Source organism: Tauraco erythrolophus, unplaced genomic scaffold, assembly GCF_009769465.1.
Source record: "Tauraco erythrolophus isolate bTauEry1 unplaced genomic scaffold, bTauEry1.pri scaffold_58_arrow_ctg1, whole genome shotgun sequence".
Classification (NCBI taxonomy): domain Eukaryota; kingdom Metazoa; phylum Chordata; class Aves; order Musophagiformes; family Musophagidae; genus Tauraco; species Tauraco erythrolophus.
The window spans coordinates 1443-73531 of NW_028238626.1; the positions used below are offsets into that span (position 1 = coordinate 1443).

At 45.9% G+C, this 72089-nt stretch overlaps 1 protein-coding gene across 1 annotated transcript; it reads right to left on the reverse strand.

The window, feature by feature from the left end:
• Positions 1-1396: 1396 nt before the first annotated feature.
• SMARCD3 (SWI/SNF related BAF chromatin remodeling complex subunit D3) lies at positions 1397-55524 on the reverse strand (the record flags this gene model as incomplete). Its single annotated transcript, XM_086630903.1, is given in 10 exon segments — positions 1397-1558; positions 4311-4396; positions 4399-4411; positions 4932-4999; positions 5002-5026; positions 6850-6972; positions 19960-20082; positions 40451-40493; positions 43596-43813; positions 55447-55524. Coding segments are annotated over 10 exon segments (939 nt in total), but the record flags the coding sequence as incomplete, so codon positions are not given.
• Positions 55525-72089: the final 16565 nt, after the last annotated feature.

Sequence of the window (72089 nt, forward strand, 5' to 3'; positions counted from 1 at the left end):
CCGCAACTCTTTGAGTGCGACCATCCAGCCAACATTTGTAATGTTCTATCAGAAGGGTTTACGAAGTTTAACTATGCTCGATTCCTTTGCTTGGTTTTAATTTGCTACCTGCCAGTTTCAGTCGATGGCCTACTAATTATTTACCAAAGTAAACAGTAATTACTCCTTGTTCACCTTTTCCATTCTGCTCATGATTTTCAAATCTTTTTCACCTCCTCTTTTCCATTTCCTCTTCAGACTGGCACAAAACAAACTGAGTCTAAATTGGCTATAGATAAATAGAGAATGGAAATCAAATCATCTAAGCAACAGAGTGAACAGCTCTGTAATTTTGCAAAAATTCTTATGTGGTTTTAATACAGAATTTTAGTATATATGAAAAGACTGCATGCTGCAATTCTCAAAAAACGCCAAACTCAACAAGAGAGCAACTATATATCCAGATCACTTTTGTTCTATATTCTTAAAACCAGCCAAGAATCTCACAATTATTTTATTATATTTTGCATTGTCAAATGTGGAAAAACTCAGTGCTGCCTTTAAATTTATTTCAAGCATTGGTCACTTCAAACTGTTGTAGGTCAAAGTAATTACAGAAAATAAATGCTTGAAAAGAAAACTGGGACACAACTTTCACTGCGACGTTTACTTTCAATGCTCACTCGAACATTATTCATTTCTGGTAACTGCCAGTACTTGCCCTAAACAGATGTCACTAACCCTGCCTTCAGGTGTCTTCATAACAAATTAGGTAAGCCTGAAGCTACAGAAAAACAAAGCCAATTAAGATAATGACAGCTCAGATAACATTACCTTTACAAAATAAATATAATCCTATTTACAGAAAAGGTGGAGATGCCTTTAAGTGGGCTCCTTGGTTAATTCTAGAGATCACTGTGAAAGACAAAAAGTCCTAATGCGTTGCTTTCAAAATAGCATGCAGATCATTGAGGTTATTCTATAATGTGAAGCAGACTTAGGAAAAAATAGCTTTTCTAATAATTTCTTACATGTCTTCTGCCCTTCATGAACAGAGAAAGAGACGGTAAGAAAACAGGTCTACATATGATTTGTCAAGCAGAATCAGCAGATTATTTCATGTTTCTTGGTACAAGTACAAAATGATACATTGGGGGAAAAAAACAGTAAATCAATACAGTGAAACAATTGTCCTCCTTCCTGGAAAGGCCACAACTTATGCGGGAGCGCTGAACCACCGGATGTGGTTTTTTGGCACTGGCACATGAGGAAGGTACTTATTATACTAGTCGTAGTGACTGTTAAAAGTCATTCAGTACTGAAGATAGTGCAAATCATTAAAAGAAGACAAAATCAGTAATTTGCAGATGGATATTATAGTAGCTCTAAAACAGCTGCTGTGTCCAAAAGGAGTTACCTGCTGGAAGTACTTGTCGCAGTTAATGTATTCCTTATCGTGGGAGTCCTGCAGCTTATTTGTTTTGATGTACTGCCAGAGAGCCTGGATGATGGCTGACCGGGTCTGTGTGTGTATCCCCAGCAAACGGGCTAACCGTGGGTCCAGCTTAAACTGTGGAGGCTGCAACAGAAAGAGGAGGAGATGGAGATGGCAATAGAGAAAAGTAGACAGATACAGAGTAGAAGTCTCAGCTTTAATTCTGGGGGGACTCTGTTCCTCAGGGGAAGCACCTCAATCGATGGCAGAGATTGCAAAAATACAAGTTGCTCAGATGTGTACCACTGTCAGTGCTCTGGGAGAATCATGTCCAAGGTTGGAAAAGAAAGAGGGATGTGGATACCAAAAAGCTAGAAGCAGAAATTTTCCAGCTGCTGTAGCATCCTGTGAAAGTTCTTTTTCCCACGCAGGCTGGCTGAGAAACAGTTTGAGGTTTTTGTAAACTAAGACTTTATCTCGCACCTGTAGCTCGTTACGCAGCCTTGTTTATGGCACACTGGGAAAGTTGTTTTGAAATGGGTGTTGTAGTGTTTAGCCAATCACTCTGGGAGGTGGATGGTCAAGCGACCAATTGCCTTGGCCAATGTTATATACATGGATTTATAATTAATTAAACGCGCTGTTGGCGTTGGCATTTTCTCCTGGACCTGAATTCTGTGTCGTTCTTCTCTCCGTCCCCGGCACGGCAGCGACATAGGGACACTCTACACGTGCTATGCACACAGACCATCTGTATCACAAGCTTTAGATAATAATCAAGAAAATTTTCCCTTTCAACGTTGATGCATAATTTGATTTTAGGGAGTGGGAGACAAAAAAGAATGGTCCTTCCTCTGAACTACTGGAGGTTAACCACAGATAGAGAGAAGGAAGTCAGGATGATGCTTCTGCTGCTGGTAATAACCGTTCATCTGCCTCACCTCAACAAAGTACCTTGGAACTCTGTTTTCAGGCATGTTCCCACCCTTCTGCTGCACACTAGAAAATTCACCCAACCACAACTAGTCAATGGAACGTATTTCTCCTGACCTCTGTGATACAACTCTTCAACTACCCTGTTCTGCATCTCTAGTAATATACATTCCGTGGATACCTTGGAATTTGGTGCCTCTTCAAGCGTGTACCCATAGTCAAGTCTAATATCTGTCACATTATTAGGCAAGGATTACTCTGTTGGGTGCTAGGTCACCCAAACTGGGCTTTATCACAAATCAAGACTTAAGGATAAGAGAACATCTGTTTTAAAGCATAAATTTATAACAATGGTGAGTACAACAAACATCATTATATTGTCTTAACAATAAAGATTCTCACTGGCTATATTGGCATTTCAGTTAGCTCATACACTCCTTAAATTAATAAAATTTTCTCTCTGTTAACATAAAATAGAGAGTCTTTATCCTGGATAGATGCTATTTGCATGAGGGGAAAAAGAATGGCACAGATTAAATTCTCAAAGTTATACAATTAAAATGTGCCTGAGACTGAACTGCCATAGAAAAGGGACATCCCACCTCCTCTCAGCACTGCATTTGTATTAATTTCCTTAAGACAGCAACACTTCTTTCAGGGATAGTTTCAGTCAGATTAATGAGCTCCACAACTGCAAGTCTCCATCATTTGTGCCAAGAGAATGGAGACTGTGACAATGCACACCCCCAACTGAAATGAAAGTGTTTTTTTTTTGAGCAGCCTAGCCTTATAACAGCTTAAACCAGTTTGAAACTGTGCCCAAGAATGTCTTTTATATCCTATCCCAAGGCAGAATAACCTAATTTTGCCCTTTTTTTGTTTTCTTTCCTGTGGCTGGGATCAGGGAACTGATTTGGAAGTAAGTTTTTAGCTTTCCAAAGGATCAGGAACAAGGTCCAGCAAAGCATCTCTCCTTGTTGGTTCCTCTACCACTTGGAGAAGGAAGTTATCATCCATGCATTCCAGGAACCTCCTGGATTGCCTGTGCCCTGCTGTGTTGTCCCTCCAACAGATATCGGGGTGGTTGAAGTCCCCCATGAGGACCGGGGCTCGTGAACTGAGGCTGCTCCTGTCTGTCTCTAGAGGGCCTCATCCACCTGGTCCTCCTGGTCAGGTGGTCTGTAGCAGACCCCCACTACTATGTCCCCTGTCCCTGCCCTCCCTTTAATCCTGACCCATAAGCTGTCGGTCGGCTCCTCCATCCCCAGGCGCAGCTCCGTGCACTCAGCTGCTCTCTGACACAGAGGGCAACCGCTCCTCTGCGTGTCACCTGCCCGTCCTTCCTAACGAGCCTGTACCCTTCCATTCTGACGCTGCAGCCGTAGGATTCATCCCACCGCGTCCCAGCGATGCCAATAAGGTCATATCCCAACAGGCGCGCACACTTCCGACTCCTCTGGCTTATTCCCCATGCTGCGCGCATTGGCGTAGAGGCATTTAGTAGGGTGACAATGGAACCCAAACTTAACAGACCAGGAAAGCTGTGTCGTCTGCTCCCAAAAAAACGCTGCCACAGCTACACAGCTAGTTCAGGTATCACCAGCAGAAGCCACTCCTTCGAATTTCTGTACAGGACCACACACATAACTCATGTGCAACTCATCTGGCTGTTCTCTAAGAAGCCTGAGGTAGAAAGGCATATTCTTTCTGCAAGTGCTTGCCATAAAAATACTAATTATCATAGTGCCAAGAAAAATATTTTGCTAGACCATAACAGAAACTTACTTGATGTGTCCTCTCTTTACATTTTAAATAATCTGTCAGTTTGGTAGCATGCTAACCTCAATGGACTATGTGACATTCTGAGTCCAGGTATATTGTTTTTTGATCTGTGACAGGATGACTTTGCCCTGGTGCACTGTCCCAACGGCTGTATTTTCCATGCCAAAAGCAGTGCACTGACCTGGTAGTCCAACATGAGGAGTAACGTGCATCGCACACTGACATCACCAGGTCTTTTCACCTGGAAGCCATCCGTCTCCTGGGTTTGGGAGTTCTGTGCCACTGCCAAAGAAAAAACAGGAATGACAGTCAGACTTTTTTTTCTGATGTCCATTGAGGTGCATCTTGCACAGTACACCATGCAAAAATAAGACAAGTACAAGCCTTCTGAAGATCTTGCAATTTAAAAACAAACAAACAAAAAAACCCCAAAAAACCCAAAAGAAAACCTCACAACAAAACCACCCACATAATTTCTTGCTCTGCCCTTACAATTCAGCTTTAGTGTGCATCTGTTCTGCCGCTAGCACGCTTTACTTGTTAGGAAAAATGCACACCACTTCTTCATCATTTCAACATTCTGTTCCAAGATGCGCACTACATCACTCCTCCATCTATGGTTTTAGACTGCATAGATTCTGGTAGTGAACCTTCTTAAAAAGAAAGGGATTTTGACAACTTTGAAAATACCTTAAATGAGGTAATGAATGTGAGGTAACTTAAGCAAGGTAGACAATGGGCACATAGCTGTTTATCTGTGCCAGTACCAGATCTGTATGCAAACCATGCATGACCTTCTTACCTCCACAAGGTGGTTGTCAGGCCCATAAAGATCTTTGTCCAGTTCAATAACCAAACTCTTAAAAAAGACGAAAACTTCCGTTTCTGTTTGCTGAGCTGTACAATCAGAAGAAACAGAAATGCTGAAGGCTGCACACATTAGCTTGTGCTCTACACTTCTTTCTCAGGCTTTTTCTCTTGAGCGTTGCATTCCCGCATAGAACACAAGTGTGATCCATCAAATTGAGTTTTCCCTCTGACAAATGCAGGGTAAGACGTGAAAATCCCAACAGTGGTGGGACAGTGCACACTGAAGGGAAGATTTCCCTGACTCTCTTGTTACTGGAAAGGACTGGCTTGTAATGTGAACATGGCACCTGTGAGAGTGGGTCCAGAGGCCACAGAATTGATGCGAGGGCTGCAGCTCCTCTGCTATGGAGACAGGCTGAGAGAGCTGGGGTGGTTCAGCCTGGAGAAGAGAAGGCTCCGGGGAGACCTTATTGCGGCCTTTCAATACTTAAAGTGGGCTTATAAGAAAGATGGGGACAAACTTTTTACTAGGGCCTGTAGCAACAGGACAAGGGGCAATGGTTTTAAACTGGAAAAGAGTAGGTTTACATTGGACGTAAGGAAGAGGTTTTTAATGATGAGGGTGGTGAGGCACTGGCACAGGTTGCCCAGAGAAGCTGTGGCTGCCCCATCCCTGGCAGTGTTCAGGCCAGGTTGGATGGGGCTTTGGGCAACCTGGTGTAGTGGAGGGTGTCCCTGCCCACAGCAGGGCGTCTGACTGGATGATCCTTGAAGGTCCCTTCCAACCCAACCCAACCCAACCATACTGGGATTCTACGGCCATTGTATACCTTTTATTTTAATAGCTTGGTTATTTTGATGAACACTAATTTCTTGGTCTGATTTATCAGATGACAGAATTTTTTTCAGATTAATCATACACTATTTCCTTTACATCTTGCCTTTCCATTTAATTATCAGTATTCACTGTTTACTAACACAGCTCATACTGTCTAAATTAAAAACTGGGACGTCTATAATCACATAATCTGACTTTCTATAGAATATAGTCCACAGGATTTCAATGAATTTGTTCTTATTTAATGCAGAAAATCTTTTAAAAATACATCCTCCTTTGATTTAAAATTTGCCAGTAATTGAGAAGCTATTTTGTTCCAATAAAGAATCTTTCTTTGTTAAAATATATGCCCTAATTTCTAAACTGAATTTGTTTAACTTCAATTTCCAGATATTGTACTTTGTCACCCCTCCATCCTCCAGCAAGATTATGATTCTGATTCATGCACAGTTATCTCCAGATAGACGTGCCTTGAAAGCCTTGCCCTCTCCATACATGCATGTTCTCCATCTGTTTATCCTATTAAATACTCAGCTTGTGAAATCTATTTAAATAGGTGACACCTTTATTAGGAAAGTCCAGCCTTTCCCAAGGAAAGATAAGTCCGTCACTGAGCTTTTGAGGACTTTGGAATGATAAAACTTTCCTTCCATCCTTGCTCTGAGCGTCCATACATGCTCTTGTCCTCCCTAGGAATATGGACTACTTGCTTCTCCTTGTTATCCTACTCTTTTCAAGATGCAATGCCTGCTGTGGGCCTGACATCACACCTCTGGTTACCTGATCCCTGCTCTGTCTTTTAAAGGAATTCTCTCAGCCCTGTTCTCTCCGCTTCCTACCAGACCTATCCTTAAGGCTGCTCCATTTCCTGCTGGCCTCCCTGCCCCTCCCCAACATTCCCATTATAACCTTATCCCTCCCTCCGCCTGGACGTGGCACCTTCCCAGCAGCAACAAGCCAACAGTGCTGTTCAGAGATGTCTCGTCCGAGTCGATGTCCCCAGTAAAGCCCACCACCCCACAGGACAATCTCTAGATCCCTGCCAGCCCAGCGAAGCACAGGTAACTCATACGTCATCCAGGAGCTTCCCCTCCACTCGCAGCTCCCATGAAGCAATGCTGCCATCAGAGTCATCAGCGTCAGATTTTGCAGGATTAAATGTGTTGGAGATGTAAAGTCTCAGTTTGCGCTTTTGCTGTTATACAAAGGGAGAAAAGAAAAGTACACATCCAATTTAAGTCCAAGACCTGAGGAAGCCACAGGAAAGGTGATAGTTACACATTTAGCAGAGAATCCGCATGTTCAGTACAGCTGCACTGGATTATACTAGAATTTAAGATTTGGTTGTGTGGAAGAAAACGCACTGAAGATCTGAATCTGAAACTGCCTTTCAAAAATTATTGCCTATCCAACATGCTAAGATCCACTGAAAGTTGAGATTGCACAGCCAAGCCCATGAGGCTACCTGTCCTGCACTTGTGGATCACACCTTTGAGAACTCACTGTAAGAAAAGCACGATATGACGCCCTTCCTATCTCGATCCTAGCGAGGCTGCTAAGACAGCTGCGAACCCATCGCTACCTGAACGTCTTTCCCAGTTGCATCAGTTCCTATTTGCAAAGGGCAGCCACAAACACAGCTAACTGCAAATCACATGCCGGGCACATCTCTGCCCATCTGCATTCCACCATCGTGCAGAGCCTGGTGATAGTCTTCATACAGACACACACCTAACCCCCCCCACACCTCTGCTCCCCAACCTTCTGTGTACCCGCCTTCCACCCTGATCAAACATGTTGCAGCTCCAACTGCTGTGAGACCTGAGTGGAGGAAGGCACTGTGCTTCACCCCTAATGCACGTGCTTCTGCCTGCGAGAGAGACAATCACGCTGCCATTTTGACAGGCTAAGGCTTCCCAGTCACTGTACTGCCTTATGGCTACGTTACTTCTCAGTGCCCTTCTCTCCCGTGCACCATGTGGAAAACCTGGCCATTAACTCTGGTGCATGGATTCCGGAAAAGATATTACCAAAAATTTCTCTGGGACTCTAATTTCAAATATCTCTTCATAACATAATGACAAAAAAGCTACAGTTGTCAAGTTAATGCAGTCACAACAACCTTCGTACAACACGAGAAAAGAGGAGTCTTGTAAACACACACACGTCCAGGAGAGAAGGACGTTACACACATCAGGTCAGGAAACCAAACATCTAACATGGCACAGAGGAACGGGAGGGAGAGAAGTACAGCTGAAGAGGAACAAGAAAATGACTACATTTTGCCAGATCCAGAGAAGACAGTGACATGGTTTGATGGAAATGGAGTGTCAATAGCACACACTGAGGATTTTCAACAGTGCCAAGAGTCCAGAAAGTGACAGGTTGACACAGATAAGAACAGGCAGATAGGTAGAAAAATATTCCTGGAAATCCATACTCTTTCTTCATCCTTTCCTACAGGATTTCTGTTGCTAAAGTGTTCTTTCACTATACAATTTTTTTTTTAATGTCCTAGAATCTTTACTTGGTGTGGAGGTCTCGTGAAGGACTTCACATTTCTAAATTCACAACTCTTCAAACTAACTTGCATATTTTACACACTGTTCCTAAATTTTATCCCCACCTGGATTATTTGCAAAACTGTATCTATACACAAAAGCAGCTTTTTTCTTAATAGTTCTTCCTGGATATTCTACTGATATTTCAGGTTTATATCTCTGATTTCATTTAATCTTCTTTTGATTTCTAAAGACATTATCTCCATTGTTCCCTTTACCCTGGAAATTCCTCTCCTCGTATCTCCCCATATCCAGATAGGAACTGTGCGTGCTTCCTCCAGAGCCTGACATTTCATCACTAAGATCATCCTCTGCAAGAACGTCTTTATTCAGATCTGATTTCAGATGTCTTCCTCTCTCCCAGCTCTCAGGCTCTGGCTTCCTTGCACAGCCCACCTGAAAACAAGTTAGTAACAAGGCTAAGTGCACTGTGAAACACAAAATACTTCTCCTTGATACTTGCCACAGTTTCCCTTTGCCATTTCTCTTTCAAGGCAGGCACAAGCCAGATGCAGCTTACACTGCAGAACTGCTCTCCCGCTGGGTTCCCTGTGCTTTCCCCGCTCTGCCCAGGTCAGGCTGCGTATCGTTTGTTCGTTCTTCCACATCTCTCTCTTCAACTTAAGTGTTTTCTTCTATGCAATGAACTCTCTGTCTCAAATGTAATCCTCTTCTCGCTGTAACCCCCACCATATATCAGCCTACTGCCACACTGTCGTCAAAAAGGAATTTAGAATGATTTATGAATAAAAATCCTAAGAAATGGCTATCTCTAAAGTTATGTTTTGTCTTACTTTCTACAAATCTTGATTTTAGATCCAAAACCATTTAGCCTTTGACTCCAACATGTTACAGACACTACCGACAACCTCTAAGTACTGTGGAACGCTGAGCCTTTAGCAAAAACATTCCATCCAACAAGCAAAATGTGTAACCTGCACCCTGGGAGTTGTCTTTGATTTTGGCCCAAGGGTACTGCGAATTTGCAACAGTATTAAGGCAGTGATTATGGCCCAAGGCAGATCCTTGCTTCTGACTCGTAACAAATATCCAGGAAATCAGTTGAAGAGGGCAACTGCACAGCTGCAAGAGGACCCCAACACCAAATGGGCTTTAAATCTAATAAAAATCTTTATTAGAACACAAAGCAGAATAAGGGAACATAAGGAAGGAAAACTCACATTTGCCAGGTAAAATGGAATTCAAAAAATTTAAAAAAAGGTTCTGTAAACCAAATTTCTCTGCTCACATGTCCGTGAAAAATGTTTCATTTCTTCAGGCTTGCTCTTATCCCAGGAACTCTGAAACTTCCTGGGTTGCAGAAAACTCTGTAGAGTCACTTCTGGGGAGACACGGAGAATCCTCTCTTTTTATTCCTAACGATCCAGCTGTGTTTGCACTCTTGCTTTCTCTCAGCACACGCCAAATGTCTGCTGCTTCTGCCAGCCGTTTACTCAAGGAGGCGGCCGCTCACCCCCGCCGCGCCGCCTGCCCTCCCCTGCTCCGGGGGCACAGCCTCCTGCCCCCTCCGAGGGCTCCGCAGGGCCAAGTGCCCCGCAGGAGGTGACCAGCCCCGGCCCCCTGCCTGCAGCTGAGCCCTTCGGAAGGAGCCCGCACAGCCGACTGCCAACAGGCGTCGGGCACTGACAGCTGCCACGGCCGGTAACGCCGGGCCGACGCGCGGTGCTGCCCGTCTGCCGAAGGCATTCAGTCCGAGAGCTGCGACAAAGGCACCTGGCCATGAACAGTCAAACACGTCCTCCCCTGTACGGCACTGCGCTGACCCAGCAACGTTCAGCCCTCCACAACCACCTTTCTGAAGCTGCTGTCAACATGTCCACCTCCTCTTTTTTCCTTTAGGAGATGCTGCTCCATTTTTCCCTTCTCCTGCCCTTCCCAGAATTCCCACTATCACCTCTTCCTTACATATGTCTAGTGTTGCCTGCACCACTGACTCTTCGTAAGAGCTACCAGGGAACCGCTCTGCTCAAGACATTTTGGGAGGCTGACTATCTTACCTTCCAGTTCCCAGAACTAGACAATGGCACTTGAACCTGTCCTACATACAGTTATCACCAACTGTGGTAATACATACTCTGAGCAGTGGCATTTCAAGAAAACACATTTAGAAATCTCTAGCAAAGCATCAGGACCATAGCTCTACAAATGAACGGGGTTTTTTGGACCAGCAGGCTCCTTCTCCTCTACCATGACTTTTCTCCTGTCATCTGGGAGGCACTACCATCCCACCTGATGTCACCAGATCCTGGCAGAGATCCAAGAGCACAGTCTGAGTCCCTCAAAGAGCGATCTACCCAGCGAGTAACAACTTCAGCACTCACAGCCATACTGCTGTCATAAGGATGTCCAGTCTTGGAAGGTGTCAGCTCAGAGATGATACAGATAGTCAAAATCGAGCTCAAGGAAGAACACCAAAATGGTGCTGGCTGGCATTTTATAGCCACTATACAGACCAGAAAGTCTCCATGGCTGAAGACACCCCCCCAAAATCACTGCACTCAGTCCACTTATCAGTACTCCTGGGTTCCACAGTAATGTCAAGTTCATATCCAGGAGGATCTAAGTGTAATCTTCCATTCCAGTTGAGCAACCTCCACCTCATCCAGGCAGGAAATGATACAACCAATGTGCAACTTGGTTATCTGCAGCTTAAACACAGCAGTGCGATATACTTGGGCAAGATGCCCCTGCCCTTCAAATTCTGCAAATTTCTTAGCAACGCACATTATAGTATAGATCTAAAATCTCTTCTCCTCTCTCTATGGTGGGTTCTCAGAGAACAGAACAGAACCAACCAAAACCTGTGGCCTTGTTTTTACTGGTAGGATTCTCCATAGCTTGAAGAAGAAACTAAACAGCTCTGGGGCAAGAAGAAAGCATCACATTTCATCTCTTCAGACACATGCAAACTTTACCATCACAGGGACAAAGCTCAACAGGGGAACTTCACAGAGACTTCATCGACGTTTTGAGTCAAATAGTCTTGTCCAAAAATCAGTAAATGCTTAATCTGCTTATTCTCCAAGTCTAGGATGCACATCTCTAACATGCACCTTTGACTTATCTTCAGCAAAATGAACTTGAAATAGCAGTCATATTAAAAAGCAAAGCCTTCCCCAAAAAGCACTGTACTTCACTTAGAGTTTCTCCTTGAGAAAAAGAAAAGGAAAAAGAAGCATATGTGATGGAAGATCAGTCCTGTCAGCGATGAACAACTGCAAAGGTCTCAGCTACAACAGCAGCACAAACGGCAGGAGAGCTCATGTGGAATGAGATCTAAACAGGAGGCTGACGGGAATGCTGGAGCAGCAGAACAACAGCTTTTTTTCTCTCTAAATTCGTAAATGTCACACAAATCAATACAGCTTTACGTTGAAGCAAATGGGTAAAATGCTGGAAATCCATCAAATCCTTCAGAAAACTAATTCTAGTTTACAGTGCCACTTTTTTTTTTTTTCCAGTTTCCATTAGCAGTAAATCCCTAAAAAGTCAAATTAGAAACTAAGCATTTGAAGATACCATGATCTATATGATGTTCCATGATAAATCTTTACCGACTGCTGAAGTTAGTCTCCTTCAGTGAACTCTCAGGCAGGACAACACCTTCGGGACACTTCCAGGGAAGTTGTGCTTGGGATTTCAAACAAATGAACTGGAGTTATCAGCAGGTAGTCTATTGCTGACTGAATCAAGGAAATCTGGCTGCTGATCCTGTGAACGGTGTTGTGTCAAGAGCTCTCTGGGCACATCTTAAGGATGGATTTCTATGAACTTCAACACAGCATAAAAACCTTATGCACAAAGCACAGGAAGGATTAAAAATCTATGTTTCTGTCTTTGCATATAGAGTAACTGTTTCACGGTCTCACAAAAACTTTTCAGGAGAAAAAAAAACCCAGGAAGATAAAGTAGCAGGGAGACTACAAATGAGGAGACAAAAAGAACAATGACCACTAATAACAAGTGTTCAAGTCTGACCATTGTAAAAGAATCAAACGAAACAGAGAGTGTCCGTATCAGAACTGGAACATAGAGGTATTGCTCACTCAGAGTAGCAGCAAACAGATATGTCAAAATTTGTAGAAGAAACAAAATGAAGTTATGTAACTCATGACAAAAAAAAGATGGACAAGAACTTAACTTAAAAATGGCCAACCCAAAGTAGGAAAATCAGTTACTTGGTAAAATATGCAAATATCATGAATACTAAAATGAAACCCAATGTTTACCAAGTTAAAAATGCACCAACACATGAAAAATACCTGTAGAGGGTTCTATAAAAATGTCAAGGAAAAATCCCACAAAAGTCAAACAAATGTTATAGAGGAGTAAAATAGAGAACAGGACGCACAACAGTCTGTAAAATCAGCCACAGCAGCTTATTCGGCAGCCGTATACTGTACTCTCTCAGGAAGAGAATCAGGAGGCTGATGGGTGGGAAGAATAGCTAGGAGCATTGGAAAATTATTTCTCTACAGTGACTGGGAGGACTGCATTTTTTACCTAAGAAAAGAGAACATAAAAGAACATGAAAGACATATTTAAAACATGGGCTGATCTCTTTTAAAGAAGGAAGATGAGGTGTTTGTGTTTTCCTTCTCTCACAATGCAAAAAGCAGAACACATAAAATTATGCCACAAAACCATGAATTCCAACCTGACCAATGGAAGCATGTCACATATGCTATGCACAGAAGAATGAGCTATACTTAACCCGCAGAACTCATTGTCACAGAATATAGATTTAAAAAGGGGAACAAGGAGGACCCGGGCAACTACAGGCTGGTCAGCCTCACCTCTGTGCCTGGCAAGGTCATGGAGCAGATTCTCCTGGGAACCATGCTAAGGCACATGGAGAGCAAGGAGGTGGTGGGTGACAGCCAACATGGCTTCACCAAAGGCAGATCGTGCCTGACCAACTTGGTGGCCTTTTACGATGGGGTGACAGCATCGCTGGACAAGGGTCGACCAACGGATGTCATCTACCTGGACTTGTGCAAAGCTTTTGACACTGTCCCGCACGACATTCTTCTCTCTAAACTAGAGAGGCATGGGTTTGATGGATGGACCACTCGGTGGATAAGGAATTGGCTCAATGGCCGCACTCAGAGAGTAGTGGTCAACGGCTCGATGTCCGAGTGGAGACCGGTCACGAGTGGCGTCCCTCAGGGGTCCGTGTTGGGCCCGGCCCTCTTCAACATCTTTGTCGGTGACGTGGACAGTGGCATGGAGTGCACCCTCAGCAAGTTCGCCGATGACATCAAGCTGTGTGGTGCTGTCGACACGCTGGAAGGGAGGGATGCCATCCAGAGGGACCTCAACAGGCTGGAGAGGTGGGCCCGTACCAACCTCATGAAGTTCAACCAGGCCAAGTGCAAGGTCCTACATCTGGGTCGTGGCAATCCCAGGCACAAATACAGACTGGGCGGAGAATGGATTGAGAGCAGCCCTGAGGAGAAGGACTTGGGAGTACTGGTGGACGAGAAGCTCAATATGAGCCGGCAATGTGCTCTTGCGGCCCAGAAGGCCACCGCGTCCTGGGCTGCATCAAGAGAAGCGTGGCCAGCAGGTCGAGGGAGGTGATTCTCCCCCTCTACTCTGCCCTCGTGAGACCTCACTTGGAGTACTGCGTCCAGTTCTGGAGTCCCCAACATAAGAAGGACATGGACCAGTTGGAGAGGGTCCAGAGGAGGGCCACGAAGATGATAAGAGGGCTGGAGCACCTTTCCTATGAGGACAGGCTGAAAGAGTTGGGGCTGTTCAGCCTGGAGAAGAGGAGGCTCCGGGGTGACCTTATAGCGGTCTTCCAGTACCTCAAGGGGGCCTACAGGAAAGATGGGGAGAGGCTGTTCAGGAGGGCCAGTTGTGATAGGACAAGGGGTAATGGTTTTAAAATAGAGGGAGGTAGATTCAGGTTGGATATTAGGAAAAAATTTTTTACCATGAGAGTTGTAGAACACTGGAACAGGTTGCCCAGAGAGGTGGTGGATGCTCCATCCCTGGAGACGTTCAAGGCCAGGTTGGACGAGGCCCTGAGCAACCTGATCTAGTTGGAGATATCCCTGTTCCTTGCAGGGGGGTTGGACTAGATGACCTTTGAAGGTCCCTTCCAGCCCTAACGATTCTATGATTCTATGATTCTATGAAAACTTGCAGGTTTTTAAGCCAGAAGAGACTTTATTGCCCAGTTCATTCTCCTGTTCAACGCAGGCTCTAACCACTCATCAAACAGGGCAGCTCTTTTTTAAAGGACATCCGGTGTTGACTTAAAGACTTGACGTAATGAAAAATGTTTTACAGCTCTAATATCTTGCTCTAGTGGTCATAAATATGCACGTTAATCAGTCTCAACTGGTCTATTTTTGAAATACGAGCTGTTGGACCAAAGCCAAAAGCTCTTTAAAAAACAAACCAAATCAAAGTCCAGGGAAGAGGCTGGAGTGGCTATATATGTACAGAACCAGGAATATCCAGCCACATCAATGTATGATAATTTTAAAATACATCAGACCTTTCAGTGTCTCAATATAAACTGATCTTTCATTATCAGAATTTAGGTGGAACTGTTACTCACATTTGGAAGGGCTTCTGACACTTTCTTATGAAGGATTTAGTGCCGGCACACAGTATCCAGAGAGGTTGTGGAGTCTCCCACTCTGGAGATGGTCAAAAGCCAGCTGGACATGGTTCTGGGTAACTGGCTCTAGGTGGCCCTGCTTGAGGAGGTGAGGGGGGTTGGACAAAATGACCTCCAGAGGTCCCTTCCAACCTCAACCAACCTATGATCCTGTTACTGGTCACTATATGTAAGGACACTGATCCACAGCAGCCTCACAATTCCTGTTGCCTCTGCATGGGGGAGAGGGAGGGTGATTATCCAGGATGTAACCATGTTCTCACCAAATGGCTCGTTTGTGACGGTTAAGAACGCACACATTACTTTGCCTGTTTGTGTCGAGGCGGAGGAACTTGTTGCCCAGTGGCTTGACTCAGTCCCAACTAGTTAAAAGCAGTGTAGTGTGATACGGCTGCAGGCAGAGCCTGGGACAGCGAGTAGCTACCCGGGCGACAAGGGGACCAGTAATGCAGTAACACGCGTTGGTGCGGTCCTCTCAGTAACAACGTGTGTAAGAACCCCCAGATCCGTTGAGAGAAGAAAACCTGAGAACTCCTAGGGCCAAGTTCAGAGGTGTCCGAAAGGAGCTGGACTCACCTGAAGCCCACTGATTCTGAGGTGACCCTCAAAGACCGAGTGACTGCCCATCCATGTGTATGTTGAGGCTAAGGGTGGTCAGACAACCACAAGCCATGACCCAGCTCTCCCAGTGTATAAATGCATACTAATTGGAGGATGTATCTGTTGCTTGACAGATCTCCTCACACTAGGGAAACTGTAAGTTATTTAGCTTTTTTTATTTTGTAAATTTTATGATTGACGATTAAAGATGAGAAAATTCCTAATCAAATTCCCTCAATAAATTGTTTGTTTAAATTGAAGTTGCCGTAAATTCTGGTTTGTCTTCAACAAATTCCTACTTTAAATGGCTTGTGCAGACATTTCCCCTGAAGAGCTCTAAAATACGTTATCAAGATCGCTGTAGTGCTTGATGGAGTACACCAGTGGGCCCTAGGGTCACTGAGCTGGCAGCAACAGCAAGTCCAGGTCACAGGTCTGCATCATGTCATACCTTCCAGAACCCATGAAGATACAATTTCAAAAATGAAATCTTTGTTTCCGCTTCCTGATTTGGAGAAATTTTGCTTCTCTGACAATTACGACCTCTTCTGATTTCAAGCCTAACATTTATTCAGTCACCTTATCCCCATTTTCTCTTGTGCCGACATTGTCCTTCAGCCTAACCGTTGATACTTTGCTTCCCCTCTACCAAAAAGGCAGCGATTCCGAGTCCCTCCCAATTTGTTTTTGTGTTCCCATATAAAAGCCGAGTGACATTCACAAGGTGAATCTTCCTTTCTCTAGGTTGTTCCAGAAGCTCTTTTTTTTTGCATGATCATTCTCATTTGAACTGTTTGTTTTGAGCATCCATGACATTGCATTCCAGCTTTAACAATCAGATGACATGTCACTAGGGTCTTCTGCAGCACCACTAGAACTTTTCTGTTGCACAGGGAATTCTAATTACTGACCTATCCTAAGGTTTTTTTCCTCTCAGTCACATCACATTAAGTATAATATTGTTATTATCAAAATAATAACCCTCACCTTTAATTACGTTTCAAATCAATTGGCAACTATTTTATAGCAGAAATTTCTCCAATTAATCGCAGCCAGCACCCAGACCGACATGACAATCACAGAAAAGGGCGTACACCGCCCATGCGGCACAGCCCTCAAAGTGCAGAGGGGAATCTACAACAGCTAAAAAGTGATAGAGCTGCCACTGCTCTCTGCTTCCTTAAATTTTCTTCAGCATTCCCCACCTCCTTCTCCAAAACATCCCATGAAGAATGAATAAAATGCTTTGCTCAAATTGGGGTAAATGATACCTACTGCATTTGTTGATCGAAGCGAGTGGAGGTTTGACTCAAGGAGCTCAATGACAGTAGGGTTCAGAGCACGACACAAAAACCTCCACAAATTACTCATTCTTCTGCCTCAAATAATATCCCAAACCCAATGTCCCACACCAGTTCACTGTGGAAGAGTGACAGTCCCTGGATAACAGTCTCTGGTTTGGATAAGACCAAATCAATGTCTGTGATGCCAGGGCTTGGAGTGAGGACCCTTGCTTGTGTGATGGGTCACTCCATGTCCTTCGTTCAGCCAGATGACCCCTGCTTAAAGCCTTAGGATGAAAATCATCTCAGTCTTAAAATTACGTTTATGTCCACAACTCACTAGTTATCTCAGGCTTAGACAATGGAGAGAAACAGGCACTTTTTAGGGCATGATTTATCTATATCCTTTTAAGTACCTACTTCTGCACAAGAACTGTGCCCTGAACTCCACTGTCTACGCTGACTAAATCTCTCAACTATAAAGGGTGCCCAGAGTGACTAGCTTACACATAAATAAATACAGTGTAGATGTCTACGCTTACCCAAATAAATCCCACTCCCAAAGTCCGTCATGGCCCTAGCTGTCCAGATGCTCAGTAATGCATTCCTCTTCAATGACACCTACTCATCTGAAGTTGGGTCGTACAGTTTCTGCTTCCTTCAGGCCATGGAGCTTGCTATATCTGCACCTCTAGCCACACTGCAGTCAAACAGCCCTGTCTGCCTGACTCCTTCCTAAAAAGCCTTTTCTGGAATTCTGAGCAGTAAGCGTGTGGGTCTTCCATAAAGGCAGTGCAAGGACTCTTGCTATGAGTGGCATGCAGCAAACCCTGCTCTGTGGATGAGGAATCCTGAGACTCTCGTGACAGATGCAGTTCAAGAACACGGGACTGACAGAAGATGAGGAGAGAACACACTAGTACCCAATAGGCAGAAAAAAGATAAGGCAGGATCTGGACTGAAAAAGCTGGCAGCTGAGAGGGGCTGCTGACAGTGGTACAGTCATGGCAGATGGTGAAGGCCGTTTTCCTCCCTTCAACCAACCTCACAACCCCAAGGTCTCCTTGCTTTCTGAGCAATCCCACAGATGTCATCCGTTTCAACAGTGCAGCTGTTCACAGAAGGTCCAAGCAGGATCAACAGGCCCAGCGTATTTTATGCACTGTCCTCATTTCTCCAGAATAATTAGTCTTCAGACAGAAAAAAACAGCCTGAGCAACACGAGACCATAACTCTGTGATTCCCAAAGACTGCTTCCAGCTACAACTCAGTCCCCGTGACCAAGATGATAACTGCAATTACAACTGATCATTCTGAGCAATCCTGCCTATTCCCTACATTTTAGCAGATACCTCAGACAAATTTAAATTTTTCCCAAGATTACAATCCCAGTTTGGGAACCACTGTTTCAAGGCAAATATTTCAAAATTACAAGAGCTTTGATAAGAGACCAAAATGCAGAGATAACTTTTATTGCTGTTACAAATGCTCCAACTACAATAAAATGAAAATACTTAACATCAGAACAACCCAAATTTATCTAGGCTTAGCTCTATTTTGACAAGTCTTGAATTTCACAGCTGCTACACGCAAGTCGACATGAATCTGAAAACATCTGTTTAACCATTCTTTAGATGTTAACTAGCTGAGTAACTGGTATTTAAAACGTGTTGCTGAGCCCTAGATGGAAAGAGAATTTTCTGTCTACAGTTTCTGTGCAGTGTTGTGTCTCCCCTACTCTTCCCCATTACAGGCCTTGAACATCTCCACTGTACACCTCAGAGCTGAAACCTCATGTACTGGCCAATGCCCTAGTTAAACAGTTTGTCACAAAATAATCATCCTCCTGCAGATTTATGAATGTCAGTCTGAGTCTTCAATGACTTTTAAACGTGGCCAAGTTCCTCGCTGGTTTAAAATAATGGTGTTCTACCCACATTAAGAAGACAAGACAAATTATTCCTTCTGAGAGTCCCATCTACTATATACAACACTTTTTGACTACAAACCATCCACACTTTGGTTTCCTATCTATAAAACAGATATGTTAATGGAACTCAATTTCTTCCATTTTTCTTTGTTTCACGTGTATCAATTGAAAAACCATCAGAGGCAAAAGCCTTTTGCATCGTATCAGGTACTTGTACACTGACAAACAGAATGGCATCTTGATCTCAGCTGGGCTGGTACCCACCACTGTGGTACAGACAGGAACGACAGCTTTACCTCCCAGCAGACATGCAGCTACAGAACTCCCCATACTACAGGATGTACTATATGAGTATGAGCATTCAGTACAGTCACAAGAACTTAAGGAAGACATGAAAAGAAATTCTTCGCAATGAGAGAGGCCAAACATCGGAACAGATTGCCTGAAGAGGCTGTGAAACCTCCATCCTTAAGAGATTTTCAAAACTCAACAAGGCCATGACAACCCTGTTTTGAGCAGGAGGTTGAACTAGATGACTTCCACAGTTTCCTCCTACCTAAACTTTTCCATGATTCAGCTGAGTAGACTCAGAAAACTTACAAAAAGACCATTTCAGTAGGATATTATGAATGACGAAGTGCTGGACTTGATCTAACAGAAATTGCAGAAAATATCATCCATTCTTTTCTTACATGAATCATCCTTTTACAGACTGTGGAAACATACACATTTCTGCAGCATCTTTAACAATTTTTCTGTAAGTAATTCTTCCCGTCACATATTCCATTATTCCACAAGTTTAGCTTCTGACTGAATTCTAATAGGAAATTTAATCTCTTCAGTACACCCCTCTAATCTCATTTTCTTCTTTTTAATTATTCTAGTAACAAGTTCCAAAATCAGTGTTTATTTATCCAGAAACTATTATTGCTCTTAATAAAGGTTTTCAGAAGCTAAGGCTGGTAATAGTCATAGAATTTTCTCCACCACTTTCACATGCATGCTGCTTTCCAGCTGCTTATTAGGAGCTTTGTCCACCCTGTTTCAAAGTATCTCTCTTAACAGGACTTTTACTGGAAAGATCATTCACCATTTAATACAAGGATTATTTTTTTCCCCTGACTCTATCTACAAATTTTTCATAACATACCTTCATCGGTCTCTTCAGCGCTTCCTGAATATCCACACGCTTCCGCATAATGGTCTGGTCTAGTTTGCGTTCAAAGGCCAACAGATCCATGTAGGCCTGGGACTCAGGAACCAGCTCCCGGATCTGAGAAGGAAGCAAGGAATATCCAAGCACTGGAATCTGTTATGTTCCAGAGCAGTAATACTGACACCTTCCCAGCCCTTGGACAGACGTGCTCAGAAGGAGCTGCAGCTCCCAACCAGCGGCAGGTCTCGGTGGCACGGTACAAGCACAGGACTGAAAAGCCGGAGCACACAACTAAAGCCGAAGAACTCGGGAAGACCACAGTTGGAGCCACGAGGCTAGAATCATGGCTGCTTTTTCCCAAGTGAGGCTTAGCTACAAGCAGTCTGGGAGCCACTGCTCTCAGCAATACAAAGTACGGCAAATTTGTCCTGTTTAAACTAAAAAAGTGCTGGGTCTCTCTAGGCTAAAAATCACGGGGCGTTGTTCACCTGATTGCTTTCTAAACAAGTGTTACCCATTGTAAGTAAAAACTGCCATGTAGGAAGTCAACCTTTGTCAACACATCTTCTTGGCTGGGGTGAACCTGACCTTCACTTCAAAGTCTTGACATGACCAGCTATGAGGTGTCAACTTATGATCTTGCCAACTTTTTTTGGTATTTTAAGACCTTAGCTAAATACATTAGTTCTATCAACTAATTTTTTTTTTTATTTTCCCTTTTCCAGAGATGTTATCAGGGGAGATGCTATGGAGTAGGTTAGAAGGAAGACCGAACGATCTGAGCTTAGAAATGGGCAAGTACACCTGAAAAAGTCATTTCTTAATTGGGAATAACTCATGCAGGCAAACCATAAAAGAAAGGAATTGTAAGGAATTGTAAGAAATCTACTGGACTGCCTTGTCTATCTCTACAATATTCACTCTAGCTTTCATCTATATAACTTAAATATTTAGCTGTTAGAATACTTCTGTTCTATAGGAATTAAAAGCTGGTTGGCATTCCTGGTTTGCTTCAGAATCAGAAGTCTACAGTTTTAATCTGGTGTAAGACACAAACACCTACGTGAGAGACACCAGGCACACCTGTTCACTATATTCCGTAAGGACATAAGAACTATCACATGAGGTCATCCCAACAGTCCATCTATCCTAGCATTGTGCCTCTGACAGCATTTGAAAGTTGTTGCCCTTTAGTACCCACAACAGCCTGAGGCACGGCTTTCCAGAGCCTCAACAGGCAGCATGCGAAGTAGTACCTCCTTCTGAACCAGTCATCCGTCAGCTTCACTTGATGTCATCGTCTTGCATAGCTGGAGCAGCAGTGGGCAGACATTCCCTATGCACCTTCTCCATACTGCTCATATATTTGCATTTTTTGTCATCCTTTTCTTAATATAAAACAACAAGGACATGGAGCTGCTGGAGCAGGTCCAGAGGAGGCCACGAAGATGATGGGAGGGCTGGAGCCCCTCTGCTCTGGAGACAGGCTGGGAGAGTTGGGGCTGTTCAGCCTGGAGAAAAGAAGGCTCCGGGGAGACCTTTCAGCACCTTCCAGTACCTAAAGGGGCTACAGGAAAGCTGGAGAGGGGCTTTGGACAAGGGTGTGGAGTGACAGGACACGGGGCGATGGCTTTGAACTGGAAGAGGGGAGATTTCGATGAGATCTGAGGAAGAAATTCTTCCCTCTGAGGGTGGTGAGGCAGTGGAACAGGTCTCCCAGAGAAACTGTGGCTGCCCCATCCCTGGAAGTGTTCAAGGCCAGGTTGGATGGGGCTTTGGGTAACCTGGTGTAGTGGAGGGTGTCCCTGCCGATGGCAGGGGGGTTGGAACTGGATGATCTTTCAGGTCCCTTCCAACCCAAACCATTCTATGATTCTATGATTTTTCTTTTCCAGCCTGAAAAGGAACAACTCCTCCCTTCTGTATTTAGACTGATCAAGACTTACTGACCTTATTAAAGTCTCTTCCAACCTTATTTGTTTGTTTGTGTTGTTTTGAGATGCTGGAACACCTGCTCTATTTACAGCAGGACTGACACTTTGGAGAAGCAGAAACCATGGAGCCAAAAACTCCATGAATACTGCTTGTATTCTTTCACAAAGTCTTAGTATCAGCAGAATAATAAAAGAACATGAACGTTCTTACGAGCCAAGCATGAAGAACAAGCATTGCCCTGGAAACATCGAGGAGTTGCCAGACAGCCTGCAGAACACAGACAGCTGGCAATACTTTCTCCCCACACTGAATGCAAATCTTTGGACCCAACAAAACACCCCGATGCTTTTATCCTGTCCCACACAGAGAAAAGATTGCTCAGTTCCTTCCACACAGAGGAAAGTAATCATGCTGTACTGCAGTCAATTAAAAATTCTGGACCTAGAACACAGTTTCAGTCTTTCAACTCAAGTTCCAGCACAGCCAGTTCATGATCTCCTGGGCACATGATGAAGCAGGGAGCTGGCCTACACACCCTCCAGACACAGCAGATACTACAGCTGTGTTACAACCTTTCCAGCTGGTTCGCAGGGTACTGGACCCAGGATCTAACGAAATTTCTAGTAAGTTTGTAGAAACAGCAGTAATCCTCAATAAATATTTCTACTTCATACTTTCACATCTCTTACCACATGAAAATGAAAAGGTATTTCCTATTCCATTCCAATAACCAAACTGGATGTTAAACATTTTAAGGCTTTGAGATGAGGCTTCGAGCACCTAGGAAGGTGCCCCTGCCCATGGCAGGAGGGCTGGAACTGGATGATCTTTAAGGTCCCTTTCAACCCAAACCATTCTATGATTCTATGATCGTTCTATGTCAAGAAAGCACAAAAACTTTAAAGTCAGCCAAAGATAACACTCCATATAAACCCTTGAACTGCAAATGGCTGCAGGCTGGGAGATTACCTGGGGAGAAGAACGGTACTTGCCTGCACTTCTCTAGGAATGCGTTATGGTCACAGCGAAGACAGGGTAGTGGGCTAGATGAAAGGTCCACTCAGGCCAGCTCTGGCTGCTCTTACAGTCTTTTGCTTTCTCATCCTACTATTGGAATAATCTTTTGCAGGCATGATACTGTTAAAATTTCATACTCTTTCCCAATTTCCCCTCAAGAGTAAGAGGAAAAATAAAGGGAAGCCCCCGCAGTATCACATCACAACAAAGAATTGTCTTTGTTTCTGGCATATCTTAGCTCAAAAAAGATACAGATACTCTTACACTCCAGCCTGTAGTATGTAATTCATTTTTCAGTTTTCTTCATAGGTAACTGACCCTTAGTTATCTTGGTGTTTATCTGTTCCTAATTCCTTCTTCTTGTGTGGTTTGCCCTAACTGTACAGTTCATAGCTCCATGCAAGTCCCCTCTTCTTCTACATAAGTTCTAACTATAAACGCATAAAGACTATTTAAAGACCTGAATTCTCCATTCTGGCCTTTATCTATTTCAAGAAACTACAAAAAGCATCGAGCAACATCACCTCATCATCTGAGGTTTTGAAGCATGTATGTTAACCCTTACCTTAAAATTACATGGATATATGGAATAGATTATTATTAACATTACTAAGACGGCATCTTTGTAGAGGCTAGGGTTCTATTTCTCCTATTGTGAAAATTGAAGTGTTTCAAAATTCAAAAAATTAATAAGAACAGATTATTATTAAATTATGCACATTTATCCTTGATTACCATGGATTTTTTCATCAATGGTGACAAAAGAACGGAAAAAACGCTCAGGGTGGGGGCAGTGAGGACAGTGTGCAGGGAAGAGCACAATGGGACAGGCTCCCACAACTTCCTTGCAACAGCAGCACGAAGTGGCGGCCCCACCATGTCTGCCTGTGAGCAGCTGCACGGCTTGGGGAAGAGACACAATCAGAAACCAGGGAACAGTTGCACACCACAGTCTCTGGGATACGGAAAAATCCCGGGACAGCTTCTGTGAGTGGCACAGCACGCCAGCTTGGTAGACAACGGCAACACGCCGCGCAGCAGGGAAGGTCTCATCAGAAGGCTGTGAGCTGCGTGGGAAGAGGTGATGCTGCAAGGGGCACCTCCTGCAAACCACTTGATCAGGAAAGAGACAAAGCTTTCTCAGACACCTGGAGGGAGCCCCATGGAGGCCCTCATACTCATGGGGGAACTTCACCCACCCTGACAGCGCCTTGAGGCGCGAGCACTGGGCACAGCGCTACAGGAGATTCCTGGATTGGACCGATGGCAGGTTCTTGACACAGGTGACCAAGAAGCCAACAAGGGAGGTGCTCTGCTGGACCCGTTACTCACAAAGAAGGAAAAACTGGTTGGGGATGGGAAGGTTAAGGGCAGCCCTGGCTGCAGCAACCATGAGACGGCAGAGCTTGCCATCCTGAGAGCAGCGAGCAAGAGCTGGACTTGAGGAGAGCAGGTTCTGGCTTGCTCAAGAATCTGCCCGCAAGGATCCTGTGGGACAGTGGGGATCCCTGGAGGACAAAGGGGCTCAAGGAAGCTGGCTGAACTTCAAGGACAGCCTCTTCAAGCAAAGGGGAACGATCAGACCAACGTGCACAAAGTTGAGCAGGCCCAGCAGGAGGGCTAAGCAGGGAATTCCTGTCCAGCCTCAGATGCAAAGAGGGAGTGCACAGAGGTGTAAGCAGGGATGGTCTACCCAGGAGGAACAGCACAACGGTGCTCGAGTGTGCAAGCATGACATTAGGAAGGTCAAAGCTCAGCTGCAATGTAATCTAGCAATGGACGTGACAGGCAAGAAGAAAGCCTTCTGCAAGTGAATCAGCAGCAGAAGGAAGACTAAGGACAACCTGGGTCTGGGTCTGCCGCTCCTGTCAAAAGCCATGGAAAAGGCCGAGGCACTCCGTGTTGTCTTTGCCTCCGTTTTTCCTGGTAAGTCCTGTGCTCAGGGCTCCCAGGTCCCTGAGCCTACGTCGGAGACGTACGTAGCACGGCTGTTCAGAGGGACCTTGACAGGCTACAGAAACAGGACGGCAGTTCAACGTTGTAAAGTTCAACAAAGGCAGATACAAAGTTCTGCTTCTGGGATGGAACGATGCTGTGCAGTGGTACAGGTGGGCATCAACTGGGTAGGAAGCAGTTTTGCAGGAGAGGACAGAGAGGTCCTCATGGACAACACACTGGGAATGAGTCAGTGAGGTAAGCCAGCCTCGACAAAGGTCAGCTGCAAAATGGGCTGCATTAGCATAAGCGTTGCCATCAAGTCAAGGAAAGAGGCCATTCCTTGCTGTGCCACGCTTGTGAAACTGCATCTGGACTTGTGAGCACAAGACCAGAAAGACGTGGCGTTCCGGAGTGAGGCCGCAGTGGACCATCAGGATGTCTGGGGACTGGAGCACGTGCCTGCCAAGAGACGCTGTAGGAGCTGGCTTTGTCCAGGCTTGAGAAGAGAAGGGGAAAGGGAGATGCTGTTGGTGAGTCAATTGCCGTATGGGATGGTGAAGAAAAGACAGGGCCGGCTCTTCTTGCAGGTGCACAGCAACAGGATGAGAGGCAACAGAAACTCACTGCAACACGGACAACCGACTCAGTATAAGGAAGTTTTCTTTTTTTTTTTTTTTTTTTTTCAAACCATGATGCTACCAAAACATCGGAACAGGCTGCCAAAAGATGCTGAGGGATCTCCATCCTTGGTTGAAGGTATTCAGAACTCGACTGGACAAGGTCCTGAGCAACCTGATGTAATTTGAACCTGTCTGTGCCACAGTTGGTCTGCATGACTTCCAAAGGTCTTTCTGATCCTAATTATTTTGTGATTACTGAGGCTGAAACAGCTGTCTACCCAAATCATGGTTTTGCCAGATATTCAGTGAATCCTTTGTGTGTTGAGGACTAAGAGGTCACTTTCACCCTATATGTTATAGAGACTAAATTACAGTTAGTTTTTGTTTTATTCTATTCAACTGTGAATATATGTTATATGTATTACACGCATTGCAAGTAAAATGTATAAGTAATATATTTAAATTTGGGGCACATATGCAAACAAGGCTTACAATTCCTCAAAAGAGTTCCAAAGGAAGCAACAGAAATGCTAGTGTGCCTAATATCCTCTATGCACATTTAAGGATATCTCCAAATCAAAAACTCTGGAGGACATTTACATTGATCGAAAGTAAGTGAGAACCGAGCAGCCATACAGCAACAAGGACTCCATGAGCTGGGCTACTCAAGTAAACTTTTTTTATACAGCCAGATGTAGCTCAGTAACTCACTCACCCTTCCAGAACACTGGCTAACTAAACTTAACCCCTCTGAAAACAAGAAATTAAGATTTACAGTTCATCTTTGTCCTTCCAGTTCTGGAGTCCCCAACATAAGAAGGACATGGACCAGTTGGAGAGGGTCCAGAGGAGGGCCACGAAGATGATAAGAGGGCTGGAGCACCTTTCCTATGAGGACAGGCTGAAAGAGTTGGGGCTCTTCAGCCTGGAGAAGAGGAGGCTCCGGGGTGACCTTATAGCGGTCTTCCAGTACCTCAAGGGGGCCTACAAGAAAGATGGGGAGAGGCTGTTCAGGAGGGCCAGTTGTGATAGGACAAGGGGTAATGGGTTTAAAATAGAGGGAGGTAGATTCAGGTTGGATATTAGGAAAAAATTTTTTACCATGAGAGTTGTAGAACACTGGAACAGGTTGCCCAGAGAGGTGGTGGATGCTCCATCCCTGGAGACGTTCAAGGCCAGGTTGGATGAGGCCCTGAGCAACCTGATCTAGTTGGAGATATCCCTGTTCCTTCCAGGGGGGTTGGACTAGATGACCTTTGAAGGTCCCTTCCAGCCCTAACATTCTATGATTCTATGATTCCCTTACCTCAGACCATGCACCAGCTACCAGGAATGGCTAATTTGTTGTTACTGAACGAACAAACAAACAAGTCAGGGATAATCCACCTTTTGAAATCTTCAATTCAAAATAGGTTAGCAGTGGCATGGCGACAGATGAAGTATCTAAGGCTATGGGAGGGGAAAGGCTGAGAGACAGAGAAATGTTTTGCTTGGCCAATAGCATGGCTGGAGAAGAACAATTCTGGAAGAGGCAGCCTTCCTTCACTTTTGAGGCTTCCATTTCTGACCTGAGAGTAGCAGATTCCGCTCAAAACATTGATCAAGATCAGCTGCAGGTTTCTGTCAAAACGCCTGAAGTACCTGGTGTAGAAAGCACGCCGACTTTAAGCCCCTTGTAAGGTCCAGAGGTACAAAGTCAAACTGGCAAAAGCTGGTAACATATTTGAACTGTCACAGGGAGTTGATGCTAGATCTGATACATGCCCATTACATTTCTGCTTCTATTTTTGCAGCTGAAAGCAACATTTATCTAACAGTGTGTCAAGCTTCAGAACAAGTATCTACAGGAAATACCTGCTCTGAGTGTATGCTAATTTAATTATCTACTTGTTGATTTGAGAAAAGGATGGTCACGATCCATGAAGCAGAAGTACTATTACTAAGGAAGGAGGTGACCAGTTGCTGTTCTGGTGAAACAGAAACCTTGAGGAACACTGCTAGCAGGAGATGGAAACGGGAGTACCGTGATGCCGATGTGTCTGCTGAATTCCATACAAAAGTAATGGGTTGAAGCTGTCTGGCCTGTACTATAAAGGATACGCACCAGCTCCTCCTGGTCTTAACAAACATCGTATAAGGAAGCATGAGAGAGGCAGAACTAAGAACCAACTGTTGCTTGTGCTCTGTCAACTTCATCTGCCTCAAGCATGTCTGAATCGCTGCGTTCAAGGCAGACTCTTGTATGGCCAGACTCCTGGGTGAGAGATGACTGCGCTTATGTGCAGCAAAAATATGTTATGACAACTTTCATTGGGCAGTTCAGATAACACTTTGTAGCAATAACTGTCCTTCTCCCTGTGTTTATTTACTGTTCCATTAATCTTACCCATAGCTTTTACCAACAAATTTCACATATTATGCACGACACTGGGAAAAAAAAAGCTACACTGCACTGGGCCAAGAACTGATCTTTCTGGTCCCACTAGAATCACTGATACAGCTCCAAATTGACAGTGAGGGACTTTATAATTTAAGGTAGCAAGTAAGCTTACTTATGCTGCAAGATTTCTAACTGAGATGTCACTGATAATAGATTAAATGCCTTGAAGAAATCCAGTAGTATCAACACAATTTCTCTTATCAAAGAACCCTGTGATGTAAGAAAAAGGCAGGCTTGCCCAATATGATTTAATTTTTGCAAAGCTGTACAGGGCTCTACGAAGCATCAAAGTGCTCAGATGTCTTCACTCAGATAAAGGGACAAGGATTTCCTCAAATAATGTAAAGTTTAACAGAGAGATCAAGAGAAGCCCAGGCAGGGAATAAAAAGATCCTTCCTCATCTAGAGAGCAGGAAAACCTTCCAGAGGGGAAGAGAGCTTCCCCAACTCTGAATTTACGTTTTTCTATCTGCCTGTCACCAAGAAAAGGAAGGACTGTGAGTGAATCACACAGAATCACAGAATGTCAGGGATTGGAAGGGATCTCAAAGGATCATCTAGTCCAATCCCCTGCCGGAGCAGGACCACCTAGATCAGATCACACAAGAACGCGTCCAGGCGGGTTTGGAACACCTCCAGAGAAGGAGACTCCACAACCTCTCTGGGCAGCCTGTTCCAGTGTTGGTACCCTTACTGGGAAGAAGTTCTTCCTCATGTTTAAGCAGAACCTCCTATGTTCCAGCTTAGATCCATTTCCCCTTGTCCTATCATTGGATGCCACTGAGAAGAGCCTGGCTCCATCCTCATGACAGTCACCCTTTCCATATTTATAAACATCAATGAGGTCTCCCCTCAGTCTCCTCCAAGCTAAAGAGACCCAGCTCCCTCAGCCTTTCCTCATCGGGGAGATGCTCCACTCCCTTCATCATCTTTGTGGCCCTGCGCTGGACTTGGCAGCTGTCAAGCAGAGAGGAGAACAGATGAAAAACACTGTTTAAGCAGAAGTGCATTCTCGCCTCCTTCTCTGCACCTGCAGCAGAGGGTCATCTAATCCAGCAGTCCTTAGCACACAGGTGGAATCCTCAAGTCTTCACTTCCCAACCCTTACAAAAATCTTGTTCTAATTCAAAAACTTTTTCCCTCTCTTTTTTACTTTGACATCCCCTGAGTCCTCTCCCTCACTCAGCCCCAACTGCATCATAACTGTCATCATCTTAATAGTGCAATTCTGTTGGGGAATGGTGCACTTGTAAATTTATTTAGAATGCTATCTTTATTCTGGCTATTTCATTACCAAATAAATATTAGCACAGGAAAAAGAGTTTAATGAGAGGAAAATATTTATCCATTTATCGTCACAGAGCTATGGGGAGAAAACCAAAGAGTTAAGTTGTATTTTGCTTTAAAACAGAGAAGAAACGTCGAACCAGAACAGATAAGCCCCTTATGTGCAGCTAAAAGATGTAAGCAAGATTTAGAGAGATTTACTCTGATTTCCCTACAATGTTTTAAGCAGAATGTCATGAACATTTCCCAGTTATGAAAAACAGAGTCATGGATATTTAAATCTAGACTAAACTCTCTCAAGTACAGCAAAGAAGCAACTCTGCTTCAGTCTCCAAGGCTATAGAGAAAGATACACATTATGTCAAAACTGATCTAACGTGTTCACTCTGAGCTAATTACTACCCTGGCTGGAAGAGTACTTTACTTAAAAGCATCGTGTGAATTTCAAACTTATTCTTCTAAATAGCAAGAGACCTAGCTGTATCACTTCTGCAAGAAAATACGTCCCATCCACTCCTTAAAGATGTCAGAAATAACGGAAAAAATAGAGGAAAACAGGTATTTTAGACTTTCAAGTGGTCCTTTGGGATACAATCCTTCACAAGAGCTTTTTGCGGAATTCACAGTGACACACAGATAAAAAGCAAATACTGGCCACGTGTTGCCCAAGAAAGCTGAAAAAAAGCAGTAAGACAAATATTCAGTTTTCATCGTGGCCAAGTGATACAAGAAACCTTACGTCTTTCAACAGCTTTGACCCGGCTTTTTATTAAAATGATCCAGAAGAGGACAAAGGAGACATAAATGCATTAAAAGCTGTAAAATTTTTAGTTAATCATGACCTGAAGAGACTGTAAGACACTTCAGAAAAGGCTTTTTCTGAGTTTGCTGACTGAGCTGCATGGTGGCAGATGAGCTGCAATACTGAACGGACACAGCGGAACGCCCAGTAAAGCAAGCCATTTAGCTGTACTGGTGGGTACGAATGGGACCATGGCTACTGATGGAAGTGACCGAAATTCACTGTGGATAAGTTAACGAAGTCATCTGCATGAGCAGCAACAAAGATGCAAGGTATAAAGAAGAGAAATGGTTCTGGGGCTTTATAATCTAACCTGAACATAAGGAACAGAATCTACAAGTGACACAGGATGGGGAAATCAGAAATAAAGAAGAGGACGGGGATATGAATCCATACCATGGTGAACTGGGAGCACGAAAACAATAAAATTATTAAGGTATTTGTACAAACCAAAAAAATCGAAGCAAAGAACATAGGACATAGATACAGCATGGGGACTCTCACTGCTTCCCAGAGAAATATCAAAACGGTTTAGGAAGTGGTAGGGGAGGAAACAACAGCCCAGAACACCACGGTAGCCTAACAGGCCAGTGCAGTTCTTAAATACACGAGCAGGAAGATGTGCAGCAAGACTAAGGATTTTACAATTACTGCCGTGCTTGGCAACATCATAATCACCAAAAGAATACCAGCGTCACAAATGAAGAAATCTACTGACAAAATCAATAAAATTCCGAGAAAAGCTATTGAGATGATTAGCAGACAGGAAAACATCCTCTATAACACAAGGTTCCATGAGGCCAATTAATTTAGCTTTCCTTATGAGTATGTATCTATCTACATAAAAAGAAAAAGGTTTCTCTGCCTATTAAAGTGACAACACAATGAACTTGAAATTGTTAAGTTCAGAGCAGAAATAAAATGAAAATTCTTAGGAGTGTAGCCGAATACTGAAAAAATTTGTCAATGACTGCAGGGAATATTTTGTCACTCGTGATTTTAAATACATACTCTCTCCCTGACAAGTAAATCCTCAGGTCCATCTTGCAGAAGTTAAACGAAAACCAAAAGAGAATAGCAGGAAGTTCTCATATAGGATCAGACTTCAGATTGTCTACACTAAAAATAAATTAGACCTTCTTCTCCCAGCAGATCAAACACATGCTTTTTCTTTTCAAAGTCTCCCATAGCAAGGCTTGCCACTCTCTAGTAAAATTACATAGACTTCTCGATGCAACTGTTAGGAGTTGATGCACAAGGATATGGAGCATAAAGAACAAACAGAATACTGATAGGAAATGACAGGAAAAAACACAATGTCAGTGATGGAAAACCCGAGCTTAAGCTGGAGATAGAGGTTTTCTTGAGTTGCACTCATTGCCACCGATACACCCCAGATCAGAGACACATGGACAAACAGACGTGAGATCTCCCATGTGTGCAAAGAACAAAGCCATCTCCACCCTCTTAACATCACAGACTACAAAACACAGATCTCAAACATCCTCCCATTGCAAACAGGTTAGCTCTTGATTCCCCTCTTTTGAAAAAAAATTACAGTAGTCATTTCTGTGACTTCCGCCATCAGAAAACATAGGATCTGGGAAGAGCATTTTTGGCATGGACAGTTTTCTAAAGGGGGTTGTTTGGGTTTCCATTAGCATCCTCAAGTGAAGTGTGGAAAGCAGCAAACCTCAGAAACATCTCTGTCAGCCTCACTGACCTCCAGCACGACTGTTCGTATGAAATCTTTCCCGCGGACAATCCATAACCCATTCTGCCATAAACTTAACACTGTGGGACACTGAAAGAATTTCAGCCACTTCAGTGGAGCCCTCACAGGAGTACTGCTGCCTGGAAAAAAGTCTGTAGGCAGCTCAGTCTTCCTTGATCTGCACAAGCATTCAGTGTTCAGGCAGTTGGTAATTCTTCACTAGCCAAGGTCTATCAGAAGCACCTACCACAGTTGCTTCCAACAGAAGGCAAACACCAAAGTCACTCACATCTTGGGAACAATCCGTTTGAACTTGTGGGGTTATAGTGATGAACAGTCCTCAACTGTACAAAGGATTCACTGAGTATCTGGCAAAACCATGATCTGAGTAGACAACTGTTTCAGCCTCGGAAATCACAAAGTAATTTGGATTAGAAAGACCTTTGGAAGTCATGCAGACCAACTATTGCAAAAACAGGTTCAAATTCATAGAATCGTAGAATGGTTTGGGTTGGAAGGGACCTTAAAGATCATCTAGTTCCAACACCCCCACCACAGGCAGGGACATCTTCCTCTACACCAGGTTGCTCAAAGCCTCATCCAACTGGCCTTGAACACTCATTGTAAAAAATGTCTTCCTCGGATCTAATCGAATCTCCCCTCTTTCAGTTCAAAGCCATCGCCCCGTGTCCTGTCACTACACACCCATGTCCAAAGCCCCTCTCCAGCTTTCCTGTAGGCCCCCTTTAAGTACTGGAAGACTGCTCTAAGGTCTCCCCGGAGCCTTCTTTTCTCCAGGCTGAACAGCCCCAACTCTCTCGGCCTGTCTCCAGAGCAGAGGTGCTCCAGCCCTCACATCATCCGTGGCCTCCTCTGGACCTGCTCCAACAGCTCCATGTCCTTCTGCTGTTGGGGACCTGAGAGCTGAAGGCAGCACTGAAGGGGGGTCCAGAAGAGCAGAGCAGAGGGGCAGAATCCCCTCCCTGACCTGCTGCCCACGCTGCTCTGGGTGCAGCCCTGTTGCCTCTCATCCTGTTGCTGTGCACCTGCAAGAAGAGGCCAGCCCTGTCTTTTCTTCACCATCCCATACGGCAATTGACTCACCAACAGCATCTCCCTTTCCCCTTCTCTTCTCAAGCTTGGACAAAGTCAGCTCCTACAGCGTCTCTTGGCAGGCACGTGCTCCAGTCCCCAGACATCCTGATGGTCCACTGCGGCCTCACTCCGGAATGCCACGTCTTTCTGGTCTTGTGCTCACAAGTCCAGATGCAGTTTCACAAGCGTGGCACAGCAAGGAATGGCCTCTTTCCTTGACTTGATGGCAACGCTTATGCTAATGCAGCCCATTTTGCAGCTGACCTTTGTCGAGGCTGGCTTACCTCACTGACTCATTCCCAGTGTGTTGTCCATGAGGACCTCTCTGTCCTCTCCTGCAAAACTGCTTCCTACCCAGTTGATGCCCACCTGTACCACTGCACAGCATCGTTCCATCCCAGAAGCAGAACTTTGTATCTGCCTTTGTTGAACTTTACACGTTGAACTGCCGTCCTGTTCTGTAGCCTGTCAAGGTCCCTCTGAACAGCCGTGCTACGTACGTCTCCGACGTAGGCTCAGGGACCTGGGAGCCCTGAGCACAGGACTTACCAGGAAAAACGGAGGCAAAGACAACACGGAGTGCCTCGGCCTTTTCCATGGCTTTTTGACAGGAGCGGCAGACCCAGACCCAGGTTGTCCTTAGTCTTCCTTCTGCTGCTGATTCACTTGCAGAAGGCTTTCTTCTTGCCTGTCACGTCCATTGTCAGATTAAATTGCAGCTGAGCTTTGACTTTCCTAATGTCATGCTTGCACACTCGAGCACCGTTGTGCTGTTCCTCCTGGGTAGACCATCCCTGCTTACACCTCTGTGCACTCCCTCTTTGCATCTGAGGCCGGTCAAGAATTCCCTGCTTAACCCTCCTGCCCTCCTGCTGGGCCTGCTCAACTTTGTGCACGTTGGTCTGATCGTTCCCCTTTGCTTTGAAGAGGCTGTCCTTGAAGTTCAGCCAGCTTCCTTGAGCCCCTTTGTCCTCCAGGGATCCCACCGTCCCACAGGATCCTTGCGGGCAGATTCTTGAGCAAGCCAGAACCTGCTCTCCTCAAGTCCAGCTCTTGCTCGCTGCTCTCAGGATGGCAAGCTCTGCCGTCTCATGGTTGCTGCAGCCAGGGCTGCCCTTAACCTTCCCATCCCCAACCAGTTTTTCCTTCTTTGTGAGTAACGGGTCCAGCAGAGCACCTCCTGTGTTGGCTTCTTGGTCACCTGTGTCAAGAACCTGCCATCGGTCCAATCCAGGAATCTCCTGTAGCGCTTGTGCCCAGTGCTCGCGCCCTCAAGGCGGCTGTCAGGGTGGGTGAAGTTCCCCCATGAGTATGAGGGCCTCCATGGGGCTCCCTCCAGGTGTCTGAGAAAGCTTTGTCTCTTTCCTGATCAGGCAGATTGTCTGTAGTGGACAGCCACCATGCTGCCCCTTGCATAACTTAATTGTAGTTTAAACTATAGATAGTAAAAAAAACCCCAAACCACCAGATATAGAAGAGTGTGCCCTTCATTTTGATACTTCTTTCCTGGTGAAAGTTGGCTACCGTTAAAGGTCCCAGGAAAAAAAAAAAATAGAATTTGATCCATTTCAGGTATGAAATAACAATTGCAGCTGCATTCTTCATTACCCGAGCAGGACAAACAAAACAGTTTCAGCAATTTGCTTAAAGAAAAAAAACAAACATCAGACACTAATGAATGGAGATTGGGCAACTTCCTTAGGATTAGGCTAGCCTATAATTTCCATCTTTGAAAGAGGTAACAACAGCCAAAACCTCTGGCTCCCCGAAGCTTGACAAGCTCAGTTAGATCCTCAGCTGATTTTTAACCACCTCCAGCAGAGGCACACCGCCCCGCCGCGTCACGAACAGCGTTGGAAGCCATCGTTTTCGCAGCATGAGAGACAACGACTGAAGTCTGGTTTATCGGCCACTGCACAGTCTCCCTGCTAAGGACCTTTAGTCTGCAGCTCATTGCCATAAGTGACTTCTGTGGTGGTCAAAGCAGGACAGCTAAGGGCTGACACCCCTTAGAAACTGTAACTCTGCGCCACCTTGTGAGTCTTGATCCCTAAGAGAGGGTGTTTCAGAGAGGATTTCTGGTTGGCTACCACCGAGCCAGTAACACAGCCCAGCAATACGGCAAAAGCAATTAAGGACCGTGCCATTCTGAATTTCACGGCCACATGCAGATACCAAAACCGCAAAGATCCTGCAACGCTACACGCAACAGTCAGGCCAGTCTTTCACTGGCGGTAACCAGTTACGAGCACAGACTAACGCAGGCAGATAGAACCAGCACACGTAAGCACCTGAGCTTTACACTGCCCATATCTGAATGTCTAATTACAAAAAAGAAGGCTATAGGTCACGTCTATGAATCAGGATTATGAGGAGTCCTTGTGAGTTACTCTCAAAGTTCTAGTAAAAGCAACTCAGTGGCTCATTTACGGCCAATGGCCAGGCAGGATCTATCACCCAGCCAAACCTCTGCAGCATACAGTCCAAAGAAACAACTGGAGAGGTGACCACAAAGTCAGTCAGCATGGAAAAGCATCGACTCTAGAGCAGGCAGTCAGATGGCACAAAAAAGCAACATTCCTGGAGACTTCTGCTAGAGATGCTCTATGGAACAGCAGCTGGATCACAGGTACCAGCTTGAAGGGATGTTGGGAGGTCTCTAGTACAACTTCCTGCTAAAGCAGGGTCAATGATGAGGTTATGTTGGGGTTTGAAAACTTCTAAGGTGCAGATCCCACAACCCTTCTGAGTTCCAATGCTTGACTGTCCTGTTGTGAAAAAGGTTCTCCTTACATATAGCCAGCTCCTCTCCCGTTTCAACTTATGCTCACTGGGTCTTATTCTCCTGCCATGCTCCACTGGAAAATCTGGGTCCATCTTCTTGACAAGCTGCTATTAGGTGCCATCAGAGCCATCATTCCTCCAGGCTGAACAAGGCCAGCTCTCTCAGTCTCTCCTCATGTCTGATCCAGCCCTCTGACCAATCTGACAACCCTCTGCTGAGCTCAGTCCAGTTTGCCAACATCTTTCTTGAACTGGGGGTCCCAAAACTGGACACAGTGCTCTAGCTGAGAGCTAATGAGAACTGGGCAAAGTGGTGTAATCAAGTCCCTCAATCTCTTGGCTGTGCTCCAGTTCGTATAGCTGAGGATGCTGTTAGTCATCTTTGCTGCCAGGGCATTTCTTGCTCACGCTCAGCCCAGTGTCTGCCCGGCCCTCCAGGACCTTTCCAGCAGTGCTGCTCTCCAGCCAGCCAGCCCCAGCAAGAGCTTACTGCCCCCCACTTTCCCAAGAATTTGACCTTGCTGAATTTTGTCAAGTTCCTGTTGGCTCATTTCTCCAGCCTGTCCAGCTCCCCCTAAATGGCAGCCTGTCCACAAGCGTATCAACTGGTTCTCTCACCCGGCTCTGTCATTTGGTGTCATCTGCAAATTTTGTAAGCAAGCCTTAAAGATCATCCAGTTCCAACCCCCCTGCCATGGGCAGGGACACCCTCCACTACACCAGGTTGCCCAAAGCCCCATCCAACCTGGCCTTGAACACTGCCAGGGATGAGGCAGCCACAGCTTCTCTGGGCAACCAATTCCCTTCAAGATCTTGAACTTCATTATTTCACAGCTGCTACATCCCAGGCTGCCACTGACTGTCACATCCCTAACCATTTCTTTCTTATGAGTGAATAGCAGATCCAGGTGTTCCTCACCTCTGGCTGGCTCAGAGGGAGAAAGAGGTGGACAACAGCCACAGAGTGACCAAACAACTACAGGACAAATATTCTGGTACAGGATCTGTGCAGAGAATCCCACACAGTGGTCAGTGCACGGCAGCAGGAGTTGACTGAATATCTGCGTACAGGAGAATGAAGTAGAGAGGACGAAAAGGAGAGGACAGCTGTACAAAGACCTGTCAGCACAGCTAGACAAAAAGTCCTTACAGAAGTCTGGGGCCTAGTGAGAAGAACAGTAGCCGATACTGAGAGACCAGCATGCCACTGAAGGAGCGGCAGCCTGCTGTTTCAAAGGGGCACTCTGCTCTGCAAGTTTCATGGGGAAAAGCAGTGCCACACGCAGCCATGGAGTCGGAACGCTTTTCGGCTGATCTTGCGTCAGAACGGGCGGGCGAGACAGCTGAAGCAACAGCACAGTGAATCACAGCCACAGTGCCTGGGAAAAAATGCCATGACTCAGAACTAAGAGAAAACATGACACTGACCAGATGTAAAGAGGAGACAAGGCCTGGAGAAAGAAGAGGTGCAATCTGATGTGCCGTCATGTTTCTCTACAGACAGTCTGTGGTCTGGGGTTGAAATTGAGGCACAACTGCTAGACCTGGGTCACACAGGCCACGATGGCTCCAGAGATCCAGATCCCCAGCTGTGAATGAAGACGCCTATGAACTTTTCTGAAACTGAATGATGGTTCAGTGACCCGAGAACAGGGGAAGGATGCAGAGGTAAGGAAAACGGGGTGGGGTATAGCCTGCTGCACAGAACTGGAGTTAATGTTGAACACACTATAAAAAATGCTAAGCCTTGTTATGTTACAGTACGTCAGCCTGGGCTTAACCAAGCCTTTCTTTTAATTAAAACTGCATTTTAGACAAAAGACATGCAGGAGATCCAATTGACTTGATTTAAGTAAAGCATTTGACATACGGTCATAAAGGGAACCATTACTTAAGACTGAAAAAGGAGGATTAGAAGAACAATATGTGGTAAAGAACTAGCATAGAAAAAAGTACCTCATGGACCATTAGATATTTTCAAGAATAGCTCCAGCAGAAAAAGGAGAAGTATGCTAACAAAACTCAATAATGACAAATTTGAGTGGCACTGCCAATACCAGGCAGAGGACAGTACAGAGAACGTAAGGAAGCTGAGAACCGTATAATAGAAATGGGATGAAATATAGCATTACAAAGCAGAGAATCATGTTTCTCAGAGTCTATACCCATAATTCCTGCTCTAATATCCGAATTCATCAGTTGCAAACAATAGAAGTAGAAATACTTGTGAGTACGAGTCAGTCACAGAATGACCATATGCTGTATCAATGTGGCAAGGCCATAAAAAATAAAATGTGATCCCAATCTGCATCACTAGCTATTTCCAGTGGAGATACAAAAGCATTAGTGGGATCCAAGCACTGGTGATACTGGTAATCTGTAATACTATGTATAGTTCTGGTCTCCTTAGAGGTAGATTTAAAGAGGCTTGCAAGAGGTGAATTTAACCTGGAATAGATACAATGAAGGACTGTGAGGATTAGAATTGTGGGGAGCCCCTCTTATGGGGCAAATTAAAAGCCCTTGCCTTGCCAAGCCTAAGGGAAAAAAAAAAAAAGAAAAAAAAAAAAAAAGCTGCTGGATCTAAAGCATCTAAAAAGTAAGGATCCTAACCAGTCTGGAGGCAGCAATTGTCAGGGGTTCCGTGACAGAGGGAACCAGACTGGATGTGCCAGGAGGTCCCATGCAGTTCCATAGTCCTATCTTCCTACATGGAACAGTTTGCTAGGCTGAACTTTCTTATAGGACTATATCCATGCAAAATTAAATCCTCCTCTAACAGCTGAACTGTGGGAGCCAAGTGACCCTCCCCAGCTAGCAACATGCTCCAACACTACGGCACAGGCTTGATCAGAGAGCCTGGCAGTCCAACAGCAGGTTATCTGTGCCAACTGCCCGACTCGCTATCGCGGCAAGTGACACTGAGAACCCACGTGAGAGCATTTTCAAGTAAAATGTATTTAACATTTTCCCCTCTCCCCTTCACAGTTCCCAGAAAACATTAGCAAGAATCTGCAAAAACTTTGTGGGTAGCAGATGCTGATTGGCTGGAAAATACTCCAGAAGTAGCTCCAGAAAGTTGGAAGTTTTACCCTGTGTTTTTCTTGCATTCCACAGCCACCAGCGCAAATCTTCCAGCTGACAGGACGCCGATGCACACAGCACTCTCCCATCCCATCAGCGGTGAGCATAAGGAGGTTCTGACACACTGACTGCAGCCTAATGGAGTTCCTTAATCCAGACACAACGTCGTACCACGGATACCAGCACTCCAGCTGCAATGACAAAAACTCCACCGCAGACAGAACTCTCAGCAATGTGTGTTGCCTTGTCACTCCGTAATTTAAAATCACTGGCTGACAGCAACAAAGCCACCGAAAGGCCAGAAGGCTTGGTGACAGCACGGTCTGAAAGGCACTGGCATCTCCATAGCTTTTGGCATACCTGAGTAAGGCTCTACCTATTAAAGAATTATCATGGATTTGATAAACAGAGGCAGAAGTCTTCTGTTGTCAAAAAAGTTTGGTTATCTCTGTTCTGAGACCTTTTCATCTTATAAAGGCACCAGTCAAAAAAAAAAAAAAAAGAGCAAAGCCTTGAAATGGACATATATTTAAAGTGATAACCTCACCATAAAGGATGGATAGTTGTCTGTGCAAACAATTTGTGTGGGACAGACAGAACTGAGAGCCCAAGAAACGCAGATTTCATTCTAAGACAGTACAGACTTCAAGAGAGCAGGAATGAGACTTCAACACAAACACCATGGAGGCTGCCAGTAGTTCAAAGGTCTGGATTTAATGGTGGCTTCATCCTTTCAAGACAGCAGCACGAGAGAACTGCTGGCTAACCTGCGGGAGGCTGTGCTTTCAGGGAGCGGCAGGAATAACAAGAAAAGAAGTGGTAACACGACATGAAGAGCACCAAAGTGGGCTCACCTCCTCAGTGGCTGGCATCAGGCACCTCTGGAATGTCACAGAAGAGAATCTGGAGGCTGCCAGCAAGTCTGGGTTTACACTAGCAGTGGAGAGGTAGGTGTCCAAAGGAGGTGGAGATCTACACACCTGCCAAAGGGATTCTGAGCCCAGAAAAAGCACCAGAAGGCAAAGGAACTGGGACTAGGATGTGACACGGGTGTGTGCTTTGAAGACTAAGGAAGCTTGCCTTTTGGGACCAAGTAGGTTTTGGGGGAACTGTACTGAAGAGGGCACAGGAAAGGAAAAGTCTGGGAATAATGAAAAAGAAGGGGAGCAGGGAGAAATTCCAATGTTTAGAAAGGAAGTAGAAGATTTAAGCATTGAGGATCAAGTACAGGCAGACACTACAAGCTAGACATATCCCCAGGGACAAAAGAATTAATAACTCTCCAGACCATATAGGCCCCTTGAACTCTGTTGTTTGCACAGTTTCACTTCAGTCCTCCTAGGACACGACCACAAAAACCAGAACCTGGCAGCTCTGCTGGGCCAGAGGGACCTGAGAGCGAGCCCATCTCCGGCGGGCACAGCCGCGCTCCAAACCAGCGCTTGGCCAGCCTCAAAAACTGATCAGGAACATCCCGGAGACCCAGCGGGCCCCGGTGCCGCGCCGTGCGCCGCGCAGCCCGGCGCCGCCGTCCATCCAGCGAGCGGCAGTGCCGGCCCGTGAGCCCCGCGCCGGGGGGCACGGGCGGGCGCTGCTCCACACCCCAGCCCCAGCCCAGCCCCGGCCTGGCTCTCCACACTTTCACCCACTGCCGACTTACTTTTTAATTAGATTTTTAAACAAAAAGTGAAAGTATTTTCTAAAATCCCTCTAATTACACTAAGATGCTGAACTGATTGTGAAGGGAATAGGAAATGAAAGCGACTCACCCTCTGAGGGAGAATTTTGTCAGCCATCTTCCTCCTCTTGGCACTGTACATTTTTTAAAGAAAAAAACACGTTACCATGGTGACAGATCTAGGAGTAACGAGGCCACCTGCTAAATTATCCTGACATCTCCACATGCTGGTGCACAGCTGTGCATGCATCAGCAAAAGGGTCTCACCCATGCCCAGGACCCAGGACCCCTTCTCTCAGCAGCCTGGGGAGGCAGTTAGCGAGGAACAAATCAGGGCTGTCTGTTATGCATCTTGGAAAGAAGTGTGCAAGTTCTCTGATCGCAGCATCGTCTGTGGTGCGGGGTGGCAACGTGTGCAAGTGCACATGCTGCCTATAGATAAAGAGAAAGCACGCAGGAGGACAGTGTGCACAGAGGTACCTATGCATATGCACGTGTGCGTGGCCGCGTGCCTCTAAGCAGAACGTGAACTCGTTCAAACCGATGGCACACGCTCGTTCGTTCATGCCCAAAATAAGAGTGCTGATGGAAACACGCATATATACGTGTATTCCATGTGAGGTATGAAAACACACGTATATACACACTCTTCCCTACGTATATGCACTTGTCTTATTGTACTGCATTTGCATGAGTGATGTACAAAGGTAAGTGGCCTTACGTTTCCGTACTTGTTATGAACACACATGTGGGAAGATCTGTGTGTGCCTGCAGCATATATACATAATGTGTCCATACCCATACATAAGCACATTTATGTATCTGTGCTTTTGAACACATACGTGTGTTGGTGTACATACACACGGATGTATATGTGCCTCAGAAAGGGTACTGTCAGGAAGACTGCCAACTACATCATCTTTAGAATTCTCCAGATTCTAGGAACCCCTTGTGCCCACCGAACCTGTCCCCTAGCTGTCTCTAACAGGGCCAAGAGGGAATTCGGGCTTATTCTTCACCTCTGTAATTTATGAGGCCTTTATCTTAAGCAGGAGATGAATCGCTCCACCTGTGACAGACAAACGGGAGAAAGGGAATGGCCTGCTGCCGCTCTGCCCTGCCACGAGGATGCCTCTCCCTACTGTTTCCACGCAGGAAGTCTGTCATCAGCCATGTCCACACAAAAGCTGTTTCCCACACATCGCTGTGGCACACCCCTCCCTACGTTTGCTAATAACAAGCCTGGCCTGAAATACCAGATTATTAGATTTTTCCCCATTCCCATATAAGCCAAAACTGAGGAAGTCTTCGTGCCTGGAAGCGCAAACTATATCCCTCCTTGGGGGCAGAAAATTCATCCACACAGTCACATCCAACTGTGTAGGTGCACAACGTCCCTTTTTAAAGGCACAGGAATAATGGGACTGGAATGTCACATGTTGTGAACCTCCAACACCTTCCACAGCTCACAAAATCAAATCTGCACTGAAACACTGAACAGAATCTGGAAGTTAATGTCTGAGCTAGCTCTATCCTCCCAAAGGGAAATGGGATTCGCATGCACCTGCAACAAACCCAAAGGCTTGCAATTAAAACCCAAGTAATAAACAAACCAAAAACCCCCAACGACTTGCATCTCAACCAGTTCTCCAAGGGTCTATTAGAGAAATGAGATTTTTGACTCCACCAAACCTGCCAAGAAAGGATGACTACGCCTTCTTGGCCAGTTTGTGCCATAAAACACAGGACTCAACTACTCCCAGAATTAGACTCAAGGTGCCAGAATAGTTTGCCTGAAAAAATAGAAAAATTTCAATGGGAAGTGACAGGGAGGTGGAAATGAACAAGGGGAAAACATTCGACATCATTATCTGGAGGGAAGGCACAGCAGAAGAAACAGAGGAACTTTCCTGAGTACCTCGGAAGCACTGGTGTGAGCTGTACTCGCTACAGTAGAGGTTACTGCTGGGTTCCAAACTGGAAGCACTGAAGTTAAGAAATGGGGAGGGGGAACTGCTTACTTCTGTGAGTTAGGGCATCAACTTTCAGAAAATATTCTTCTTTAACGATCCCTGGAAACTAGTTAGAGGTTAACTTTACCTTAATTATTCAGCAGTGGCAATTTTTCAGGTTCTATCTGAAGGCTAGGCATTATTCCATGCAGTTTCCTGGAGCACATCCTGGGAGGTGCTGTGGAATGTGCATTTTGCCTAGTGCTGGGCAAGGCCTCCACGACACACATGCATCTCTTGTGCTCACGTGCTGCACTCACACACGTTCCTTCAGTATTCAAACTTATTCACTCATAATGTATTAATACTCTCAGGATGGGTGTCCTTTCCAGATGCATCCCAGATATAAGCATTCCCAAGTCTGGCTTGCTGATCCAAGGCATATAACCTGGACAGAGCAGGGCTCCTGAAGCACTGATCTTGGAGAGTCAGGTTTTACCTCCAACTAGACACGATGACACCACCAGAACACTGTCTGAATCCATGTATACACCTACAATGATTTTGCCAAAGGCAGACCACCGAGATGGCTGCACCCTACGTATTTATCAGGAACTGGCTTACACTGGGAACTCCAGACTGCTGAGGTCAGTAAGTTGCAAAAAGAAATTAGCAAACTGTTATTTAAGAGAGAATGCATTCAGCACTGTACAAAGTGGGCGTATTTTTTAAAAAGTTCCTTTAAAAAATCCCTCTAATCGTATGAAATTATTTCCTGTTAATATCCCTTTACTTTATACGTAGGAATAATGACAATTGCAAGTTTTATGACCGTTCTCCTGAGTGACCACAGCACAAGTATTCACAGGACCAACCAAAAATTTTTTCCACTTGTCTCATTTACAAACCCTTTTGCTAGCCAGTCAGAAATCAGTGAAACTATATGGAACAAATAGCAAATAATAAAATAATTGTACTGTATTAGAAGAGAACTGCTCATTAACTTTAAAGGCTAAACACAACTGCCAGATTTACAGCCCAATAAAGCTGCGAGGTAAAGGCACCGTAACTGCAAAACCTGACACTAGCAAAGGTCAGCTTGTTCAAGACCATTCACAAAGTAAAGAGGAAAATTTACCAATGCTTCTCCAGCTTTAAGAAACTGACAATATAGAAATCCTCTATTCTGTCTCATTCGATCTTAAAGGTCTTACCTATGGCTAAAAATATATCATTTTTTCTCCCTGAGATTGTCCTCCCGTGTTTTCTTTCTGGAACACTCACCTTCTAGTTCGGTTCTGAGTGGCTTGCTGCTGCTGTTGCACTTGCTGCTGCACCTGCTGCTGCTGGACCTGCTGTGGTGCAGTGCGTTTTCTCGTGGTTTCCATCACGGTCTGGGGCATCCCAGGTCGCACCGAGGGGCTTCCAACGTATGGGGTGCCTGGGGGACCCATGGGAGCCCCCTGATGGGGCAGTCGAGCTCCTGATGGCATCCCAGGTCGCTAGAGAAGAAGCGAAACAGAAAGAAGAGCCAGTTTGGTCCCTGTTTCTTCAGCTGCAGAGACATTTGTACGTAATCAGACACTAGCTACGGCAAGTTCCCCATCCTGACCATCCTGGTAAGCGCTAAGCAGCAACACAGAGCACATGAGCTCTGGACTGGTATTTCCTGGACATTTTAAAGAGGAATCCAGTGATAAAGTAGATGGGAAACAGGGTTGAAAAATTGTAGGCTTGGGAAAACACTCAGTGGTCACTAACATATCTAGGCCAGTTTACAGCAGCAAGCTCTATCTTCAGACCAAAGAAAAGGCTTCACAGCAGCCACAGGCAGTCCAAACTGGTGCAGTTCACATGCTAACCAAAGCTACCAGCTCACATCTCCAGTGCTTCAGGCTTTGCACTGACTCCCAGGCTGCTTTGATCAGTAGGGAGACTGTAACAAGCAAACGGGAACCAGGAAAACGCTACGATAAAACACTTTCCAGTAAGAGTCCTCTCCTCCACCTACACTGGAGAGCAATGTAAGTTCATAAAGCGACAAGAATCCTTTAAGAAAAGGTCATGTGTTTGATCAAGCCTCTAAAATAATAAAAAAAAAAAAGGAATGTGATAAGTTTGCCTATAGGGGCTGCTGACATTCTAAAGTCCTGACATTTATGTTGACTTCAGCATACTCTGGAGAGATACTTTGGGTCAAACCACAAACTTAATGCTGTACAAGACACATGGTAAACTCTATTCTAAATCCTAAAAGTTTGTAGTCATCAAGGGAAAAAACAGTAAAACAATTACCACCTGTAAAATGTAATTTAAATCAGAGAGAAGAGCTTAGTTTCATTCTAGTAACTATCAAGATGGTTATTATATGTCTACGTATATGTAAAAATACAAACAAATACACATACACTCTGTAGGCATTTGAACGAGTATGTGAATAAGAATAATCACACACAAAAGTCTTGAAATTCAAGTCCCTCTACTAAGTCTTTTAAGGAAACCAAGAGGCTATGGCATCCATTATGGATAAATAATTGGTTAAAGGACAGCAATGAGGTAAAAGCAATTGGTTCTGAAGATAAAAGGAAGGCACATACAGAGTTTTGCTGGGACTCATGCTTTTCAGCATGTTCATAAGCGAATAGGGGTGAGTGGGGAGGAAAAAAAGAGAGAAAAAGCAAGGAAGTGAAAAGTTTGTTGGTAATGCTAAGCTAATCAAGCTGGCAAGGATGAAGGCCAGCTTCAGAGAACTGCAGAAGGACTTTATGAGACAGAATTAACACCTAAAAGGAAGATGAAAACAGGTTTCAATATATATTGAAGTGAATTACACAGGAAAAAACAATCCAATCATCACATAAAAACCAACAGGCTCTGAGTTGACTGTTGCACAACAGAAGCAAGATCCTGGAGTTTAAACAGACAATTCCAGAAAAATAAAGCAGTTCACTGATTACTAGAGGCCAAAAAAATCCATTAAATAAAATAAATGACAAGAAGAGAACAGAGAACATCACTGTGCCACTGTCCATGGTTTGCCCAGATGTTCAATGTTGTGTGCAGTTCTGGTTCCTGCCGTTCAGAACTGGGACAGCAGATCTGGAAAAAGTACAAAGAATGGCACGGGAACGATTAAGCATCCACATAACGAACCGCATCCACATAAGCAAAAGTAAATATACCATGATTTGCCATCTGGAAAGAGGAGATCCAGGGTAATCTAAGTGGGCATTTGCTAGGGCTCTGCAAAATCACGAGTGGCCTGGAGAGGGCAGCTGGGGATTGACTGTTCACTGCCCCTTCCAGAATAACACCCTACGCCCATCAGAGGAGGCCTGGAGGAGTCAGCAGAAGGGGACAGTTGGCCACACAGTGGGTGGTCAGCCTGTGGAACCCCTTTCCAAAGAGATGCTAACAACATGGAAAGCACATTTGGCTCAGAAACTTCTCTGAATTATCAACAGTTAAAGACTGAGAAAGTACTTGGGAGAAGCACACTAGCGGTCTCCGCAGAGGTGCGTGCACCCCAGAGGGTATGCAAGACAGTGTGCTGGGGGGTGGGAAGAAAATTTTTTCGTACAGTTAATAAACAAAATAAAAATTCAAAAATTAGAATAGTTTATTTCACCTTTATCTCATCCTTCTAGAATTTCTAACTATATAACTATAATATATTATAATAATACATAATTCTAAATGTAATTTGGACCTGCGTCTCCAAACTAACCACCCAAATCCACTGCGGTCCCCAAAGCCCCAGCCCAGTGCACTCCCTGATCATCACAAGTCTTAGATACTCCTTGCACTCGTATGCACGAAGAGCACCAGGGAAAGAAAGAAAGGGAAGGAAGGATCAGCAAAGAACCGACATGGTCAGAGAAGGTAGGCTGAGGGAGGCCATGGACCAGCACAGGGAGCCGAGCAGGGGAATTCAGCACGTATTCACGCAGGAAATCGACGGTGGGTATGGCCACCAAGCAGAGGAGGCAGTAAATGGGCAAAACTGGGGCTTTGGGCCGAGCTGGAAACATCTTCTCCCATAAACATGGAGTTATGAAAACTGCTGGAACAGAGCAGCTCGCTCCGTCCCCACGTGCCGGCCCCCGACCCGGGCAGAGTCAGCAGGAGCAAACGGCCCAGGAACGCTTCTCACTTGAGCTCCTATTTAAGGTCTCTCTGCTGTCTGCCAGTCCACACGCTGTGGCCTTTCTCCAGCGCAGCGTGGGCCATCGTGCCAGCTGCTTCCCGTCAGTCAGCGGGGACGTGTGACAGTCCTTCAGAGGAGGCCAGATCCTGGACACAGCCATCTCACGCTCGTCCCTCCCGGAGACTGCCTGGCCACACGGTCAGACCGCAGCCCCTTCTCTGCTTCTGTAACGGACACCTCGAGGCCCAGAGAACACGGCAGCAAGCCAGCTCCACTTCTGATCTGCCTCACATCTTTGAGCTTCCTTGGTTCCCTTTGCTAACACACATAGAGAAAGGACAAGCTGAGAAGAAGGAGACAGCTTTCCAAAAGCACATTCGGTCTCACCCCTTGCCCCACCTCATTCCTTCTCCCTTCTCGTGTTCCTGTCTCCGATATCACCCACAGATTTAACGCTGCTCACTGTGCAGCTGCCACCACCCTGCTGCAAGCCCGCCAGACTCTCAAGACACAGAAGTGCTTTCTCTGTCGAAACTTTTATAGCAGAAGGACAAGCAGCGCCCTCCCCACCTTATCTAAAAGCTTTTTTCGCTCTCTACAACATCTGCAAGACAACACACTGATTTTTTCACAATACCGACACTAAAAACACCAAGTCTTGATACTAAAGAGTATTACAACATCGTTAGATCTTTTGGAAGAGATCTTGGAGCTGCACCTGTCTATGGATCAGGATTCTCCTCAGAAATGGAGATGGAATCTGTCCTGAACAAGTACCATCCATGGTGAAGGCTGCAGTGCAAAATAGCACTGACACATCCTTCCTCCTGTGAAACCATCTACCCCAGACCCCTCCACCAACCCAACTCTGTTCTTACCCACAGACTCATCCTCTTTTTTCTTCCCTTGATTCCACGCACACGTATTACTCTGCACTACTTCAAACACATTACTTGACAGAAGGCAAAACCACTGTGGGCTATCGGAAATGAGGAAGACCACCGCATGTCTCCAGCTGAAGGGACCACTCTCGCAGCTCTGAGATGAGGCAAAGAGCAGAGCAGAGCTGCCTGCAGAACAGCTAGGTGAGGCCAAGCAGCACGGCACGCACAGAACCATAGAACCACAGAATCACAGAATGGCATAGGCTGGAAGGGACCTCAGAGATCATCTAATCCAACCTCCCTGTCATGGGCAGGGACGCCTCTCAACTAGACCAGGCTACTCAAGGCTCCGTCCACTTGGCCTTGAACGCCTCCAGGGAGGGGGCATCTACAACCTCTCTGGGCAATTTATTCCAAAGTCTTACCACCCTCGTACTGAAGAATTTCTTCCTAAGATCTAATCTAAATCTGTTCTCCTTCAACTTAAACCCATTTCCCCTTGTCCTATCAGTGGAAACTCTTGTAAAAAGTCCCTCCCCAGCCTTCCTGTAGGTTCCCTTCAGGTATTGGAAGGCAGCTATTAGGTCCCCCCGAAGTCTTCTCTTTTCCAGGCTGAACAATCCCAGCTCCCGCAACCTGTCCTCGTAGCAGAGGTGCTCCGGCCCCTGGATCATCTTTGTGGCCCTCCTGTGAACACGCTCCAACAAATCTGTGTCTCTCTTATGGTGGGGAAACCAGAACTGGACGCAGTATTGGAGGTGAGGTCTCACAAGAGCAGAGTAAACGGGGAGAATCACTTGTCTTGACCTGCTGACCACGCTTCTCTTGATACAGCCCAGGATGCGGGTGGCCTTCTGGGCCACATGAGCGCACTGCCAGCTCATGTTGAGCTTCTCATCTATAAACACCCCCAAATCCTTCTCTTCAGGGCTACTCTCAATGCACTCTGTGCCGTTTTGAGCCAGAAAGGCTCACGAGCAATATTTCATGCACGCATACTGGTCCCCAAGAATTCTGCCGACTGCCTGCGTTCCTGCACAGTCCATCACCGCCCAGCTACACCTCCCCGAAGCCAAGCACGCTGTCAGTGCCGCAAGCGTACCACCTCCCCAACAGCTCCCTATACCTTCCGGCATCCTGCTTCCTGAGTCACACATCTGGCTTTTCTACTGTCTTCCCTGCCTGAACCTCCTGTCACATCACAGGACTGCCTCTCTCCTCCTCCTCTCTGGCATTCTTCAGGTGAACTTCTCCTGTACGACGGCAGAAACGAGACAACACTGGAGTGGTGCTTTTCTATGTATTTCTACTGCAGAGTCTTTTCTCAAGGGACATCAACATCATAGCAGCCAAAATGCTGAAGCAGAAGAAAGGAGGGTTCCTGCCCGAACATACCAGATAGAGGAAAATAACCCAGAGAACTGATAGGTAAAAGAAAAAGAAAGTGCCAAAAAATAAAAGCAAAAAACAGCTACAAGAGCCTTTGAAAGGGACAGAAGAGAGAGCGGGGAGTCACTGCAATGCAACACAGCATTGAGCTGCACCTACAGCAGTTTCCTGTTCTGAAGGACAGAGACTCCATCCATCTCAGCACCGCACAGGAGGACTCTGATGGCACGCACTGAACAGCCACGGGCTTCTTATCAACAGAGAAACCAACAGATCTTGAGAAGAACAACAGCAATTAGCAAGTATACAAACAGCGTATTTTAACTAAAAATAGATGCTACCTTGGCAAGACAACATACCGTGTGGAGGCATTACAGCAGCTACTGATGGCTGTAAGGCATAAACATAAGCAAAAGGAGATGCCAGATGCCGTCTGGAGGTAAGAATGGGTCACTGGAAGTACCCGGAACTGTTAAGAAACTTATAGACAAGCCTGATATTGTTTCTGACTGCACAAATGGTTTCCCAACTGAAAGTGTGGTTTCAAAGTGGACTCTTAGAAATACACGAAAAAAAATTGTAGACAGCTTCTCTCCTCTCCTCTCCTGCAACTACAGACGTTACCTCATATGAGTTCCTTTTTTTTAATGTCTACAAATCTTTTAGATATTTACCAAGCAGAAACATCAGTAATGCCATACTCATCTTCCTCCATTTCTCAAGAGCTCTCAGATCCTAGAGAACTAAGGTCCAAGCGTTCTAGCTTTCACCCACTTTTAAACAATGTTCATGACAATCCAAAAATCTTTAACTTAGAAAGCATCATATTTACAGAACTGTGAATTGTAACTTGAGACAGAGTTCAGCGACCACCTTTCTGTTTCATGCGTGTCCACTTACAGCTCAGAATAATCAGACACCAACCCTCAGGTGAAGCACTTGGATGCAACCAAGAAGAAAAAAAAAAAAGGTCTTTGGAACCGACACTAACAAATCCTATATACCATCTCTGAGTTCCATCAGCTTGCTCCTTTTAATAGATCTGATCACATCCACTCCTGTGATATAGTGTATGGAATGGATTTTGTGTGAAGAACTACCAGGACGCGTCTCTTGACTCTGTAAAAAGGATGGCAGTGGGAGGGCAGAGGTAACAGCACAGCTCTGCACCACCAGGGCTGGCCCGGACAGGGAGGAGGCTGATCAAGAGCTGCCTCTCTCTTCCCTCACAAGAACTGGACAACAGCGAGCAGCTGTCAGGATCAGGTACTTCTTTATGTAAGATGAGCTGCACGAATCCCTGACACGAAACACTGTGAATGCTAAAAGTCTATATGGGTTCAGGAAGACATCGGCAGACCAACCTACATAAATAAAATCCATGTAGAGGTACTACAAATAGAAGGCAGCTTTGGGTCAGAAAGCTCCAGAGCTACACAGCGCAGAGCATTCGGACGAAGCATCCCTAGGTTTTTGCCCTGTTCCTACACTTCCGTGCAGTTTTCTGCTGCTTCCTGCAACTGGGGACACTGGGCTAAATGATCCAGCGTGACTGTTTTCATATTCCTACAGCGTTTCTTTTTCAAAAAAACAAAGAGCAATGCAAGCATCTCACAGATCAACCATATCTATGCACCTGTATTTGTCAGCAAATCCAAGTTTTCTCAACGAGTAACTCACATTTGTTTAATAAGCCCATATTGCATAAAATGGCATCGATCTCTGTGAAAGCCCTAGCTAGAACGAATATGATTTTCTTTTCTTAGTTACGTGTGAACTTTTCTGTATTTTTTAGCCTGCAGTTAGTCCAAGCTAGGAAAGGACAAACCTTCCGCCTCGACTGCCAGCTTACTTCTACGGCTGAACGCTGTACAACGTTTTCGCTCTCCCAGTCCTCTGTAAGTACCTTCCCAATCACATTTCTTCACTGCATTAAGGTCCCTTGATTTCTCCAGATTGCCCTACACTCACCCCAAACATCTCCTTGTTTTAAAAAAACAGGGAATACATATGCAGCAAACCAGTGACTCCATTCCAGGACCTGTTCCCTGACAATGTCACAGCACAGAGATCCATGAGGACAGTCCTGTGTTACTGAAGTGGAACAAACTGTCCAAAACCAACATTTCATGAGACTCTTTTCTAGCCTTCCTAGTGTTAGGTGATTTATGCTCTGACAAGATAGTATTTATATCCATGATAATATAAAAAATTAGAGGAAATTTTTCATTCGCAAAGTACTTTTTTCAAATCTAATATTCTCCTCACCTCACTACTTCTATTAGTGATCTCCACAAACTAATGACTGGCTGGAAAAAACAATCACTTTTATCCACTTAAAACAAACCACCATTCAATTTGGAGAGAATATCTTTAGTTCTTCCCATTCTAATAAAACAAATACAATTTTCTTAATACACTGAAATACAAGTCTCTGAAGTCATCGAGTCCTTTGTTGTGTCAAAGAAGTATCACCAGTATCTCCACCATCTTTGATAGGTGTTTACTTCTTTAACCAGTGCCTAAGAGCCTCCAATGACAGAGGTTTTACAATTTTCCTAATCAGTCTCTATCTTTAGATACTATAAATAAATCCCGCTCCAACATTGCCTTATTGACAAAGTCTTCACAGGCCTCCCACTACTACTGCCCTCCGAGTCACCCCTCTTTTTGCTTGCTAGTTAAGCAGATGACCAAATCAGAAAAATATTCTTGTAAGTACATGCCATGGATTTACAATTGCTTTTGTATTATTCTCTGCCTCATTTCTTAACCAGGCTAACAGTTTACTTGCTTTCTTAGTAGCAGTGGCTGCTGCTATACACTAGGCAGCTCACAGGGACACCAAAGCTTTTCTCCTGAATGGTTACAGTTCACTTAAAACCCAATAATGTATGAGGAGATGCAAAATCTGTTTATGAAATTCACTGCTCATCCCCTTTTCCAAATCACTGATAAGGTTATTAGACACTCCATACACATCTTTGGGGCATCAGACCTGTTCTTTTGTCTGTTTTAATGTTAGCACGAGTTATTTATCACTATATTAAGTATTTGTTTACATGATGGCATGTTTTGAGACCCTTCTTCCACCGTACTAAACGTCGTTTCAGGTAACACAGTTTCTGTACTTACCATAAAATTCTATGATCGGATTTGAGAGGCAGATAACCAGCCAAGAAGATGACTGAGGATAAGCAGAGTCCCATAAGTGATACCCAGGTTTGTATAAATTAGCAGTCTTGATTGGTAACTAATATTAAAGTGTAGAGATTAGTTGGAACTATGGAAAAAACACATACTAGCAGAAAATAAATACAGATAAGGACTTACATTGACAGGAAGAGCCTCCTAAGCACAGCACAGAGGACAAAGAACAAGATGACTAAGGGAAAAAGAAGATGATTTGAACTGACAGCAAGTATATTGTACATACAGATATGACTTGATAGTTAAGAAAGAGACATAGACCTTTACAGGTGCACCTTGTGTACAGAAGGCAACAAGATGGGTTTTGGAAGGAAGATAAAGTGCGAACAGAAAAAGGACATGGAAGATTAAAAAGGTCAGAACAACAGGACAAGAAAACGAAGCTCTCAGCAGCTTCTCGTGTGAAGATGACACAGGCAAGGTCGGCAGTACAAGGCACCAAAGAGGAGATTGCTGCAACTGAGTCACAAGAAGACAGATGTCTGGACAAGAGCTTTGACAAGTTCTGCACCACAGACCTTCACGAGGCTATATGGGAAGATACCTCTTTAAGCAAGAGAAAGGGGGAAAAAAAAAAAAGAGAGACAAAGGTAACATCCATTGACGGGATCCAGCCAGCAGGAAGGCCCATGATAGGGTCTGGAGGATAGAAGAAACTGGGAAAAGGAATGACCTGCAAGATTAATAACTTGGTTTGGGTCAGCAAAACTCAGGGCAACAGCTGGACGCCCAGAGGGAGATGTCATAAAGACAGCCTGAAATGTACTACTGGACAGTAGAAAATGCATCAATCAAGAGATAAATCAACAGAAATGTGGTGATTAAAGCTGCATTTATCCATAAAAGTGCTAGAAATAGAGCAGAGAGGAACAAAAAGAAAAAAAAAAAGACAAAGTAAAGGATGAAGCCTTGGGGGGGGGGGGGGAACCTATTTCTCTCTTCTCACAAAAACAATGTGCAAGGCCCTGATGAAACAGAACAGGAGTAAAAGAACTGTAAAAATAAATAACTGAAGGAAATCTAACCTTTTTAAAAGAAGAACTGCAAACCAGAGGTGTAACAAACTATCAAGAACTCGAGCAGGACAAGAATGAAGTGTTACACTGAGATTTCTAACCGCTCAGAGATTTCACCTTTCAGAGGTGTCCTATTTGACTGGGACAAACATGGAAGAAGATATCTTCTAGGCTGGCAATATGGGAAAGAACAAAGGCAAGATCAAGTGCACAAGAGCAAAGGGCGAAGTGACCTTAGCAAAGGAACATATGTTTCCAGAAAGATCAAATGAATCCAAAAGCTAACTGCCCTTAGGAAATACTGCAAAATTATCCTGTTCATTTAAGTGTTCACATAGTGAAAAATTTTCTCACAACATTCTACCTCTATTTACCTCTCCCTTTTTTTTTGGGGGGGGGAAAAAAAGAAAAAAAAAAAAGAGAAGCCTGCAATAACCAAATCAAGTAATGTTATCACAGATAAAATAAAAACTAAGTAATTTGAAGAGGAAATTTTCCCCTGAAATTAGAGCAGAATCTGACTCCAAGAAATTCCAGTAAAGTTTGCTATGTGATTTGATTTACAAGGAATTAATTCAGACACTGACACATGGTGGGTGATAATAAAACTCGATAGCTAGCGATATGCAAACTCCAGGTAATGGCTGTGATGGCACGTTCTCTTATTTGGTAGGATACAGGACCTAAAGAGATAAAATGAACTTACAACTTTTAAAACATTTTTTAAGTAATAGACAACTGATTACCCCAACCTGTGTTTTGATCAAAACGAACCTGAGACGAGGAAGAAAGTAAAGGAAAGAACAAACAAGGAAGCAAAAGCAGAACTAAAGGAGATCATCATGGAGGGAAGGAGAGGGTCATACATGAGGTGCACGAGCAGCAGAATAACAGAAAAGAAGCCCCAGTCTCACTAACAAGCAGCGGGAAGACGACAAACAAATGCAGATATTTCAGGCAAACGCAGATATTCAAGCAAGGTGCCACTAGTGGCAAACTGCTGGGGCAGAAAAGGCACACTTTTATAGCACCCAAATAAGTAATGGAAATGAGCTCTGCTACATTCATTCTGGTATAAATTAAAAGTTCCCATGCTTAAGAGGCTAGCATGCTGCCTTCACATGAAGTCCATCTAGATGTGGAAGAAGCAAATTCACAGAACTATTTTTGCCACTCTTCTCGGTACTAAAGGAAGATCACTGGTGTGTGAATGCCAACAGAACCCTTGGAAAAGGCAAAAGCATCCCATATGCCTCCCTCTCCCAACTTGCCCACGGTTCTGCCCAGCTACAGCCATCCTGAGCCAGACCACCTTAATGAATCCACACGTGCACAACGAAACCACTGCGACAGACCTGCACACCTGCTCTTCAGTCCTCCCTGTACATCCGCCGGTCTCGCAACAGCCTGCTCCTGCACACTGGCACCACATCACCTGCCCACTGCTCTCACAAACACACAATGCCATCTGAAAGCCCTTAGCCTTGCGAGTCATAGTGCATAGTCCTTAGCCTTGCACCACATCCAGGACCTGCAGGACACACACTAGATCCTACACATCTGGAGAAAGCCTGAATTGCAGAGACAACTTAGGAGCCTGCCGTGAGCTCCACAGATTTCTATGATCTTTGCGCAAGAGCCTCCACCTGATGTCTTCAAAAAGGTGTTGAAGGACGTGCCAGAATCCTCAAGAGAGAAAACACTCAGGACTACCAGTATCCAAACAATACCTGCATTCCTTGGGGTTTGTTAACAGTCTTATTTTTGTCATATGTGTATCAACACAAGAAATCCAAATGTTATAAATGGTGACTGCTCTCAATCACTGGAGTCATTTAAAGAACATCGTTTCCAACGGCAGCAAAACAGGGTTAGCATTTCCCCTTAAATGGAGATCGAAGACCTCATTCTTAAACAAAAGCTGGAAAATTTTCAAAGACCTGAAGGATTGCTTTAATTAAGCATGGCACCCTGAAATTCTCCCATGGGTGAGTTCCCATAGACTGTTACAGATCTGCAGAGCTAATCTCTTCAAGCCCCTGAAAGTCACCTGTTAAGTAGCCAGAGGATACACAAGAGCCAAGACTGGAGACAAGAACCAGAGGCAGCACCACAAGGCTTCATCAGGCTTTCATCAGAATTGTTTTTCAAAACACAAGTTTGATTATAGAACAAAGTGTCCTACAAGCCCATTTGGGTCAGATCCAGCGCAGATTCTGCACCACGATCAGGCTCAAAAGCAGGCTATTCACCGTCCACGGAGAACCAAAGCAAAAATCACAGCACACATCCCCCCAGACACAAGCCTATATCATCAATGAATCCGTGCAGATTCTGGGGGCTTTACAGACCCCGGTGCTCTCCTGGCGAGGCGGTCACCAGCGCCCCAGGAGCACACCGCAGGAGCCGATCCAGCCCAGCACAGAGCCTCCAGTTTCCACTCATCCCTCTATTCAGAGCCAGCCAGCTCACTAACTTTCCCGACTCACCACCCCATGGACCAGAAACTCAAAAAGTTTGCTTTTCGTAGCTTTGCGAGCCCCTCCTGTAACTTCGTCTGTAGCCATCAGGGTCTGCTCAGCCTCTCTCACTCTCTCTCTTCCTCTTTCTTTCCCTTTTCTGCCTTTTTCTCCAACTCTCCCCTCTGAGTCCTGCTGGGCTCTCACACTTCTAATAGCGCGGAGTGGGGAGGGGGCCCCTTCAGGGCCTTGCCGACGGCCCACTCGCGCTAAGCCTCAGCTGCTGCATTCCTCCACTGATAAGCCAGAAATAGTTTGTGCTGCCGGGTGCTGCGTGTTTACTCTGCAGGGACAGAAAATCCAGCTTTTTAAACCCCTCTGTCCAAACAGCAGAGATAAGCAGGAGGCGAACTGAAAGCACGTCTCAGCCTTTTTGTAGCAGTGCTGCAAGCTCTCCTCCTCTGCACCAGGGGATGGTGAATTCTGGGGCTGGGGGGAGGGGGCAACTTCAGCAGCGGCATGAAACTCGGAGCCTCGCAGAGAGTGTTTTCCCACTAGAAAATGCAGCAGGGGAGCAGTGAGAAACAATGGTTTTCCCTCGCTCCCACTGCTCCTCCTGCACTGCATTTCCAGGCCCTTTCCCCAGGGACCTGGCAGGCAGCACAGAAACATTCACTGGCAGCATTTCCAGCATGAAAGGCTGAGAACGAACCCCTCCGGACAAGGGAGAGGAACAGCGGGAGGCAGAGAGCTGGGAACAGGGAGGGACAGCGTGTGAGAGCGAGGGGAAAGAAAGAGTGTGAGAACAGCGGGAGGAAGGGGGCGGGGGGCAGCATGGCGACCGCACAGCGCTTGACTGCCTTCCACGCTCCCGGGCTGCCTTCCGCGCTCCCGGGCTGCCTTCCGCGCTCCCCGCCGCCCGCAGCCTCGCTCGCGGGGTGACCGCCCTCGGGATGCTTTGGTACCACTGTGACGGATCCATCAGACCCCAGGTGACTGACAGACACAAATTATTACCACCACAGCTGCCCTGAGACATCACAGCTCCCTGCTCACCACACAAAGCCCCGCACAGCAGTGCGTGTTCCCCCCCGGACACTGCTGGGAACATGGAGCCCACCTGCCACGCAGGGGAAGGGGACAAAAAGTGGCAGACGGCCCCTCCACAACCCCTTGCTGCTGCAGCTGCCCAGGACGGACATCCCAGAGCAGCGCCAGAGCTGGCAGCACGGCAGCCATTCTGCAAGCGCAGCGCTGACGCCTCCATAACGGCAAAGCAGGCGGCAGTGGCCTGCGGCACCGATCTCCTTCCCGACAGCTCCTCTTGTGCCTGCGGCTCGCAAGGGGCTGCCTTTTCCCAGTCTGCCTAACGCAGCAATAGACGAGGTGTTGCCAGGTTACGAGAGGGGTTTATTCTATTCCTCTGCTTGAAATTCTTGTCTAGGGGCTGTGCATTCTCTGGCAAGACTGCAAGCAAGAGAGAATCAGATCTGAAACAAATATATAAATTTCTGCCCTCAACCAGTAAGAAAAACAAGCACAGACGAGATACTGCAGTGAAGAACAAGCTATGGAGATCCTATGTCCCATTGCACACGGGGATGAAGGCAATGACCTCCACTGATTTTTAGGGTGACCTCAATCCAAGTGCTCCTGTGTGGCATCAGCCATAGGAATCATAGAAATTTCAGAAGGGTGGGCATCATTATCAGTTCCCTCCCTCAGTCTCCCAGAAGGAACATGCCAAGCAAAGCTGCGTGGCCTTATTCAGTGCCCAAACTAGTCCTGAGGTTGTAGCTGACTTGCACTGAAGGCACACGTACTCTGGAGCAACATCGCTACATGTCCAGCAGACTTGGCAGTGTCAGGTTAACAGCCAGACTCTATCTTAAGGGTAATTTCCAGCCTAAATGATCCCATGATTCTACGTGTCCGCACGCCTGCATTAGTGGCATCGGGCCTGCATCTGCCCTTTTTTTTTTTTTTTTAGACCCCAGAAGCACACAGAAACGTTGGGTCCCATCTTGTGAGCCCTTTCCCTCCTTTCCCTGCTCCCAGCAGGACAACACGCGTTTCCTGCAGAGACCGCTCATGACGGGCTCCGGCCCTTGCCAGAGCAGCACCAGCTTTGCCCGTGCCAGCACCGCTATTCCCGTTCCTTGCGGGGAAACGTGCCGCCACCCCCGCCGCACGCAATGGCACAGCCGGGCAGGCGGCCGCCCGCTCCCGCCGCTGGATAACGGCGCGGGCGAACAGCCGGGACGGCCCCCGGCCCCGCGGAGCGCCCCGCGGCCCCTGCGCGCCCGCGCACGGGAGGCTGCCCGGCCGCTCGCCCGCGCACGCAGCGCCGCGGAGCGGGACGGGGCCGGGGCCGGCGGCGCCGGGGCGCGGCTCCAGGCTGCGGCGCGGCGCGCAGTCCCCCCTCGCGTCCCCCCGCGCTCCTCCGCCAGCACCATCGGCACCGAATGGCAACGGCGCGCCCGGCACGGGCAGGGCGTGCGCCAGCCGCGGTCCCGGGCGCGCCGCGGGCGGGCGGGCGGAGGGCCGTGCCGCACGTCCCGGGCCGCGCCGCGCCCAGCCGAGCCGAACCGGGCCGGGCCGCCGGTCCCCGCGGGCCCCGGCCGCGGCGGCGCGCATGCCCAGCGCGGCGGCCGTGAAGGTCAGCCGCGGCCTAGCGGGGGACGCGCGGGCGGGGACGGCCGGACGCGCGGGAGGGAGCGGCATTAACCCCTTCCGCGCCGCGCCGGGGGGCGTCGCCGCCACCGCCGAGCGTGCCCCGGCTGGGGCCGAGCCGCCGCCCCGGGCCCGCGGCTCGGAGGGCGAGCCACACCGGGGGGCAGGCGGCAGCGCTGCTCGGGCCGGGAGGCGGCCCCGCCTGCCCGCGCCCCCGCCGCGGACGGAGCTCGGTGCCCGGGCAGCGCCCCTCGGCGGCGAAGCGCCGCTGCCGCCGGGTTTCCCGGGCGGGAGGCGGAGGACAGAGCGGAGTCGGGCACTGGGCGCAGATTCGCTGTCGGCGGCAGCCAGAGAACGCGGCGAGCGGCGCCGGGCACCAGCGCTTCACCCCGCGGTGCCGGTGCCGGTGCCGCCGCGCTGCAGCAGCCATTGTCAGCGCGGTGCCGCCGGCAAGGTGTGCGGGATCGCCGCAGGTTTGGGGCTTTTTTATTTTTCTGGTCAGTTACGGGTAAAGTAATCACCTACAGGTGCGCCCATCCCCACCAGCAGCTTCTCTGCCGCATTCTGGGGGAGGAGGAGACACTACGCGGTGTTACTGAACTTCACTGGAATACCATACAACGTGTGTTGTGTTCTGTCTGGATGTCCTTAACAGGCATTACTCGAAGGCATTTCCTGAAAAGAACATCAGATCACAAGGTCAGCCACTGGAAAATTAAGGAATGGCAGACTCACTGTAGCAGTAGACAAAGTAAAAAAATAAAATCATGCAATAATAAAACTCAGCTGTTACTTGGTGTCATGTAAGTACTAAATACTTCAGAAAATAAATCAGTAGAGGTAGCTCTTTTGTTTTGCAAAGGGAAAATAAGGTACAAATGGATGGAAGTGACTTGCCCAACATCACCTAGTTGAGAATGAAACCTGTTTCCTGTGATTCTTCCACTCACCACAATACTGTCCCGGAAAACTACTGCACAATGCCTTTGCACAGAAAGGGTGAAGATTACAGTGCAAGAATGTCTTCTGCCAAATTAAGAGTAAAAGCATATAATATTGTTTTTAATTGTATCTTTTTCTATTTTTCCTACATGTTTTGTCATAAAAGTGTAGAAATTAAGTGTCTGTGTTCTTTTAAAAAGTGCCTGGTGCAACCCGAGCCTTCCCCAACTGCTCCAAGTATGGTGGCAGCTCCCACCCATTGCTGGTGCAGGAGATGTCAGCGGCATGGGACTCACCCTCTAATGCTTCTGTTCCTTTGCTAATTCTTGGAGCTGAGCACACTCTGGGGCCGCCTTTCATGCCTCCACTGCTCACTTCAAGCCCATTTTATGCTATATTCCCAGCCCATTTTATTTCAAGGAAAGGCTGACATTCTTCCTCCTCACCTCTTGAGGCTCTGAGAGGCCCCTTTTCTCCCACAAGTCTGTGTGTTTTGTTTTCCCTTTTGTGCTATTATTCAAGCTTTTAAGATTGTTAAACTAAGATGATCAGGTTAGAGAAAATATGAACCAAGTTCTTGTTTTGGGGAGATATGTTTGCAGCTGCTTTCAATTTTTTGATCGGCAGGTGGTTACAGAAGTACATGCCGGAGCTGGTTGCCTCCAAGAGGCATGGTTTCTCTCATCCAATTTTCACTTAAGTCAGCCACACTAAACAGAAAATACCCCAAGATTAAGGCTCTGCTTATTTTAAAGAAATGACCACTTGTTCCTGAGTTCAGAATTATTGAATATTCTCATTAACAATGTGGATAATGAACTAGCAAAGATGCTTATTAAATTTCCTAGCAACTTACGGTTTGGAAGGGTTACAGGTATGCTAGGAGAGAGAATTAAAATCCTGAGAAGATGGAGACATGGTTTGAAAAAACAGGACATACTTCAATGAGAAATAGTGCAAGGTTCCACATCAAGATAGAAATCAACAACTACATAAATACAAGATGGAGAACAACTGGCTCAAGAGTTATTTTTGTTTTCAGAAAAAAATATTTGGAATATAATGGATCATAAACTGAATGTGAGTTAACAGCACTACACTGACACAAAATAAGCAGACAAAAAAAATCCCTAAAGAGCCGTAACTGAAAGCTTCCCCACTCCTTTCATCCCCGTGGTGGCAGCATAAGCAGTGGAAATGACACTCTAGATTCTTCTTTTTCTCCTCCACATTTTGTCTCCTTCCCAGTCCCTTGTCCTCCCCAGGGCACAAGTCCCAGCTCAACGTTTCCCTGAGGCTGCAAAATTAAAATTTGCCAGAATTGCTGAGGAACTCTTCCAACGTAATCCTTCTGTTGTGGTATGGATTGTTAATGTTTCAGCCAGACTATCCTTTGCGGTTTGGGGCTCTGTACATCAGAGGAAATATGTGTGGGAGAAACCAAGAGTTGTTGGGGGGAGAACAGCAAGCGTGACAAGAACTATAAAGCCCAAAAAGAGAAAGAGAAAATAACAGTCTTCAGATATCCAAAAGGCTGCTGAAAATACATGGAAGAGCTGCTCCCCATACACACAGTACAAGAAATAATGGATTGAAGTTTCTCCTAGAAAAATTTAGGTTAGATATTAAGGAAGAGTACTGCAGTAAAAGTAGAGATGTTCTGGGGTAGTTTGTCCAGCAAGGATAGGAATCTCCATCACCAAAGATCTTTCGAGAACAAGTTAGACAAGGATCTGTCCAGAGTGATGTAGGCCAGCGTCGATTCGGAGTTAGGGCAGGACAAGGGACTAGCTGATTCCCAGAGGTTCCTTTTGCCTTATTTCCCTATGGAAACTGTATGGAATTTCGTAAGACAAAGACAAGGCCTTTTTCTATCCAGAGTGGCTTCCCCTGACGCATTCCACAGACCTGACACAAACAAGTTTAAGCCAATTACGAAGGGTTTCTTTTTTTGAAAAAATACACATCTGATTGCTACAACAATGTAAGAGTAAGGAATCTGCATGTGCGGATTCCTGCCAGTTATCCTTTGAGACTGGAATTCCCAAGTATCATACAGCTTTTATACTGTGGCTTTTTGCTCTCTCCTTGACGTATCTTCAACTACCATCTTGCATCACTCTCTCATAGACCTGCTTTTCCACTAACTTTTTTTAAAATCTATCTGCAATTAAGAAATACCATAAGCAATTTGTAGCATGCATAAAGAAGACTTGAAATAAAGACAAAAAAGAATAAAAGAAGGCAAAGAAAAGCATTTGTCTCTGTCTCCAGAGGTTCTAAATATTATTCTGCAGAGGTAGAGAGATAATTACAGACTTACCTCCTGATTATTTTAAAAGCAATCAAAGACAACAGCAGGGATGTCAGAAGGTGGAGAAGAAGATATGGAATACTACGGGATGCAAAATAATGAGTCATCAGTATTATCATGGTATCAAACATATTTGTATTTCACCCAACTCTGCACAATTCTGTGTGACCTCATAGTAAGCTGTCTAGCCCTCCTATGCCTCTGCCTCCACTTTTCCATCCTCACCAAACCCACTTTCCACAGCTGTGCAGTGACATCTGTGTGTGGCTTCTCAGATGTTCCTAGCAAAGAAGTGGAGTGCTACAGGCAGCAGTCCACAACACTCGTCTTCTAGCCCAGGGCCAAAGCAGAGCTGCGAAGTTAGTAGGAAGACTTTGGTCCTGGAAGGACAATAGAGAAGACAGGAGATTTTGTTCGGAGCATTGTGTTGGATTTCTGTTTTTCAAAAGTAAAGGAAATAGAGGAATGCGTGGTGAGGAATCCTGGAGGAACAGAGCTACCTCAACCTACTGCCCTCTAGTCCAAAAAGTGTAAGTATGTTCATCACACTTGGTGATTAGAACGACGGCTTTGGGGTATGTTTGCTACAAGCACAATAAAGGATCCACCTGCTATCAGTAATTGACAGAACACAGATGGGGGAACCACTGGCTCGGGAAGTCCACTGCTGTATAATCAACAGCAACCATGTCATATGTAACCCTTTCAGACATGAACTGATTACATAGCACTTCAAACCTTGGTATTCCTATGGGACAGCTGCTAAAAAATGAGTTCTCTGAATGGCTGAGAATGTTCTTTTAATATATTTGGCCACTTCCACTTATTCTTTTACCAACATTGCCCTTAATGGTTCTACTTGGTGTCTAATGTTTATGCTTGGAAGCATTTCTGCATAGCAGTCATACCCATGCTCACTCGTCCTTTTGTCAGACTAAAGAACTGAAACCGAGTGCCCATTTCTCAACATTCCATCAGCCTTTTCCACGTCAGTCTCAGTGAACGTGTCTAGCCCAAGGGCCAACAGAACTGTACCGACAGTCCCCAGGTACTCGTGTGGCATTAATACTTCTCTCACCAGAAGAAATCTCTACCAAACTTCGCTAGGTCCACAACTACCTTCCACAATATTACGACAGTGGTAACCCCACGTTCTGCTGCAAGTGAACTACTGTACTGGGCTGTTTCTTCTTCTTAATCACTGCCATTAGATAAGCCTCCAGCTTACAGGGCAGATTCCTGTTATCAGTCCCCATGTGCATGACCATGATATCTATTTATGCAGTCTTCAGAATCATCCAGTTCTTTCCATATTTTTCTTCTGCTGCAACAATACCTGTCTATTTTGCGTCACAAACAAATTTAATTACTATGCTTCCGATTTTTGTGCCATGGGCATTACTGAAAATATTAAATTACATCAATCCCAAAGCAAATCCTGAAGAAACTGCAATGTCTTTTGTGTCTTCTTTACTGAGCTCCATACCTACCTTGCAATTCTTCTGAGTCCCAGCTAAATTTTCAGATAGCACTGTATCGAAGGCTTCACTGAAGTTTAGATAAATAAGCCATACACTGTTTCCTTTGTGTAGAAAATCAGTTATCTGAGAAAGAGCAGGTTAGTAAACTTACACTGCTTTTTTTACCCTATCTGCCATCTATGTCCTCCTCATGCTCAGTTATTTTCTCTTTCAAAAGTCATTCTTGACCCTTGCATGGACTTAGGATCAGACTAATGCAACTGCCTAGAGTATTCTTGCCCTTCTGTACTGTAGGAAAACCAACAGGATTTCCTGTTTATGTATCAGGAAAAAATATTTTTTTAAAGCCCATTATTGATTAATATTAATTATTCTAGTAATTATACCCTGTTATCAGCAAAACTAATTTGAAAAGTATCTATAGTTTAAGCAAATCAATTATAGGTAAATACTGACTGAAGGATGTATTAACATGCAAAGCCACATAGAACTGAGGAACTGTCTTAGAAAGTACTCGGAGACTGGAGAAAGCACATAACCAAAGAAGGAAACCAAAGCAATCTTGGCACAGGCTGTCTTAATAAATCCACCTCCCATTTCAGCTAAACTAGTAGAACAATTAATAGGTGACTACGACTACGTCAGGCTTAGAGCAACAATATTGATCACAAAAAAACCCTGCACTGCCAGACAAGCCCGAGTGTCTTTTTAAATGATTTTATTTGGCAGAATAATTACAACAATTAAAAACGGATTAACCCTCAAAAAAGTCCAAGTTAATCGCCAACGGTTCATGATTACGGCATCAGCGATGACTTAAGCAAATGGCAGCCAGTGGGAAATGGCAAATGTAACTTCAATGCAACGCAGTGACACACCATTACGTGCTTGCAGCCCTTAGCACGAACATAACTTGTATGTAATTGCCAGGAAAAATAAAAATTACCGAAAGGTTATAAACAAATAAAAACAAGTGGAAGGGAAGTGGCTGCTAAGGACTCCAAGGATGGTTGTCACATCCAGATTGTTTTACCATCTCCAAAGACCTAACAGAGGGAAGGAAAAAACGCATAGATTAACTCCTCAAATGAGAAGATTTTGGAGAAGTTCTACGGCCAGTCAGGACAGAGAATTAAAAAAATCAAATGGGCCTAAATTGTTAGATAGAGGATTTAGGCTGGAAAAACTCAAGCAGGTAGTGGAAGATAAATCCCGAGGTGAAAGAACTGTGCTACATCTGCAGCAGCAGGTAAGATGGTTTTCCAGTCTTTTCAGTGTTCTATTCGCCTGGCACATAAATGCACCTATGAAATCCCCGGAATACGGAAACGCCAGCACAGCAACTCAGGACACAGAGATGCGATGACGGTACCGGGGCTCCAGCTGGACAACAGGCTTTCAACTGCGGCTCTTCCCGAGCAGCCGAGTGTTGCAGAAGTGGGAAACGTCTGGCTCCAGCACAATGCAGGGGTTTGTCCCCCCGTCTCTCCCCGAGCACAGGCGCAGCAGGCTGGCAGGTGACAGCCCAGGGCATCCAACTGCACTTGGCAATGGGGTCAGGAAGTCAGAAAGCGTGCGCAGAAACACACTGCTCCCAGAAAAAGGCATGTCTAAATGACACGGCACGTAACGGTGCCACAAGTCACGTGTTAAATGGGCTTCTGAACATAGGTAGAAGAAGCACAGGCAGAAGAAACCTAAGTTGAATCGTTACGGCATTCAGTGCTTTGCAAAATGAGCAGAATTCACAGTGGTAAAACTCAAACAACAGAGGGCTGTGTCTGTGCGTGGATGCGAACTGCGAGAAGGAGAGAGTTCCGTGTTGTACCTTACGCCGTATCATCTGTCGCATTTCACGATTCTCCCCACTCTTGGGACTCAGTTGTCCCTAGGGCCCGAGAGCACTGGCAGGTACAGCTAAAAACAAGGTAGTCTCTGGCCTTTACAGCTTACAAACTAACAGATGGAAATAGCAAAAGTGGAATGGAACAGAGAGAGCACTCTGTTCCTGACAGGCAGGGGTCTGGCAGCTGGACCAGCTGTCCAGCTACGCTTATTCTGAACAGCCACCAAACTCCTGCCCTGTGCACCCGTCCTCGGCACCTGTTTTCTGATCAATTTATACCCAGCCTGCAACTTGAAACCATAGAATCAACATACTTGTGGGGATTCTGACTACCCTATTCTCCCTCGGGAAATAAGTATGCTTCGTTCTTCCAAGAGATTCCCCAGCGCTCAGATGCTACAGCCAAGCTAGGACATGTACACATGATACAGCAACACTGAAAGTTAATTATAAATATGATGCCACATAATATGCTAAGGTTATACAGAGAAAGGCTTTCTAAATTGTTAGTTATAAGCCCAAGACACCAAGAAAATTAGAAAATTATTTCTTTAAATTCCTTTAGTTGAGATATTGGATATTAATCTGGAGTAGGATATTCACTTAGTCTAAAGAAGCGTAAAACCAACTTCAAAAATCAGTGAAAAATTTATGTAATGGAAGGTCAATCACTAATATCCAACCGTAGGAAATACGGGGAGCAGAATAATGGGAAAAGAAAAATCAACACAAAAAAAGGTTGTCATATTTCTGCTCTTGAGAAAAGCTTCTTTTGTCTATAACATGACTGACTCCTTCCTACTGCAGCTGATCTGGAACAACTCTTCCACTCAGCTGTCTTAGCAGTTGCCCTTTCTTTTATTCAGTTTTCCACCTTCTGCTATTTGACTCAATCCTTCCTTTCCCCAGTCAAACTCCTGCCACTGCATATGTCACCGCTGCACTTCAGTCTTTTCTGAACTCGGCAAATACTTTTTTTTACTCTGATTAAATCCACTTGGAATGTTGCTGGCAAAAATTTGCTCTGAAACTGTCTAAAATGCCAAATACAGGAGTAAGAAAGTGCCGACTTCTTCTGCATCTCTCCGTGTTATCCACTTGCTGATTTTACCCCATCCAGCGACAGCTTTGCCATGCGTTTATCGCGCCACTGAGCTCCAGGATGCCTTGCCTCTCCCACAGTGCTGCAAGAAGTCAACTATCACAACTCCTCATGAGAAATAATTTAATTAAGAATCAGTTGCAGGCCTACACCCCTCTTGTTGTGGCCTTATTTTAAGGCGTAGCATTGTTCTTCCCTGTTTCCCCTTTATAAATCAACTGCATTCACCTATCGGGGACCAGCTCTGTGAACCCTCTCGCATGCTTCTGGGACACGGTTCTCTGGCATTTCAAACCAGACAGAGCCCTGAAGAATATCTTCAGAAAATGACTTCTCTGTCTGGTAGCTGGTGAAGAACAGACCAAATATAACTAAAAGAATTAACAGTCTTTCAGCTTCTGATCCTGTTGCAGGCTCCTGAAATAAACATTTTTAGGATCCTTCCTGCAGCAAAGCATGCGTGAGAGCAGGAATCAGGCAAATGCTCTTTCAGACGTTTGCTTTTGGCTAGAGGACAGAGGACACTCTCTTCAGGCTTACGAAGGTGTGACGTACTCTCTTGGTTCCTACAGCAACAGTGCGGCATCTGGTCCCGGACTGGTGGGCTCCCTCTCTCCCCACAGAAAGCCCCACGATCGTCTACGCACTGTTAGTGCCAATCTCTCTGTTTCCTTTCCCATCCCAACACGCACTGAATGCCAAGGGAGCTGCAACTCGCCCGACTGGAGTGCTGCGATGGACGGATATGGGCTCTTCAGGAAGGGCAGGCTGGCAGGCAAGGAGGGGCAGATGCCCTTTAGCTGAGCGTGCAGCGGGAGTGCCCGGAGCTGCCCACCTTGGGATGAACAGTGAATCGCTGAGATTGCAGCGGAAGTGCCCGGAGCTGCCCACCTTGGGATGAACAGTGAATCGCTGAGATTGCAGCGGGAGTGCCCGGAGCTCCTCACCTTGGGATGAACAGTGAATCGCTGAGAGCTTACAGGTCAGAATTAGCAGGCAGAGCAACCCACATTGTGGTGGGTGTTTGCTGCAGATCACCTGCCGAGGAAGGAGATGAGACCTCAGACAGCAGGAAAAATCCTCATGTTCATAGGCTCTGGTTGTCACGGGAGACTTTACCCATGCCAATATCTGCTGAAGGGGTAACAGCAGGGCACAAGCAATCCAGGAGACTTCTGGGGCACGCTGAAGATGAATCCCTAACACAGGTGACTGAGGAGCAGACAAGGAGAGGTGCTCTGCTGGACCTGATTCTTATAAACGAGGAAGAACTGGTCAGGAATGTGAAGGTCAAGGCAGCCTTGGCTGGACCAGGAGATGGAAGATTTCAGGAACACGAGAGGATGGAGCAGGGCAGAAAACAGGATCACAGCCCTAGACTTCTCAAGAGCAGACTTTGGCCTGTTCAGGCATCTGCTTGGAAGAATCCTACGAGTTATGGCCTTGGAAAGAAGAGGGTTCCAGGAGAGCTGGCTGATTTTCAAAGGTCACCTCCTCCAAATTCAAGACTGGTTCATCCCAACAGTCAGGAAATCAAGCAAAAGCAGCAGGAGGCCTGCATGCATGAACAAGGAGCTCCTGACTGAGCTCAAACATTACATGAAAGCATACAAGAGGCGGAAGCAGGGACGGGTGACCCAGGAGGAAAACAGAAACACTATCCAAGCACACAGGGATGGGAGTAAGATAACAAAAGCGCACCTGGAGTTGAATCTGGTGGGGAACACGAAGGCCATACAGAAAGGGTTTTACAAGTACATCAGCAGCAAAAGACAGACATGGGAAAATGTGGGCTTACTGCTGAATAGGGAAGGGGACTTGCTGAGAAAGAACGCAGAAAAGGCTGAAGTACTAAATACCTTCTTTGCCTCCTTCTTTACTAGCAAGATCAGCCACCAGGAATACCAGGCTCCTGAGATCAGTAAGAAAGTCTGGAGCAAGGAAGACCTGCCCTTGGTGGAGGAAGACAAGGTTAGAGAACATTTAAATAAAGTGGACATACAGAAGTCCATGGGACCTGACGGGATGTACCTACGAGCGGTATGAGAGCTAGCCGGTATCATTGTGAGACACCTCTCAATTATCTTTGAAAACTCATGGAGATTGGGAGAGTTCTTGAGGACTGCAAGAAAGCAAATGTCACTTCTGTCTTCAAGAAGAGGAAGAAGGAACTGGGAAAAAACAGGTCATTCAGCCTCACCTCAGTCCTAGGGAAGGTAATGAAGGATATCCTCCTGGAAACCGATTCCAACATACGAAGCACAAGAGGGTGACTGAGAGCAGTCAGCATGAATTTGTGAAGGAGAAATTGTACTTGTGCATCAGGACAGGATGGGGGACGACTGGCTGGAAATCAGCTTTGCAGAAAAAGACCAGGGGGTCTTCGTGAGCAACAAATTGAAGATCAGTCAGCAATGTTCCCTTGCAGCAAAGAAGGCCAGCAATATCCTGAGCTGCATTAGGAAGAACATTACCAGCAGGTCAAGGGAGGTGATCCTTCTCCTCTGCTTGCCACTGGTGAGATCACATCTGGAATGCTGTGTCCAGTTCTGGGCTCCCCACTACAAGAAATACATGGACATACTGGAGCAGGTGCTCCCAAAGACAGTTAAGGAATTGGAGCATCTATCATAATCAGGCAAGGCTAAAAGAGCTGGAATTTTTTTAGCATGGAGATAAGAAGGCTCAGAGGGTATCTTATCAATGTGCGTAAACACCTGACGGCAGGGTGCAAAGAAGACAGAGCCGTACAATTCTCCATGACACCCAGTGACAGGATGATTGTCATGAAACGAAATACAGGAAATTCCATTTACACGCAGAAAAGCCTTTTGCTGTGAACAGATGAACAGGATTGTTACTTAAAACAGGTTGCCCAGAGAGCAACTTAACTCCACCCCTGAAGATATTCAAAACTTCACTGAACTTGGTACTCAGCAAGTTGCTCTAGCTGACCCAACTTTGGGGAGGGAGTTTGGACCACGTGATCTCCAGAGGTCCCTTTCAACCTCAACCATTCTGTGGTTTTATGATTCTACTCAGGAAAGACCTAAGCATCGCAAGTACCTCAAATACGTGCCCCATCAACATGAGGTAGATTGACATGAGGAACCATGGAATGGAGACTGACAGCAGAAACAGGGCAGTGACAAAACACCTGGAATGCCTGTACCTGGAAACACACATGCAAACCTTTGTCTCTTTGCAAGCACAGCAAAATTATAGGGTGCAGAGATGGGGAGAAGAATCAGGGGTTAGAGAGGCCGGTTCGGGAGCAGTGACTGAAAACGTTAGTTTTTTTTACCTTAGAATGTAGGTGTTAGGGGCAAAACGGTAGGAATACGAAGGTAAAAAAGGCGCTTCTATTTACTGTGCCTTAAGGCAGGACTGGGAAGAAGCTGCTGGAATGAAAAGCGGGCTGTTGATGAAAAAAATTTAAAACAAAAGAACAAACACACTGCTTAGTAATACCTATACATAATACACACAAAGGCATACAAAATGCTGCTTCTAAAATAATTCTCCCAGTCCATCACTTTGAAGCGATCATTGGTCCACTAGAGCTTCTGCATCACACACCTTGTATTTAAAAAACCAAAGAAGATCAAACTGTGCTTGGATCCTACTTCTGGTCCCTGCTAAATATAACAGAAAAGCATCACAATGGGCTTAGAAGAAGTGGTGCCTGTTATACAAGATTTGTTTTCTGTATTAGCAGTTTCTTATTTGGTGGATCTAGTGCAGGTAGACTTGTCAGTGCTTCTACACAGTTCTGCTTTTCTCCTTTCAGACATCAGAAAGGACTGCTGAGATGCAGACTCCCTGCATACACCTTTTTTCCTTTTTTTTCCCGATTTGTCTGTCCACTCCTCTGAAAGAATTAGTATCAGGAACTCTCTGATGCCCCTCTGGGTAGCAAGAATACTGCTTTCCTGATGCAGAGCTGCAAAGAAGTCTTCAGTGCTGGCAGTTAGTGACTGGGGACGGAACTCCTCCATGGGAACAACAGCACACAATTAATGGTTCATACGGGGAGCCCGAACAGCCCCGCACTAGTGGCCGCTCACTCCGCATCCGCTGCAGGATCAGACAGCCTCTGCTCCAGGTAGGAGCAACAAAGAGCTCGGAGCCTGCGCTGTTGAGCTCGGCACAGAACCTGCCCCGCGAAGCCTTCCCAGCACATTTCCATGGGAACGGACACATGCCTTTCTTGTTGCCGAGGAAACAGTCACTGCTTTTTGAGACTGGTGAACATTGTGCCCACAGCATTTCAGCATCTTTAAGATCGTAAGGAGCTTTACACAGGCGTAACCACCTCCTCCCCTCCCCTCCCCAGTTAAACATGTCAATTATTCTCCCTATTCCTATTTTTCAGAACCTGTTTTAAGCATTTTGATATAATATGTCAGATTATTCCTAATATCTGGGTTTGAGATCAACATTTAAAATGACATCGTCAACCTGAACACCTCTATACACCTGCAAGTCTTTCCTACCCTCCTGCGGTAACTCCTGCGATTCACTCTCCCTGACCGAACTTGCAGTAAAACTAATTCCTTTTTCTCCATGGCTTTCCTGGGGCACGGGTCTGTACTTGGAGAAAAGCTGCTTGGCAAAGCCCGTGCCCGTCTCTCCTCTGTCTCCTCCCCTCCCACTGTTTCTAAGCAGAACACACGGTTGTAAAGCCAAGGGGCTCAGCACACGCGAGGCCTCGAGGTGGCCGCAGCACACACTCGGAGGAGGAGGAGGAGGAGGAGGAGGCGGCAGGATCCCACGGTGTTTCTGCGCTTTGCAGCCGAGCGATGCCGCGGTCAGCCCCGCGCCATGCCCGCGCGGTCCCGTGCTGCCCCGCCGCGGCAGCCGCCACCGGCTCAGCAAGGAGCCGCTCCACGGGGCGGGCGAAGAGGCCGCCGGAGCAGCAGTGACCACCGGACTGCTGTGCCCCCCGGTCCTCTTTCCACATTCTCTCCTCCCTCACACAGCCTTCTCCCCTTCCTTTCTGAAAAAAACGCGCCAAGTAGTTGAGATTTGCGATTTGGGGAGGGAACGTCAGCTGAAACGGGCCCACTACTGCTGTACGTCTGACGGGAGAGGAGAGACAGAGACCACGCTCATAGGAGCGATGGATGGAGACTCCCATCATAGGGGAGCCTGGAAGTTTGGCATTTCTGGCAACAGAAGGGCCCCTTCTCCACCCTTCTATCTGAATTTACAGAACCAGTGCAGTGCCCTGCTACAGACGGGGAACCAGCTCCAGTCACTAATCATAGAATGGAATCATAGAATAGAATCGTAGAATCGTTTAGGTTGGAAAAGACCTTTAAGATTGAGTCCAAAGTAAACCTAACGCTGCCAACTCCACCATTAAACCATGTCCCTCAGTGCCATGTTTATTCGTCTCTTAAATCCCTCCAGGGATGGTGACTCAACCACTTCCCAGGGCAGCCTGTTCCAATGCTTGACAACCCTTTCGGTGAAGAAGTATTTCCCAGCAACTTGAGGCTGTTTCCTCTTGTCCTATCACTTGTTACTTGGTGAAAAGGACCAACACTCACCTCGCTACCACCTCCTTTCATTAAGGTAGTTGTAGAGAGCGAGAAGGTCTCCCCTCAGCCGCCTCCTCTCCTTCTCTCCAGGCTGAACAACCCCAGTTCCCTCAGCCACTCCTCACAGGACTTGTGCTCCAGACCCTTCACCAGCTTCATTCCCCATCTCTGGACACGCTCCAGCACCTCAATGTCTCTCTTGTAGTGGGGGGCCCAAAACTGAACACAGTATTTGAGATGCAGCCACATCAGTGCTGAGCACAGGGGGACAATCACTTCCCTAGACCTGCTGGCCACACTATTTCTGATACAAGCCAGGATGCTCTCGGCCTTCTTGGCCACCCGGGCACACCGCTGGCTCATATTCAGCGAACTGTCAACCAACACTCCCAGGTCCTTTTCTGCTAGGCAGCTTTCCAGCCGCTCTTCCCCAAGCCTGTAGTGTTACATGGGGTTGTTGTGACCCAAGTCCAGGACCTGGCACTCAGCCTTGTTGAACCTCATATGGCTGGCTTCGGCCCATCAATCTAGCCAGATCCCTCTGCAGAGCCTTTCTACCCTCAAGCTGATCAAGACTCCCGCCCAGCTTGGTGTCATCTGCAAACTCATTGCAGGTGCACTCGATCCCCTTGTCTAGATCATTGATACAGATGTTAAACAGCACTGGCCCCAATATTGAGCCCTGGAGAACACCATTTGTGATCAGCCACCAACTGGATTCAACTCCATTCACCACAACTCTTTGGGCTTGGCCATCCAGCCAGTTTTT